This window comes from Zingiber officinale, chromosome 3B (genome assembly GCF_018446385.1).
Source record: "Zingiber officinale cultivar Zhangliang chromosome 3B, Zo_v1.1, whole genome shotgun sequence".
NCBI classification, from domain to species: domain Eukaryota; kingdom Viridiplantae; phylum Streptophyta; class Magnoliopsida; order Zingiberales; family Zingiberaceae; genus Zingiber; species Zingiber officinale.
Window position 1 is genome coordinate 57647137 of NC_055991.1, and position 72089 is coordinate 57719225.

The window sequence follows — 72089 nt, forward strand, 5'->3', positions numbered from 1 at the left end:
TAAATAACAAACAACACTAATCATACGTACAGTCTCCTGAATACGAGGAGAATAAATGCAACTGAAACAAAAATAGGAGAAAACTGTACTAACCAGGACCAAGGTATAAAGGTAACAGGGTTGTCAAACCGAGGGTGTCATAATCCTGTATGCATGTCAATCATATGCATCCATATAAATGCAACAAATAAATGCAGCAAACACAAACAATAAATGCATCATGCATATGATGCTAATGACATGGTCACCCCTGACGCCAGTCAGCCATCTTACACACAATGGTGAGTCCGAGTGGGTAGAGCTGTGACAACCGTGCACTCTGACATCACTGCCCTTGATGAGTGACCGAGTGGACGGGATGCTATCGGAGTACACACATACTCCTACCCCGAAATAATAAATGGGGGAGTGCAATGCTCTCATCTCCTGGTACACGATGACGGGGAGGACTCTCTGCCGGCTACTATGCTGAGTCACACTACCCATGAGCGGACCAACGGAGCCAAACAAAGTCCAACTGCCTGCCGGCTACAACGCTGCTACACTAAACCAACGGAGCCAAATAGAGCGGAACTGTCTGCCGACTACCACGCTGAGTCACCAGACCCACGGAGCCAAACAACAGAACTGCCACACACATGTCTGATATACTACTAACCCATGAGTGGTGGTGTGTACAGATACATGTAACTGGCGATGCACTCACAATAATGGAGTAGACAATCGCACAACATGCAATCATGCTAGATGATGCATGACACTAAACATGACAATATCATGAATAGCATAGCAAGATCCATACATAAATAAAAGGTGTACCATAAGTCAATGTATCAGATGGAAGGTACACAAACAGATAGGGTATCAAATAAACCCTAGGTCCTGAACATAATGTATCATATGGTTGGGTCACTACCTAAAGCATGTATGATCAGGTAAATAATAACATGCAGTGCATAATGAGTAAACAAGCAAACATGTAATAGATCATGTAGTGACCAACCGAAACAAATGGAAAACACAATCATGCTATATGTTAAACACATTATTATGCATATCAAAAGACATAAGTCAAAGTACCCGCCTCCGATAAAATGGTCCAAACTCGTCTCGCGTCAAAGTCCTGTGCCACCAATATATATACATTTTATTTAGCTACACTCCTATAAATAGCTAAATAAAATCCTTACGAACAATTTAGGACAATACCCTAAACCATAAACCTCAACCTAACTTAATTAAATCCAACGGTTAATTAGGGTTAGTTTTTCCTAATCCCTAATCAACCCATTAGGTAACAAAGCTAAACCTACATAAATCTACACATGAACAACCATCTAAAATAATCGAATCAAAACCATGATCAATAACATGTATCAAATGCCCTACTCCTTACCTTATTCCTCAGCCTTGATTGTTAATCCACAGCAGAGACAAATTTGCTGCCGAGAACAAATCCCACAAATTTCAGATGATCCCCTATTGTTTCACTGTAGGTGGCTAAAAGAAAAACCAAGCAGTTGAATTAGGGCACGGAAGGGAACTCCAAAGCTTGAGTTGCTGCTTCTAACCAAAGACTTACTTAATCTTCTGAATTCCGGCGATCTAGGGCAGAGACAAGATGGTGGTGCTGGTCCTTCCTCCCGGCGAGCTCTTGTGGCTATCTGGTCGGCAACGTTAGTGCTAGGGTTCGGACACAGAGGAGGGGAGAGGAACCGAGAGGCGGCGTCAGCGCTAGGCTCGGGTGCCGGCACAGAAAATCGGCCGTGAACATAAACTAGGGCAGAGGAAGAAAGGGTGCTGCGCGGTGATCGGCGCTAGGGCACCGGGGGGGGTGCGACGCTGCTCTGTGCGTCGCCGGCGGCTAGGGTGCAGGAACGACGTCACTATGGTGACGGTAGAGGAGGGCTTCGACACAGGGAAAGGGAAGAAGAGAACAGTTGGCCTCTCTTTGGTCCCGGCTTACGCAAGAGGAGAAGGAACTGCCGCAAGCGGCGGTTAGGGCAGATTCGCCGCGAGGGGGAGAAGGCGCGGGGAAAGAAGAAGATTTGCGGGGATGGCTTAGGTTCGGTGAGAGAAAACAAAGAAAAACAAAAAAAGAAAAGTAAAAAGAAAATAAAACTTTTCCTCATTAAAACAGGGTAGCCTAAATAGACTTTCCAGGGCCCCGTTTTTATCCCCGTTAACTCGTCCGTACGAGCTCCGAAAAATTCCCGGAAAATTCTCAAAAATTTTGAAAAATTCCCTTATTAATATTCGCCTATTTCCGGTATTTTACATGGTTGCTCCCATATCCAAGAAGGCCAAGTGCCTCGCCATGCAGTACTGGAAGCCAATTTTGGAAACTAATATTTAATTAAATTTATAACCTAGGTGATTTGGATCAAATGTGTTAAGTTCCGCAGGAGATCCAAATCTAAACCTAAAAGAAAATATAAGTTAAACTTGGAATCAAACGTGTTAAGTTCCGCAGGAGATACAAGATTAACTTAAAAGAACACATGGTAGCTTGGAAAGGTTCAGATCACGTACAAAATTTTTGTACAGTGGAGCCATTGGGTTTTTCGAGTAGCAACCAACAGGATATGCATGAAAACACCTTATATGCTTTTAACATTGGTTGTACCTGGGCCACAAAATCCAAAGAAGTTAATAGATGTTTATTTGCAACCTTTGATTGTAGAATTGAAACAATTATGGGATGTAGGTTTTCCTACATACGATGTGCATACTAATCAGATGTTTATAATCAAAGCTTCTCTTCTTTGGACTATAAATGACTTTCCAGCTTATAGTATGCTATCAGGTTGGAGTACTGTTGGGATCTTAGGATGTCCAATATGTATGGAGAGATCAAAATCAATAAGATTGAAACATGGGAAGAAGCCAAGTTATTTTGATTGCCATAGATAATTTTTACCACTAAATCATAAGTTCAGAAGGAATAAAGATGAATTCACTAGGAATAGAATTGAAAGAACACCTCCTCCATTAAGATTGACAGGTCAAGATATTTGGTACAGAGTGCTACACTTTTCATCTGTTATTGAAGACCCACATGGTACAACATATGAATATGGAAGTACACATAAATGGACAAAACGGAGTATTTTTTGGGATTTGCCATATCGATATAGTCATTTAATACATCATAATCTCGATGTAATGCATATTGAGAAGAATATTTTCGATAATATGATAAATACAGTGATGTATATCAATGGGAAAACCAAAGACAATCTCAATGCTAGTAAAGATATGCGACTCCTTTGTAAAAGACCCACTCTTGATGTCGATGAAAATAGTAGGGGATCAAAGCCAAAAGCAGTTTATACATTGAATAAAGATCAGAGACGTGTTGTTTGTGAATGGTTGAAATTTTTAAAATTTCTAGACGGTTTCGTTTCTAATCTTGGAAGATGTGTCGATATGACAGAATACAAATTGATTGGTATGAAAAGTCATGACTGTCATATATTTATGCAAAGGCTTATTCCTATTGCTTTTAAGGAAGTATTACAAAATTTTGTATGGGGTATAATTACAGAGTTAAGTATTTTTCTACATGATATTTGCTCAACTGTTTTGAGACACTCACACATGGAGACGTTAGAGAGAGACATTCCAATTATTTTGTGTAATTTGGAAAGAATATTTCCACCCTCATTTTTTGATTCCATGGAACATCTTTTGGTCCACTTGCCATACGAGGCTAAAGTTGGAGGACCTGCCCATTTCCGATGGATGTATCCATTTGAAAGGTAAAATTTTCATCTGCTATATTCTGACAAATTGAATGTATAAAAATATACTCATTTTATTATATAATTAATCTAATATAATTTGTTTTATTGCAATCAGATTCTTATATCATTTGAAGAAAAAAAAAGGCACATGTTGAAGGATCTATTGTTAATGCATATATTGTGGAGGAGGTAACAACTTTTGCTTCATATTATTTTGAGCCTCATGTTCAAAGCAAACGACAGAGACCAGGAAGAAACGATGAAGGTCCAATTGATCCCAATATAAACTCATTCTCAATTTTTAACTATCTTGGTCGACCAAGTGGAACATGTAAGGAGAGATACTTAACTGGTCAAGAATGGTGGGCAGCTCATACATATATTTTACTGAATTGTCTAGAAGTATCGTCATATTATGAGTTAGTATATATTTTTAATTTTTTATATTTCTTATGTCATAACTTTTAGTGTTATAATTTAACTTTTTTATCATAGGATTTTTGAAAACTTATATTCTGGCTTATCACCACAAGAGTTTGATCGCTTATGCGAAGAATAATTTGCACCATGGTTCAAATAATTTGTAAGTAGTCAATTTAAATTCGAATTTAATATGAATGTTTGTAATAATTGTCAAATTTGAATTTAGGTTCATGATAATCAAACTCAGATTGAGCAAGAATTGCTTATCCATCTAGCATGGGGTCCGAAAGCAATGGTACGCACATGGCCAGTATATTTCATAAATGGATATAATTTTCATATTCAAGAATATGGAATGGGAAAGAGTACGATGAATAGTAGAGTTTGTGTTAAGTCATCAAATGATGGAGATGTAAGAAATGATTTCTATGGCTTATTGGATGAAATTATAAAGGTAGCATACCCTGGCCCAAAAATGCGAGTTATTCTATTCAAGTGTTGCTGGTTTGACCCTATCAGAGGGATGAAGGTGCATCCACAATATAATTTGGTTGAAATAAATCATAAAAGATTTTATAAAAAATATGAACCATTTGTGTTGGCATAACAAACAATTCAAGTATTCTATGCTTCATATCCTATTTTGAAATGTGACAAAATTGATTGGTGGGCTGTGTGTAAAACGAAGGCACGGAAAAAAATTGAGGAACATTGGGAGGACATTGCTTATCAACAAGAGGAAGTTATTAATACATTTCATATAGAAGAATATATTATTCCAACGTTACAAGATCCTACCGGAATAGTGATAAATGTGGATACAACTGAAATTGATGATGAGGAGGAGGAGGAGGAGGAGGAGGAGGAAGATGCGGAGGAGGAGGAGGAGGAGGAGGATGAAGACTTTGAGTTTTTATAATGAGTAAATTTTTATATTTTATTTTCATATATTATACTGCTTTATTAAGAATAAATTTATTTTCAATTTGTAATTCCCAAAACTCATAGCTCAATTAGTTTATTTGCCTCAAATATATACAAAGCTATTTCATTTTTAAAGTTATATATCTTATCTGTTAATACACTGTATTTTTTATAGATAATTACAAGTTATATCTTATCGTCTTCTTGGGGGTTCATGGATTCACTTTTTTCTTAAGAAATATGGTAAGTTCTTTGGTTTCATATTATTTATTATGAAACAAATTTGGATTAAATTTATCATTTGTTTGAATTTTTAGAATCTCTTTCGATGAGGTGGTCACAGACGGAGCGCTCAGCATACACCACCTGCAGACACTGTATCTACACCCCACCTAATCAGGCAGACACTGCAGGACCATCACATACACCTTCAACAATACCTTCCTGTGCACCATCGCCTTCCCCTTCCCCTTCGGCTGTACCTTCGCCGATCAAGTCCCCAGTAGCCTCTTCCATTCCTTCCCGACATTCGATTGCTGAGAGGTCAGACACTCGAGAGTTTATAGCCCCTTGTGGAGATTCATATGTAAAATTAAAATATTTTATTTTATCAACTTCCATAATTATTTAACATGTTTTTTTTTTGTAAATTATAATAGGTTCGATAATTATGTCCATGTTATTCATGAGATTAATAGAATCGTGAATAACCATTGGAGAGGGGACTCGATGAGTTATACTAGCACTCCAGCACCGACTAGAGAGTTATGGTGGAGTGAATTTAAGGTATATCTCATTTGTTTTATATCTTAAATGAAAGTAAATATATAAATAATTATTTTTTTTTCTATTACAACGGTCATTCACTTGGGACATGAATGATGACATGGAAATAAGAAGGATTTTCATGAAAAAATGTGGCGATCACATTCGCCATGTACTCAATCATGCGAAGTCAAAGGGGAAAAAACCACCATTCATTATTGAGGAAAACTGGATAAGGATTACCAATTATTGGGAAACTGAGGAGTTTAAAACAAGAAGTCACCAGAATAAAACAAATCAATCTTTTGATCTGGAGACATGTCTGCTACATATGCGGGAGGATCTATCAATATTGATGAGCATATATGCAGATTGGTAATTTTTAAACACTCCCATTATTTTCTTACTCTATTTGACACTATTTAATTATCTTTAATCATCTTTTTTTAGTCCAAAGAACTAGGAAAGGAGCCTACATTTATAGAAACTTTCACTTGCACCTTTCAGAAAAAAGATAAGACTTGGAGCGGGGACAGAGCTAGAGCAATCAGGGTTTGAATAAATTTTTGATCTAAATTTATACCTTAGATTCTATTATTAATGCACCCACTATAATAACTTAATGTTATTATAATTATAATTTATTTTTTTATTACAATACAGGAGAAATATGATGAACTAGAGGTAACACAGAGATGTTCTGGTTCTACTAGTGCAGATATGGAGGGGTCTGAGCCATCTATTGGTACTGATTTAAATTTATGGCTACAAGCGAGTGGAGGGTAAAAAAAAGGAGGAAAGATATTTGGAATGAGTTCTTTTAGCATAACCCATAGAGTTGGCCGTATTTCTTCTTCCTCCTCATAGACCTAGTAGATGAACCACTTGACTGAAGAGGTTTCATAGTTGAAGGATATTTTAAATGAAAGGGATGAAGAAATGAGACAAATGCGCCTAAATCAAGAATTGATTTTACGACATTTTAAGTTAATTTCTACTCCAAGTCAGAATCCTCCCGGTGACGGTGACGATGGTGATCATGATGATGGCGATGGTGGTGAATCTTAGTTAAATTATTGTAAGCTTTATATTAGATTTTTTTTTTTTTTTGCATTTATTGTTATAGTTTCTTTTAAATTTTTATTTTACCTTGATACTTTGCATGTTATGCCATGTTTTATATTTTTGATTTGTCTATTACTAATCTATGCAAATTTAGTTATATATGTGTCAATACTTTTATTATGTCATAAACATTTGATACATGTATTTTTGATTACATAAATATTTTTTTTTGCTATCTAAGTCTTTGATATATTATGATAACCATGTATTAGAACCATGCCTCTATATTTATTTGGTTAATCTTTCCTAGATTTCTTGCTTCTTCTAGCTATGAAACTCCACTATTTATGTTGAAGTGATCTTCTAATAGTTAGTGGGTTTTGTGCAAAGTTGAAGCTCGCCTTGAAGAGATGAAAGAAAAGGAATTGGGATAATTGAAGTAAACGTATTTCCCACTTTGGTTGATTTGTTTACCCCTCTATTATCTTTAAGAGAATGACCAAGATTTCCTTGTAGCCATTAGGAATCACAAGGAAATTTAAAGATTGAGACAAGCAAAGATAAAAGCAAGGGGACATGGTGTTGAAAGATTTATTTTTATCATGCACCTAAATAGCCAATTTTCTTATAGGTTACGTGATACTCCAAATGAACATGAAAAAATTTATTTCTAACCAAATACAAGTTTCTTAGGAAACGTTACAAAATTATTCTAGGATCTTCTTCATGTGAACAATAATAGTTAACAATTGTATTTCTAATTTTCATTTATGTTGTCGTTTCCAAATTGCTCTTGTTGTTATTCTGAAAACCCATATTAAGAAAAGTAAGTTCAATTTAGGATGCTATCATGAGCATAACCAGGCTTGTAAATCTACAAGATCTAATACTCAATTTAGGATGCCATCAAGGAATTAATTAATTACTTTTTCTTTATTATAGAATCGTTAATTTTCTTAGTTTTCTTTTTTTTTAAAACAAGACAAGATTTAACTTGTTAGTTGCATAAGTTTTAGATGTCTTATTTCAATATGATATCATTGATATGTTTTAGATATATATTTTTTTGTTATAAATGTTAGTTATTATTCATTTGTAATTTGATGCAGAAAAGGAGAACGAAGCATGGAAGAAGGTGCATGAAGCTCCTGAAGCATGACGATTAGTATTTTATTTTATGCTTTGATGTATTTGTTATTTGGATTATGAGTTGTTGAACCAAACTAGTTCTTGTTTTCATGTGTAAATATGATGTTTGTTGAATTGATATATTTGAATGTTAGATATGGGATGTGTAGTTGTTTGGATGTGTAGTTTTGTTTGTTTGGATGTGTATAAATATGATGTGTGTTGAAGTTTGGTATATATTTTAAATTTGAATGTATTTGATATGTAAAATAGGATAAAGAAAATAAAAATGTATGGGTGCTAGGTTATTATATTTTGGGACAAAATTTGGGATGAACTAGGGTTCGACCCAAATTAGGGACGAATCCAAAATTCGTCCCTAATTTGGGGCGAACCTTAGGACGAATTTGGGTTTGTCCCAAAATCTGAGTTACCTTGATTTCCCACAAATTAGGGACGAACCTTGGGATGAATTTTGGTTCGTCCCAAAATCGGGACGAATTTTGGTTCGTCCCGAAGTCAGGACGAATCCTTTTCATCTCGAATTCGGGACAAATCTTGTTCGTCCCGAATTTGGGACGAATCTTGTTCGTCCCTAATTCTGGATGAATTTTGGTTCGTCCCGAATTTGGGACGAATCTTTTTCGTGCCGAATTCGGGATGAACTTTGAGAATGCGGGTAAACTCATATTTTGGGATGAACCAAAATTCGTCCCAAATTCGGGACAAACCAAAATTTGTCCCTAATTTGGGACGAAAATCTAATTTCATCCCAAATTTGAAGATACTATGCAGTGTATATTTGCAACAAAATTTGTGACGAAAACTATAGTTCATCGTAAAATTTGGGACGAACAATTATTTTTTGTCGCAAAATTTAGCAACGACTGATTTGCGATGAATATATATTTGTCACAAAATTTGTCATAAATAATTTTGCAACGAAAATTTTTAGAAAATTCGTCCCTAAATTCCTGTTTTTTTGTAGTGTTGACTGAACCGGGAACGCCATCAGAATTGTCCATCGGGTTGACGACTAGCTCCACAGACCACCGGAGGTCCTTTCAGCGTGCTTTGTCCTCACTCGCACACACCCTGGAAAACTTTCCAGGAGGTCACCCATCCTCAGATTTCTCCAAGCCAAGCACGCTTAACTTTGGAGTTTTTAAGTTTGGGCTTCCGAAAAAAAAGATGCACCTTGGTGATATGGATAGTACCATCTAACCTTTTAAGCCATACTTAACTAGAATCTCAGAACTGGGGTATTACAATTACCCCCACTTAAAGACACAACACCCTCATTGTGTAACCACGAATCACACCACAAACAAATCCCAGAATCTCCCTCACTAGGTGGTGCCCTGCCCTAGGTGCTCCTTCCACAGGTGCACTCACAGTCACAAGGTCGCTCTGATACCATCTATAATGTCCTGTCCCGGGTGGGCCCCACCTTGACCGAACCGGGAACGCCACCAGAATTGCTCATCGGGTTGACGACTAGCTCCACAGACCACCGGAGGTCCTTTTAGCATGCTTTGTCCTCACTGGCATGCACCCTAGAAAACTTCTCAGGAAGTCACCCATCCTCAGATTTCTCCAAGCCAAGCACGCTTAACTTTGGAGTTTTTAAGTTTGGACTTTCGAAAAGGAAGGTGCACCTTGGTGATATGAATAGTACCATATAACCTTTTAAGCCATACATAACGAGAATCTCAGAACCAGGGTATTACAAGTATATTTCAAATTCTTTCAGAGATTATGAATAATTCATATGTGTTTTGGCCAAATATCATAGATGGTCAAGTCATGAGTCAATGAATGATCCGACTCATACGTTCCACGGAGATTATTGGTGCGAATGACAAAGAAGCCCTAAAACATACTTCAATAGAGAGTTAGATTGGCGTCGAAAGATCCTGGCAGGCTACTCTGATACTCAAGTTAGGATTTGCTTGAGGTGATACGCAAGAAGAAGAAAGTGGAGAAGGAGAAGGAGAAGGAGACTAGTCTAGTTGTAAAGAGTTTGGATCCCTTTCCATTACATTCATGATTGTTTATATAGCTGTTAGGAGAGCATCTCCATGTTAGTTGCTTTATATCGTGCTTTTCTATCTTTCTAGTATGAGCCAGCTAAGGAGACCAAATCCGATAGCTGTTAATTATCTCATCATTCAATGAGTGCCATGTGTTTGAAGGGAGATATGTAGGAAACCAAATCTGATAATCATATAACCGTCTCTCCATTCATCCAGTGATACATGTTATAGAGAAATGATTCTCAATGATGGGATGGTTGCTTGACCTCCCTACCCACATGCCATAGCCACGTAGAGTGTGGGCATAATATGAGAATGAGTGAATAAGGAATTGAAGTTGGTGTCGCATGACCTTGAAAGTAAATGAAGTCGACTAAGGCCGAGATGAGGCACCAATATTTGAGACTGAGCCGAAAGCGGTGTCGGTGTTGGGGCCAAGCATTGATGATGTCGGCAACCAATACAGAGCCAAATAGGTGGTGTCGAAATATGAGACTGAGCTAGATGATGTCAGTAACTAAGGCTGATATATAGGTGATATCAGCGACTAATTAAGGCCGATCCATGTAGATGATACCGAGATCTAAGGCTGAGCTGAATGGTGTTGGTGACTGAGGCCAAGATATAGATGTTATCGATGATTGAGCCCGAGATAGGTAGGTGGTATCGAGATCTAAGGTTGAGTCGGAAGCGGTATCTGTAATGACCCGACCCTCTTGGCCCATTTGGCGACCCTCGGGTCATCGACTGTCGGCCCTTATGTCGTCGGCCCATTTGGCGACCTTTCATATCGTCGACCGACGACCCTTGGCCGTGCCGTTACTCACTAGGACTTTCCACCCCTGGCAGTGGATTTTTGCCTCCCCCAGGATTCGAACTCTAAACCTCCAGGCTTAAGTATTAGAGTTTATGAATCCTGGTAACCAAGTGAGATTTTTATTGTAACGACCCGACCCTCTTGGCCCATTTGGCAGCCCATTTGGTGACCCTCGGGTCGTCGACCATCGACCCTTATGTCGTCGGCCCATTTGGCTACCTCTCATGTCGTCGACCGACGACCCTTGGCCGTGTCGCTCTAAACCTCCAGGCTTAAGTATTAGAGTTTATGAATCCTGGTAACCAAGTGAGATCACTTGGTTACCAGGATTCATAAACTCTAATACTTAAGCCTGGAGGTTTAGAGTTCGAATCCTGGGGGAGGCAAAAATCCACTGCCAGGGGTGGAAAGTCCTAGTGAGTAACGACACGGCTAAGGGTCGTCGGTCGACGACATGAGAGGTCGCCAAATGGGCCGACGACATAAGGGCCGACGGTCAACGACCCGAGGGTCGCCAAATGGGCCAAGAGGGCTGGGTCGTTACAGTATCGGGGCTGGGAACTAAGTGATGGAGAATGTCTGGATCTGAAGTCAAGACTGGATGCCTCAGGGTTGGGCACTGGGAATCGGAGGATTCCTAAGTCGGAAGTCGAGACATGAGCGATGTTAATGACTAAGGCCAAGACAAGTGTCAGGATCAAGAGTTGAGATAGGAGCCACTATAGCTTACTTACATTTAACAAATTTGAATCTCTGGGTTGAGTTTACTGAGCCGGTTCAATCAAATCCAAGTCTCATCTGAACATAGTCCAATTTTTGTTGGGTCATATTTGACCCATCATAACCTCGACTGATAGATCAGTATGACTTTTGACCCCATACCACTTGAGGGTTGTAGAAAATCACCACATCACAAACCTCCCTTTCAAACCTAGTTAAAGGAGGTGTAGTCTAACTGATGAGATGATGTTGTACTATTAAAAAGTTGATATGAGGTGTCGACATTCCAATGGGAAATTGGTCATGGTGGAATCAAAGGGAATGCACCATTGCCTTCGCAATTTGGTCAAAAAAATACCAAAGAATGGAAGACAAGGCAGTTGAGCTAGAGAGCCAACAAGGTTAGTTGGGACAAGGGACTGTAGAGGCACTGACAATTGTGGACAAAACCAAGACTGAGGAAGCCATGACTCGACAAGCGAAGGAGAAGGCTAAAGCCAAGGTGGAAAAATGACATAAGTAGGCCAAGACATATTCTTATAAGGCTCAAAAGCTGGAGAATGAGCTTGTAAGATTCGGCAATGAAATAATAAGTGTTATTGGAGAAATAAGCTTATGAATCCTTGAAATGGAGTCTGTATGACACGTTTCAAGGGGATGGGCCTATTGGGATAGGAGAAAGTCTGTTTGGAATATTCCTTGAGTGGGAGTTGATTAAGGAATAACTTAAGGTTTAATTGATTAAACACTAAGTATATAAATAGATCGGTACAGTGACCTAAGCCCTATCTCTTTTCCCTATCCTAATCTGCAGCCTCCTCTCCTCTCCCTCTCGTGTCTCTACTCGACACTGCCGGTTGACACTAGTGCCACCTGACCGACGACGTTAAGGCTGTCACCGTCGCGAGGGGTCGACGGTGTTGACCCTCTCATTGCGCTGCTCTGTCTCTCCCTCTCTTCCACCTCTTCATCGCCGCCTTCCCCGTTTCCCTTCATCCGCGTCACCACCTCGCCTCATGCCCGACCATCGTGGGAAGACAAAGCATTGCCTCGGCCACCACCCGATGCTATGGGCCGATGTTGGGAAGCTAAGATGATGCGGGAGAACACAGTCGTCACCTCTCTAGTGCTCCTCCTGATTCCCTTTTTATGGGATCAGATTGGAAACGCCGACGCCGACCTTCACTTGATCCTTCTCTTCTCCTGATCATTGTGAGCCACAGTGCCAAGTCACTCCTTGCTACAAGTACGGGCTGATGATCCTTCTCCGGGTGATCCTTCTTCCACCTTCGGATCCTTTGTGCCACCCCACTTACTTGCGGTTCTTGAGTAGTAGCGACTGCTGCAATAGGGAGGTCGTTGCCCAATTTATCCTCCCTTCTCATCTTCAGCCATCGTCGTGACCTGCAGTGGACATTCCTAGCTGAATGGTTTGTCAATTTGGGAGATCAGCAGTTTATCCTAACTCTGGCAAAAACAAGCAAGGTAAGGGATGAATGAATTTGGAATTTAGGTTACTGTTTTGATTATAGTTGATGTAGATTGAGGTTTGTGATGGTTTGGGATGTTTGTAGTTGCTGGGGCAGCTTTTGTAGACGATCGTCACTGTTCGTGGGCGATCCACAACTCCCACCATCTTTCCAGATGTAAACTCCTTCGGCCATGAGCTACTAGTGGCCATAGTTAGATTTTAGTGAGTACTTTTAGAAATGCTAGTTTAAACGGAGTTATTTATAGTATGATTTAATCTATGAAATAGAATCTGGATTAATCCTTGTATATAATTGATTGATTTTTAGACAGAGGATATCAACAAATTTAAGCCTTGCCGAGACATAGACATCTCGACTTGGGATTAGTTCAGGACGATCTGCAAATAAAGGCGAGTATTTATTACCTTGAGTTTTTAGTTCTTTGACCTTAGTGCATAAAATATATTTGGATAATAACTATATTTACCTTAACTCCACTCATATTTTTTTTTGTGCTTGATACTTACTCACTTGATCTTTGAGATACTCGTTATTATATCTATACAGTCTCTCGTTCCCATCTATCATAGTTAGCAGATACTAGATACCATTTTTACTTACTTTGATTATTGGTTATTTATGTACCTTACTGAGCATGCTGGCTTCATGTAGTATACCTGATTACTGTTTATACATATATATGTGATGACTATTGCATCTTACGCATCATATCATTGCATGCATATCGAGACTATGAGACCTTGTGGTTGAGTGAGTCATTGGCTTGGGTTGCACGCTCGGCCACTCATGGGTAGTGGTAGCTGGAGCAGATGTCGCTTGTCCTGTCGTGCCCCCACTTGCTCACTTATGGGTAGTGATAGTGGAGTTGCGAGTAGCAGAGACCCCGTCGCTACGTAGCTAGATAGCTACTATACAACTGTTCACTCGACCACTCGAGAGTAGTGGTAGCTGGAGTATTGTACAATTTGTCACTCACCCGGGCTCACGATTATACAGGGATCATGGTGCAGAGGGGTAGGCGGGAGTGACCTTATGTGCATATGCTTTTGTTATTATACTATTGATTGCTTACTTATGCAGTTCTTTTGTTGTATCCATGTGATATGCTTACATATGTTGAGTTATATACCTATTGCATATGGTTCGACACTGGCTTACTTATTGATAGTATGTATATACCTCACATATTACCTTATAGTTATGAGCAGTACTATTGTAGATCCTCACTATCCCTAACTTTCTATTACTAGCTTAGTATATGAATTCATGTATAGATATTTATTATGATATCTCTGTAGTTCATGATACTTTTCCCTATGAGACTGTATACCTTTGGCTCTCTCTCTATATATATTATGCTCATGCACTATCTGTCTATTACCCGTTGAGTCCCAACACTCACCACCCTATGAATTGGTTTTCTTTTGCTAGGTAGCAAGTAAAGGATTTATAGAGTTGCCTAGGGATCTTGTCCGCCAGTCCCATGTTACATCGAGCAACTTCTTCTATTATTGCTTCCGTTTGTATTATTGGCTTTGGTCTTGTTCATGTATATATATCCTTTGTATGGAGTTTAGCTTTGTGGCTTCTTGTATTTGGTTTGATGTTGTTGTGTCAAGCTTGGTCGACTCGTAGTTAGTTGTTTTGTGATTTTGTGTTCGTTATTTTGTGACTTTCGCTGTGTTTTGTTACAACCATATGGGTTGCTTATTATACAACTGCATGATTATGTTATTTTTGTTCCAGCCATGTGGGTTGCATATATAATTGTTTGGTTGTATATGTTCCAACTGTGTGAGCTGATGTTAATAGCTTGTGAGTAGCCTTGTGGCACTGTATACTGGTTTCATTTGTCACTGCTATAGGGGATGTGTTGTCCGAATTTCATTGGACAACCTTATCCTCAGGGAATGATAGAGCTTACTTAGGCATAGGCTATTATACAAGCTTCAGGGGAATTAGCAAAGAGGGTACATACTTTTGAGGAGTAGGCTAAACAAGCTCAAGAAGAGCTACTCCAAGTCCAACGCGAATTGGTCTCGCAAGAACTAAAGTTGACTACATTGGAGAGTCAATATTTATATCTTCAATCTGAGCTCCATGCCTCAAACTTAGCAAAAAAAAGGATTGGAACTACAATTGGTTGAAGAAAAGTAGTAGAGAACAAAGCAGACTTCGGAATAGGAGGCTGCCAAGGACAAGATCACCTTTGAGTTGGAGGCTGCGAAGGCTGAGATGGGCTTAGAGTTGGGGAAGGCCAAGGCCAAAATGGAGGAGTACCAAGCGGACAAAGAAAGCCACTAGGAAGCCCAAAAAAAAGCTTTTTTTAGCTTCTAAGCAGTTTTATGACCTGCCCGCACACAGAAGAAACAATATGCTCAAACATGCCTTTGAGGTCATCATCTGTCAATTCATTCAACCAAAGCTAATCACGAGGAGGAGCGATATGTTGTTCTTAGATTTGAAAAAAGTATGGAAAGAGTTGTCTGCCTCTGAAAATGTCGACTGATCATATCTCCCTTGTCCAGCGCCGCTTCTGACGTTAGTTTTCCTTTTTTTGCATTTATTATTGTATTTTTTTTTATCTTTGCTTTGCATTGATTTCTACTGAATTGCACAAAAAAAAACCTTAACTATGAATGGATGTCACCTTCTAAAATTTGTGTTGCATGTGAAAAGGTCGACTAATCATGTCTCCCTTGTCTAGCGCTACCTCTGACTTTAGTTTTCCTTTATTGTAGTTATCCTTGTGTTTTCTATCTTTGCTTTGCATTGCTTTTTATGTACTACAAAAAAAAACCTTCACTATGAATGAATGGCACCTTCTAAAATTTGTATTATATGTGTGTCTTGGCTTTTAAAACTTGTCTTGCTCATATGTGTTGAATGTGCGCTATTAACATGTTTACCTAATTCGGGATCTATAGCTCTAAGCATGTCATAGAGTCATGTTGCTAATTTGGAGTTACGAGCTCTAAGCCTGCCATAAGACTGAGATGGAGAGGGTGTTGATGCTAAGATCTAAAACTAAGCCAAGGTTGTGTCAGGATCTAGGGATGAGACATGGATGGCGTTGAGATCTCAGGCTAAAACACGAATGCAGATGACCAAAACCAATCCTCGATAGTTGTCTTATCTATGAGCACACTCCATTAATCGAGTTAAGTTGTCAACACAAAGTTAGGTAGGTGAAGTGTCGAGCCTATCATTAGGCTAAGATAATCTTTGTTGTAGATAAAAGGAGTGTAATGAATTAAAATTATATAAAATTGATTGCAAACCTATTTGTCAGTATGACTTGAGCTAATAATTTCAAACTACCAAGACATGAAGGATGAGATATCCGAGATCGAGCCTATTGTAAGGTTGAAACAATGAGGATGTCAGCAATTAGGGCTAAGATATAACTGCTACTAGGATCCAAGGTTGAAACTTGAATGATGGCAGGTTCAGGACTGTGCCACGAATCCTCATCTCAGTTAGTTCTCTTAAACTTCATTATTTGTATCGAATATTGAGCCTATTGTAAGACTAAGTTGCTAGCGCGAGGCAAATAAAATCTATATGGTTATTGAGAGACTATATTGAATTGAAATTATATAAATTGATTGTAGATTTATCTGTAAGTATAACTTGAGTTGATAATCCCCAACCGCTGAAAGGAGAATGATGTCGGTGATTGATATCGAGATATCACGATTGTTAGATCCTAGATTGAGCCAAGATGGTGTTAGGTTCGAGAATAAATCGCTAGCGTGGGGCTAGAAGCCTCGTTCTTGTCATAAGACAGAACAACTAGTGAGGGGCTAGGAGGGTCGAGAGCTCTGCTAGCACTAAGCTAGGAATTCCAAATTTGTCGTAAGACCGAGCCACTAGTAAAGGGCTAGGAGGGCTGAGAGCTCGGCTAGCATGGAGCTAAGAATTTTGGACCTGTCATAAGGCGGAGCCACTAGTGAAGGGTTAGGAGGGCCGAAAGCTCCACTAGCACAACGGTAGGAATTCTAGCTTTGTCGTAAGGTAGAGCCACTAGCAAGGGGCTAGGAGGGTTGAGCGCTCCATGAGCCACTAACAAGGGGCTAGAAGGGTCGAGAGCTCTGCTAGTATGGAGCTAGGAATTTCGAGTCTATCGTAAGGTAGAGCCACTAATGAGGGACTATGAGGGTCAAGAGCTCTGCTAGCATAAAGTTAGGAATTCTGAGTCTGTCAACAGGTGGAGCCACTAAGGAGGTGCTAGAAGGCTCGAGAGCTCCACTAGCACGGATCTAGGAATTTTAGGTCTGTCATGAGGCTGAGTCACTAACAAGGGTCAAGGAGAGCCAAGAGCTCCGCTAGCATGGAGCTAGGAATTCCGAGCCTATTGTAAGGTGGAGCCACTAGTGAGAAGCTAGGGTGGTCGAGAGCTTTACTAGCGTGATGCTAGGTTCTCTTGGCCTATCGTAAATTGGAACGAGTGGCGAGTGGGGCCAAGAGGGTAGGTAGAGTCTCTAAGTCTATTAGAATGCTGAGTTTGCCAGAACGCTGATTCTATCAAGATGTTAAGTCTGCCAGAATGTTGAGTTTGTCAGAATACTGAACCGTTAGCGTGTGGGGCTAAGAGGGGTATTTAATTTCTAAGTCTATTAGAATGCTAAGTTTGTCAAAATGTTGAGCCATTAGTGAGTGGAGCTAAGAGGGCTATTGAATTTCAGAGTCTACTTAGAATACTGAGACTCTAAGTCTACTGAGATACTGAGACTATCATAATACTGAACTATTAGCATGCTGAGTCATTAGCAAGTGGGGCTAAGAGGAATATTGAGTTTCTAAGTCTATCAAAATAATGAGCAGTTAGCAAGTGGGGATAAAAGGGCTACTGAATTTCTGAGTATGTCAAACTACTAAGCTGTTAGTGAGTGGGGCTAACAGGGTTGCTGGGTTTCAGATCTATTAGAGTGCTGAGTCTATCAAAATGTTGAACCGTTATCGAGTGGGGCTAAGAGGACTATTGAGTTTCAGAGTTTGATGAGAATACTGAGACTTCGAGTCTACTGAGATATTGAGACTATTAGAATGCTGAGCAATTATAGTGCTGATCTGTTAGCAAGTGGGACTAAGAGAGCTAATGAATTTTTGAGTCTATCAGAATGCTGAGATTCTGAGTGAGATACTGAGACTGTAAGAAGGCTGAGTCATTAACGAGTGGGGCTAAGAGAGATATTGAGTTTCTGCATCTCAGTTACTATCATGATGTCAAATTTCTTGAGCTTGTTGTAAGGTTGACTGTGCAAAAAAAAAATATGATAAACAAGCAAAAGGCAGTGATTCTTTAAGATGAAATGTGAATATTTATAAGGAGTAATGATAGTAATGGCATAAAAAAGAAAGAAAAAAGGATACGATATGTCCTACGATAAGTCCATATATGTGTCATATTCTGAGGGCGCTTTGGTTCATTTTCTTTTTAGGGGTTGGATGAAGTACATGCATTTCCGATGACTCCCTTTTTTGGAGTCCTTCGGGCCTTCTAGATATCAATTTGAATCATCTCTACATAGCATTTATGAGTGACACTTTGATCTCCGCTGACTAAGACAACTCGATCGAGATTGAAAACTTCATCTTCTGATGGAAAGTGGAGACCACTGGATGGAATGAGTTGAGAACGAGTCTTCCCAGGATGACATTGTAAGATAAGAGAGAGTTAACCACTATAAAGACAGTGCTTCGAGTTCGTTTTAAGGGTTCCTCACCTACTGAGAGAGGAAGACTAATCTGTCGCAATGGTTGTAACTCATGACCGATGAACCCAAACAAGGATGTTGACATAGGTCATTGTTCCTCTCAGTCAATTTGCATTTGGTCGAAGGCTTCCTTGTATAGCACATTGATAAGTATGATTTTACTGCATTATTTTGATTTATATATGCATGGTTTGATGTTGATTTCATAGATTTAAATCATGGTTACATCATATTTTATGCATTGTCTTTATTTTGAGCTTAATTGTAAATTATCTTTTTTTTTTTGTGTTATTTGATGCTAATATTTGATTCTTATTTTGTAGGCATCAAAGGATCTTGGATTTGGATCTATTTGGCCCGAAATTGGGCTCGAATCGGAGTTCAAACAAGAAGATCAAGCTTTGAAGCATTATGGGTCGTTTATCAAGAATAGGAGAGATCTGTACCATCCGTTGAAGATCTGGCCGATCCAACCTAATGGGGAGCAGATCTGAGCCATTGATGAAGATCCAGAAGTTTTGATCCAGATCTGAGTTCATCTATCCATTGATCCAGCCCGAATTAATCTGTACCGTTCATTGAAGACAGGGCAGATCTGGGCCATCCAGTGATGATCTGGTCGATCCGACTTGAGGGAGAGTAGATCCAGACCTAGAGCAAGATCAGTACCTTCAGATCGGATTTTGGGCAAACTTTCACCGTTGATTTAGCTCCAAATTAATCCCAGCCGTCCGATCAGATCCAGATCTGATTCAAAAGAGAAGCTACAGTGCTACAGTGCCTTGGTCGATCCTCCACCGCGCAGCTTCGTCCTGTGGCCAGCATCTTCCGGATTTCGGCCCCTTTCTCTTCTCCAATCAATCCTCGAGCTTCAATCTCGGTGGAGAGCTTGCTTCTCGGAGGTATCATCCCGATCTTCAGGAGCCATTGGAGGGTGTTCTCTCCGGTGGAATTTGGCTCACGGCATCTTCTCTGTTCACCTCAGATTTGGAGGTGTTCCTCCAAATCTGAGCTCCGATTCCCATCAACAACATTTGGAGGTGGTCTTCCGGTGTTCCTGAGCTCCACTCGACGTTCATCCGCGTTCCACAGCTTCCCATCAGATCCAGAGACCAGATTTTCAGATTTCGGCCATTCTTTGGGTTTTTGGATGTTGTTAGCTCGCCGGGGGTGGTCCGTCGGTGTTCTTGAGCATTCCTTGAACTGATACGCCACTGAGATGCTCCACTGAGGTCCAGAGTTGGGTGGTTTCGACTTTGGCACTCTTGTGTGACGACAAGAGTGTAAAACTTGTATGGATTGGTTGTGAGTTGGATCGGTTAGGGTTTATTTAGCTTTGTTACTGTTTTTTATAGCTTAGAACATATTCCTTTTATGTTTGTTAAGTTCTTATCATTGTAATTTAGCATTTCTTTGTTTTGTTGAAGTTTAATTCATGTTTGGTAGTAGTAATTTCATTGATACATTTAGTTTAATTCTTGTTTGATGCTTAGTTAGTTGTTAAGTTTTAAATTAGGGTTTAAATTATGCTTTAGGTTAGAATTCAATTGTGTATCATTATTTCATATTTAGTTTAAGTGTGTGGTGATGGTTTAATCACATGTAGGATGACAATGCATTGTGATTTGATTATTGGCACATAGTTAGGTTTCATTTATACATTAGATTAATTTCTTATTCGTTGTGCTTTACTTTTGTTAGATTTAGATTCAAGCTTAAACCCCCATTTACATATTAAAAACCTCAAAAATAGGAATAAAATACGATCCTAAGATTACATCCTACCGTTTGTTCCTCGAGAGATCGATCCTGGGCTCGTTACTACAACGTTATTGCAAAATTAAGGGGTTCAGTGGAAATACATTTGTACAATTTGATTAGCGGATGTGACAGATTTTCTTATCAAATTTTAGCGCCGTTGCCGGGGAAATGCGGTGTTTTTAGGGTTGTTCATCATTTTGGAAAACTTTAAAAAAATAATTTGTTGTTTTAATTGCTTTCATGCTTATATATCCATGTGTTTGATTTTATTTGTTCCTGAGTCTTCTAATTTAATTTGCTAGTGTTTCAGTGTAAGAACAGGAAGTTTATGTGACCATGGATTCATTTTATCCGTATTTTAGAGATGGGATGGAGAGTTATTACGATCAGCCTCAGACTCAGTTCTATCAGTCCTACCTACCTATGGAGCAACGGAATAGGTATGAGGATGTACAAGAACAATTTACAGAGTTAGTTTGGAAATGCAATGAAGTTATGCAACAAATGAGAGAGCATCAAGAGCAACAATTTGCAAGGATACAAAATATACAGAGTCAGTTAGATTAGATTGCATCATCCATTAATCAGTTACAAACACATAGTGATAGTAAGGAGATGGATTGTGGAGCGCTTGTCAGGCCTGACCCTACTCCCATTTCTTCATAAGATTTATCTAGTTTTATTTGTGATGATGATGTAGTTGTTCAAACTTTTGATTCTACTGATGCTATTGCTTTAGATGTTGTTGATGATGCAGGTATTGTTGCAGAAGATGATATAAGTGTAGGGGAATGCTTACTGGAAGCATTACCTCAAGAATCACCAAGGATAGAGGATGTAAGTGTAGGGACTTGTGCTATGGAGCCAAGCACCCAAGAATCACTACATGAAGTTGAACCTTCACCAGAACAAGAGGTTGAGTCATTATTTGATGATAAGGAGGTAACAATCACCAGTCCAGGTACCTTTCGACATGACAAGGTGAGTATTTTTTGTGATACATTAGAGAATTTCATAGAGGTATCATTTATTGATTTTATTAGATGTGATGCATTTCTTGATATATGTTTTACCCACACTAATATTCTCCTATTTTCTTTTAATCCCACATGTGTGTGGGAGGTGTTTTCTTTTATTGATTGTGTAGGAGAACATAAGCTTCCGGAGTGGATGCTTAAACTGAACCGACTTAGACCTCCAGAGAGAATTTTGAAAGGAAAAATGAGTAATAAGAAGAATTTGAATGGAACCACAAATACTCCACTTCCGGGGTGGCTTCTTTTGTTAGATCTTCTTCAACCACCGGGAAATGAAAGGGAAGTTGGTTTCAATTTTGTTTCTTTTGCATTTTAATTCATGCTTTGAGGCTAATAAATTCTTTATACGATTCTTTAGTTTCATACTTTGCATTTGCATTTTATTTTCATACTTTGCATTTTGTCTAGTATACATAGCATTTCAATTGGAATAGAAGTTTCCATGGGAATTTTCTAAGTAATACTTGTAAGATGGTAAAAGTCTCTTAAATTTGACCATCAATTTTAGGTCATTTGACATGATTGGATACTCTACTTACATGATTTTGGTTAAAATGGTAGTGGATTCCATGTTGATCGATTTAGCTTGATTGCATGAAAATACCTAGAGAGGACCACTTTAAGCCTACACTTTATTATCTTTGTGTGGCATGCACTCATAGCAAATTAAACTCTAGAACTTGCTTTGCTTCTTTTCAAAGTCACAATAGCATATGTATGCATGGTGATAAAGGATATTTATCATTTTGTTCCCTCATAATTTTTAATTTCTTTCCACACAATTTTCTTTAAGCATTCTCATCTAGCATTTTAATCTTTGAACATCTTTGCTTGTCATTCATTTCATTAGGAGTTTTGGATGAATTCTTGATGAGTTAAATTGGCTAGATGGACAAAGTATTAAGTGTGGGGGAGGTGCATGAATTCTGTACAATCCAGAAATGGATCAAGATTTGAAAAATGTTTGAGCAAGGGTTGATTTTAGGAGGTGTTTATGGTGCAAAATTCTAAAAATTCGGTTATGAATGAATGGCTCTAATGTTCTATGCTAAATGTGCCCATTTCTTGAGTTTTATCATGTCAAGAGCAAGCTACAATTGCCTAAAGTTTTGAGACTTGATACTATGTTGTCACGTTTAAACTCTAGGAAACACATGTTGGAAGAAGAGTTCCTTTGATTTGCTTAATTCTGCATAAATGTGAATGAAGTTGAAATTCATTTCTGGATTTTGTCAGAAGCAAATCTGCACAGCAGATTTATTCTTGTTTTGGTCTTGTTTTGAATTCTGTTATTATGGAAGCATGGCTGGATATGAAGTTGCTGTTGTGCAGTTGTTTTGAAATTCTACTGATGGAGAATTGAATCTATGGAACATCACTGAATTTGAAGTGGCAGAAATATGCAGGATTTGTTTGGAAATGCAGAATTTTGTGCCAAGGAAATCAAGAATCAGGTACAACATTTAAACAAATGAGAAGTTTAAGGAAGCTTTGGGATTTGTGGTAACAAATGGTTTCATGTTCTTTATTGGCTTCTATAAGTTGTATAGCCAGTTTACAATGGAGTTGCAAATACTAAATTTGAATTATGGAATTTGAAATGGTAAAAGGGCTGAGTTGAAGGGTTATGCTAATATGAAAATTGATTTGTTGAGCTGGAATGAATTTGAGATGTTGTTTGTTGGATGTTTAATAAGTTGTTGTAGGGAGATTGAAACTTCAAGGATTGGACATCAATTCAAAGAATCGGATTTGGAACTTTGGCAGGAAGTGCAGAAAAGAAATCAGAAATGTAATGCTGATTTGTGCCAAGACTTTATGCTGTTTTCGAATTACAGAAATTTGGATTTAAGTTCAAAACAAAGAAGTTGAATTAAGTGGTGTTCTGAATTATAATGTATAAGGAGAGAAATTAGAAGTGATGAGTTCAATTGAAAGTAAATGAAGGGTGAAATTGGCAGAACCTTGCAGATTTTGCAGAGACACTAGAATTTAATTGCTGAAACTAAGGAGCTGGAATTGCTGATTGTAGCTGAATTCCAGAACCCAACATTCAGTTTTGTGTTGGATCGAGACGCGCTAGAGGGGGGGTGAATAGCGCTCGTGGCTAAATTTTACGTTTATCGGAATCGTGAAAATATCGGAGTTAAATATACGCAGCGGAAATAATGAATGCAATCACAGAGGGACACAAGAAGTTTTACTTCGTTCGGAGCCTAAGGCGACTCCTACTCGAAGGCCCGCGATCCTTGATCGCTTTCCGTGGGCAACAACTATAAGCTCGTAAAATGTACAATAAGATATTACAATTGAAAGAACTAAAACAAATTATACCGACAACAATAAAGTAGCAGAATCTGAAGCTCCGGGTTGTCGGGGACTTGTAACAGCACTTCTGGGTGTTTCTAGAGCAGCTTGTAGCGTAAGGATTGCTTGGACTTCGTTGTGCAGAGCTGCTGGTCGAAACCCCTTATAAAGGGTGTTCAAGGCGCCTTCTACTGTTCACCAAGGCGCCTTGAACAGCCGAGTCAGCCGGGGAGATGAGGAGCGAACTGGTCGAATCTTATCACAGACTCAAGGCGCCTTCCACTGTTCACAGGGCGCCTTCATCTGTTCAAGGCGCCTTCCACTGTTCATCAAGGCGCCTTGAACAGCTTCTCGCAGCCAGCTCCAGCCTTGCATCCGAGGCGCCTCCAAGCTCCATGGAGGCGCCTTGGACACTGTTCATCCGAGGCTTTAAGTTGCTCCTTTGCACCTGCAAGATATGTTAGTCCCAAACACTACCCTGCAGCACAAAGTTAGCACATAATACAAAAAATATCATAAATGAAGTATTAACAGTCTCCGGACTGTCCGAGTCTGACTTCAGGTTTCCAGCCGGAAACCCTAGGTCGACCCGACGCCTACTGTTCCCTCTACGGGGAACGCGTCCTCACCTACTCCACTCAGGAGATTTACCTGTTGCCAGTACGATCCTCCAGATCGACTGGACTTTTGCTCGGCACTCGACGCTTCCGGACTTTCTGCTGGACATCCGCTTCCCGGCTAGTCCAGACTTTCACCTGGTTCGCGACACCAGGACTTTTCACCTAGGGTTACCACCCCCTAGGACTTTTGCCTGAAGCCATCGACCTGCCAAGACTTTCCGCATAGGGTTACCACCCCCTATGACCTAGGGTTACCACCCCCTAGGGTTTTCACCTGCCTAACCGCAGCTAGGACTTTTGCCTAAGTATCACTTAGGACTTTCCTGCAAGCTCCATGAACTTTGTTAGATAACACCACCACTTAACTTTGAGCCCTTTGCCATAATCAAAACTCAGGTTCGATCATCTGGTGCTCACTGCACCAACAATCTCCCCCTTTTTGATTATGGCAATCTTGGTTCAAAGTTAAGTAAAACATAACTTTTAAATAAAGGAATAAATAATGAAAGTTAACCAGAAGCATCAATGCATAAATAAAATTTAAAGTTTATGCTCCCCCTTTCATTCTTGATTTCTTAACTTTGACTTTTCTCTCCCCCTTTGACATAAATCAAAAAGAATTAAGAAGAGAGAAATAGTCTAGTTAATTTAAGCTCCCCCTAAAGGGTAGCATAGTTAAGTACTCAGACTTAAAAAAAATTAGGTGAAGTTCTTAGCTCAATTCATAAGGTGTTTCAAAAGAATTGTTGCATAGATAATTTAAATTTTAAGTTAATGCCTTAATAACTTCTTTGAGTTTAGGTGTCCAAGCATGAGTCAAATTAAATTATTTAACTTGATTGGGTATCAGAGCCCTAACGGAATTTGTTTAGCCTTAAAGTACTAGCATGACTCTGTTCATTCCCCCTTAATTAATGCCAAATTAAATTCTTAGGGTCTTAGAGTACAAGCATAAGAAGAACTTTATATTATCCTAATTCCAGCTCATCCATTCTAGATTATCAAACATGTGCAGCTTATGAATGAGTTTGAGATGAGATTATTTGAAAATATTGAAAATTTAAGTTCCAAATGAGAAAATGCTAAACTTTTGAGAATTTATTAAAAATTAATTAGAGTTAACTTTAGCAATCACTTTAGCAATCAGAATTTGATAATTAAATATTTTTAAATCCTTTTAAATTAATATTTTGATAGTAATTAATTTTAAAAGATTTTGAAAAGAATTTTCAAAGATTTTTGAAATGAATTTTCAAAAGATTTTTAAATAAGTTTTTCAAAGATTTTTCAAATCATTTTTAAATAAGTTTTTCAAAGATTTTTCAAATCGATTTTGAAATTAAGTTTAAAATGATTTTTTATTTAAATAAAATTTTCAAATAATTTTTAAATAAATTTTTCAAAGATTTTTCAAATAATTTTGAAATGAAGTTTAATATTGATTTTCTAAAATAATTTTGAAATTAATTTTCAAAAGATTTTTGAAATGATTTTGAAATTAAGTTTTAAAAGATTTTTGAAATGATTTTTACATAATTTTGAAATTGATTTTCTAAAATAATTTTGAATTTAATTTTCAAAAGATTTTTGAAATGATTTTTAAATAATTTTGAAATTGATTTTCAAAAGATTTTGAAATTAAGTTTTTAAAAGATTTTTGAAATGATTTTAAATAATTTTGAAATTGATTTTCTAAAATAATTTTGAAATTAATTTTCAAAAGATTTTTGAAATGATTTTTAAATAATTTTGAAATTGATTTTCAAAAGATTTTGAAATGATTTTAAATAATTTTGAAATTGATTTTCTAAAATAATTTTGAAATGATTTTTAAATAATTTTGAAATTGATTTTCAAAAGATTTTGAAATGATTTTAAATAATTTTGAAATTGATTTTCTAAAATAATTTTGAAATGATTTTTAAATAATTTTGAAATTGATTTTCAAAAGATTTTTGAAATGATTTTAAATAATTTTGAAATTGATTTTCAAAAGATTTTGAAATGATTTTTAAATAATTTTGAAATTGATTTTCAAAAGATTTTGAATTAAGTTTTTAAAAGATTTTTAAAAATATTTTTGAGTTTAAAAATATTTTGAAATATTTTTGAAATTGAGTTTAAAATAATTTTGATTTGAAAATAATTCAAGTTGAAATAATTTAATTATTAATTAACTTGATTTAAGTTAAGTCAATTTAATTTCCTAGTCATCTCACCCGATCTAAATTTTCAATCAGGGAATCCTATAATTTTTGTGAGATGAATTGAGGTTCAATTTAAGGGTTTGGTTTAACTTTGTGTTAGATTCAGATTTAGTTTTGAGTTCAACAAGTAAGCATTCTTTGGATAAACTTCTGGGCTATGGTGAGTCACAAGGAACTCATTAAAGTAATCATGCCTTCAAGGTTTTCCAAATAGTCCTACCCACTAAACTTAATACTAAACCTTGGTCTAACTAGTTAGGATCCATTTAAGGGTAGCTTCGGTCAATTCCACTTGGCCAAATGCACCAGGTCGAAGCCATATCTTCCTAGACATGCGATGCCCAAGCTTCCCTAACGTACTATCATCCAAAAACTTCACCAGTACCGTGGGTCAAATTAAACCTCGCCCATTTATCTAACCTTAATTACCCTGCCGGGTAGTCTACTCTTGTTTACCCATTCCGGGTAGATTAAGTTCGGTTACCCAGTCGGATAATTTAGTTGGGGGTGCCAGCTATTCTGGATCCTCCTTCTATTAACTTTTGAATTTTTGAATTTAATTTTTAATTTTAATTTTGAATTTTGAATTTTGAATTTAATTTTTAATTTCAATTTCGAATTTTGAATTTTGAATTTAATTTTAATTTTAAATTTTGAGGTTGATTTTAATTTTGAATTTTGAATTTAATTTTTAATTTTAATTTCGAATTTTGAATTTTGAATTTAATTTTTAATTTCAATTTCGAATTTTGAATTTTGAATTTAATTTTAATTTTAATTTCAAATTTTGAATTTTGAATTTAATTTTAATTTCAATTTCGAATTTAACTTTAATTTTAAATTTTGAGGTTGATTTTAATTTTGAATTTTGAATTTAATTTTTAATTTTAATTTCGAATTTTGAATTTTGAATTTAATTTTTAATTTCAATTTCAAATTTTGAATTTTGAATTTTGAATTTAATTTTAATTTTAATTTCGAATTTTGAATTTTGAATTTAATTTTAATTTCAATTTCGAATTTAATTTTAATTTTAAATTTTGAGGTTGATTTTAATTTTGAATTTTGAGGTTGATTTTAATTTTGAATTTAATTTTTAATTTTAATTTCGAATTTTGAATTTTGAATTTAATTTTAATTTCAATTTTGAATTTTGAATTTAATTTTAATTTTAAATTTTGAGGTTGATTTTAATTTCGAATCTTGAATTTATAACTTAATTTTAAATTTTGAAGTTGATTTGAGTTTTGAATTTAGAATTTAGAATTTAATTTTTAATTTTAATTTCGAATTTTGAATTTAACTTTAATTTTAATTATAATTTCGAATTTTGAATTTAATTTTAATTTTAATTTCGAATTTTGAATTTTGAGTTTAATTTTAATTTTAATTTCAAATTTTGAATTTAATTTTAATTTTAATTTCGAATTTTGAATTTAATTTTAATTTTAATTTCGAATTTTGAATTTAATTTTAATTTTAATTTAGAATTTTAAATTTTTAGGATTGTTTTTCTGTTTGCTCCCCCTGGATCACGGCCTCGATATGGTCTATCGAGGTAGTATATTTGATCCTTCGGAACCCAGTATTGGCCAAGTCCAACTTGATTGACCAAGTTAGACTTGGAGACCCATGCTTGGACTGATTTAATACTTTGTTTGTTTATTAATGATAAATAAGATCTATATTTACTTTTGTATCCCAGCCTAGTTCTGTTGTAGACGGCTCTTTGTGTCCCAAGAATCAAGTCCAAATTCTTGGAGCCCAAAGTAAACCGTTCTAAGGTATTTTCTAAATCTTTAACCTGATTTGTTAGACTTGAATTTTCTTCCTCAAGTTTTTGAACTTGAGTTGGAAATTCAGTCTGACTCTGGTCAGGTAAGGGTTTGGTGTTAGCCACTTCTTTAAGGACACTTACTTCCTTTAGAAGTGACTTAACTTTCAGGTTTGACTTAGCTAATTTGTGCAATAAATAGCTAACTAAAATGTTCAACCGGGAGATACTTACAGTGGGGTCTGGTCCTTCGGAAACGGATACGGATCCGTGGCTTTGCTCGGACTCTGCCTCAGACTCGCTCTCGCATCCGGATTCGACGACTTGGTCCCGGGCCATTAATGCGAGTAGACTCGTTTGTTCGAGCTCGTCGTCGTCGTCCTCCGATGAAGATTCATCCCATGTTGCCTTAAGGACCTTTTTCCTTCTTTGCTTTTTGACCTCCTTCAGGTTAGGGCAGTTGGTTTTGATGTGCCCTTTTTGGTTACACCCGTAGCATGTAACTTCAAACTTCATCTTTGTATTTTGTGGGCCTTCCTTTGATTTTACTGCCTTCTTTAGATCTCTTTTGTCGAATCCTTTCGTCTTGTAGAGCTTCTTCACGAGGTTTACCAGCTCGGTTGTAATGTCACCTTCTTCATCGTCAGAGTCTGGTTCAGCTTCCGATGCTGGTTCGGTTCTCCGTCGTGGTCTCGGTTCCCGGGTTCGGCTTGTACCTGCAACCAACGCAATACCTTTCTCGGTTGGCTGTGCATTAGTCTGCTCATGAAGTTCAAATTCACTAAAAAGTTCATCTAGTTTTAAAGAAGATAAATCCTTGGAAACTTTGTAGGCATCTACCATTGATGCCCACAATGTATTCCTTGGAAACGAGTTTAGGGCATACCTTATTACGTCCCGATTTTCTATCTTCTGGCCAATTCCGTGAAGAGAGTTAAGGATGTCTTGTATTCTCGCGTGAAGAGAACTCGCCGTTTCGCCTTCCTGCATTTTTAGATTATATAATTTATTAAGTAAAAGATCTCTTTTACTTACCTTGGTGTCGTCAGTGCCTTCGTGGAGTTCGATTAGCTTTTCCCAGAGCTCCTTTGCAGAGGAGAACGGGCCAACTCTGTTGAGTTCTTCCTTGGTAAGACCACACTGGAGGGTGCAGGTAGCTTTGGCGTCGGCTTCCACTTTTTTTATTAGAGAAGCGTCCCACTTCTCGCAGGGTGTAGTTTTGCCGTCGTCATCGATTGGCAGTTTCAGTCCCGTCTTTATGATCATCCATGTTTCGAATTGTATCTTTAGATACGTTTCCATTCTTCCCTTCCAGTAGCCAAAATCCTCTCCGGAGAATAGCGGGGGACATACAGTGCTGAAACCCTCTTGTTGGGCCATTTATAATATGTAACAAAAGAAAACAACAGAATATGTTCCAAGACTAAGTCTTGGATTAGTAGTGCTGGAATAAAGAATAATAAAAACGAACTCGAGTGGTGTTGCACCTACTTCGAGCAAAAGTCGATTCGAGGGAAACAAAAATTAGAATATAGCTATAGTGCTAAATTCTAATTCGACTCCGAAAATGAAAAAAAACTGCGAAAAATTTGTTTTGAAAGGTGGTTGCACCAATTCAAAACGACCCCGCTCTGATACCAATTGTTGGATCGAGACGCACTAGAGGGGGGGGGGGGGTGAATAGCGCTCGTGGCTAAATTTTACGTTTATCGGAATCGTGAAAATATCGGAGTTAAATATACGCAGCGGAAATAACGAATGCAATCACAGAGGGACACAAGAAGTTTTACTTCGTTCGGAGCCTAAGGCGACTCCTACTCGAAGGCCCGCGATCCTTGATCGCTTTCCGTGGGCAACAACTATAAGCTCGTAAAATGTACAATAAGATATTACAATTGAAAGAACTAAAACAAATTATACCGACAACAATAAAGTAGCAGAATCTGAAGCTCCGGGTTGTCGGGGACTTGTAACAGCACTTCTGGGTGTTTCTAGAGCAGCTTGTAGCGTAAGGATTGCTTGGACTTCGTTGTGCAGAGCTACTGGTCGAAACCCCTTATAAAGGGTGTTCAAGGCGCCTTCTACTGTTCACCAAGGCGCCTTGAACAGCCGAGTCAGCCGGGGAGATGAGGAGCGAACTGGTCGAATCTTATCACAGACTCAAGGCGCCTTCCACTGTTCACAGGGCGCCTTCATCTGTTCAAGGCGCCTTCCACTGTTCATCAAGGCGCCTTGAACAGCTTCTCGCAGCCAGCTCCAGCCTTGCATCCGAGGCGCCTCCAAGCTCCATGGAGGCGCCTTGGACACTGTTCATCCAAGGCTTTAAGTTGCTCCTTTGCACCTGCAAGATATGTTAGTCCCAAACACTACCCTGCAGCACAAAGTTAGCACATAATACAACAAATATCATAAATGAAGTATTAACAGTCTCCGGACTGTCCGAGTCTGACTTCAGGTTTCCAGCCGGAAACCCTAGGTCGACCCGACGCCTACTGTTCCCTCTACGGGGAACGCGTCCTCACCTACTCCACTCAGGAGATTTACCTGTTGCCAGTACGATCCTCCAGATCGACTGGACTTTTTCTCGGCACTCGACGCTTCCGGACTTTCTGCTGGACATCCGCTTCCCGGCTAGTCCAGACTTTCACCTGGTTCGCGACACCAGGACTTTTCACCTAGGGTTACCACCCCCTAGGACTTTTGCCTGAAGCCATCGACCTGCCAAGACTTTCCGCATAGGGTTACCACCCCCTATGACCTAGGGTTACCACCCCCTAGGGTTTTCACCTGCCTAACCGCAGCTAGGACTTTTGCCTAAGTATCACTTAGGACTTTCCTGCAAGCTCCATGAACTTTGTTAGATAACACCACCACTTAACTTTGAGCCCTTTGCCATAAACAAAACTCAGGTTCGATCATCTGGTGCTCACTGCACCAACATTTTGTTTATGTGCCAATTTTCCTTGCGATTCTTGAATCAATGGAAGGCTCAAGCAAAGTTAAGGGTTGCTGTAACCCAGAATTTGAAATCTATGACAGTTTCCAGAGCTGAAACATAGTGCTTTGTGCCTAATTCTCTTGTTGTTTTTGTCCAGAATACGAATAGAATTCCACTTCCTATCAATTCACTGCTTAATGGGATCTCATTCAAAGCTAACTCCTTCATGATTCAGGCTAAAATTTCCTTGAATTATAAATGCTGAAACTTGAAGCTGATTTTTGCAACCAGATTTTGTTACTGATGTTGTAGATCAAAAAGTTTTGAAATGTTAGTGTGAATGCCTAGCATTAATAATTTGAAATCTAAATTCTTCTCATTGCCAGATTTAGATGTGCAAGGAGCTAAATTTATGAAAGTTTCAGAAAACTGCAAGATGAAATGTATTGTTGCATTACTTCTATAACCTATTTCTGAAGCTATGAGATGGTAATTATATTCAATGATGTATCAGGTTGATGTGTTGTGTGTCAAACTTAAGTTGCAGATTCTTCCTCTCTACTGGAATTGCAGTATTCCAAGCTGTGCATCTGGAAGCTGCAGTCCCTATACTCTTGGCACTTTTGCAGAACATTATCTGTAACTTGATTCAGAATAGCTGCTAAGTCATGTGCATGATATAATTTGTATTTGATCTTGAATTCCTGAAACGTTGTATTAATAAAATCTGCATAATATATGAAAGAAATATAAAGGTGTGGCTGCTGGGATACTGAACTGAATCTGCTGAAGAGAAACTTGGAATGAAATTCTATTTGGTGCAAAATCCACAATTTAGCTCTGAATATCAGCAGATTTTCAGTTAATATGCAGCAATGAGGAAACAATTTAGCAATGAGGAAATATACAGAAATGAGGAAATATGCAGCAGTGAGGAAACAATTTAGCTCTGTAAATTGCAGTAATGAGGAAATATGCAGAAATGAAGGCAGAAGTGTTGTATTTCAGTTTGTGAGGTGATACTTCATTCAAATATTGTAATCTAAACTTGAAGACAGTGAGGTAGAGTCTTAGGAAGCCAAGGAAAGGAGAAGCTTTCAGTTCGAGAAATCTAACTAATTAGATACATGCTGATTTTTGATCAGTTTGAAGTATGGATTTCGTGTATCTTGAATGTTGATTGGATAGGATATTCCAGAAATGCATTGCTTAAAGTGTACCTCAATTGAAAATGAATCCTGATTTAAAGACAGATTAGTTTGTGCCATAAATAATTTGCTGATTTGTGTCTGTAGTGTCAAATTGCACTTTGTAGTGGCACAAAGGAAGTGTATTAAGTTGAGAACCAAGTGCAAGCGGCAAATTCATTTTGCACCTTCTGATTTCCTTAGAGTTTCAGAGCTCTTCATGACCTAAGCTAGAGTTCTCTTAAAGCTCCAAGTTTAAAACTGAAATTATAAAGAGAATCAAGATTTTTGCTGAAATTTCAATGGAACATAGGCCTGGAAGTCTGATACAAGAAGTTGAGTTTTGAAATTTGATTTTCAGTAATATCTACAATTTCTGTGATCATCACAAAATCAGAATTCCAGTACTTGAATTTCTATGGCTCTAGATTCTTCACATGAATTATTGTACTGGATTGTTGAAGATAAAACTAAGCTATTGACTTCTGTTTTGTTCTTTGCAACAACTGCTGTTGAAGATCCTTTTGAGTAGGAATGTGAACTTAATCTCATGGAAACCAGAACTGAGCTTTCGGATTAAATTCTGAATACTTCTGTAATGAAGTTCTAAAGGAAGCTCAGAATTGAAGATCTTCAAATTCCAAAATTACTGTTATGGTTTGTGATTTATGGAGTTTGTGCAATATCTGTACAATGACAGATTTTTGAAACTGCATTGCAGTGATTTCAGAGTTTAATGCATAGAATGGAAGCTGATTTCTGAATACAGAGTTGAAACCTTAATGGATTGTGCAGTTTTGTAAATGGCTGAGAGTTGCCAAGTGCTTATGCTAATTCTAATCTATGGAGTGCTCTGTTCTCTGTTGGTAGTTACCACTGAATTGTTGCAAGAGTTGATGTGGATCTAATCAACATTGTTTCAAAGCAAAGCTGCATCCAGTAGGGGAATGCTTACTCCAATCATTTCAGTGCTAATGAAACCCCTTATTTAGCTTAACTCTCCATGGATCAAGAGAAGCTGGAAGTAGCCTCTGTTATGGGAAATTTGAAGTTGAATCTCTGATATGAATTCAGTGCTGTTATCAGTCTTGAAGATTGAATCTGAAAAAAAAAATCTGTGGAAGAAATTGCAAGGTGGGAAATCAATTAAAGAAAGAGGAAGTTTACATTACTTGAATCCTTAGAGTCATGCAATAACCATTCCACCATATGGGCCCTGTTTCTAATGAATTCAGATTTTAAAAAAAAATCTGAAACAGTAAAGGGAAGTAAAAGAAATTCTGCAGGAAGGAAACATAGTTCTAAAAGAATATCATGACATTAGATACATGTGTTGTTTTAATTGTCCGAGACGGACAATACTTTAAGTGTGGGGGAGGAGAGTTATTCATTAATTGAGTTGAGATTGTTTGAGTTTCAAATGTTGGAATTGAAGTGGAAAAAGAGCAAAAACAGTGAAAAACAGAAAAAATTTGAAAAGTGGCACATTAAGAGAGTATCAAGTGGAAGAGAGAGTATCAAGATTCTATATTTGCCATCGAATTGAAGGGGAGTTTAGCTTGATCTTTTGAATTGGTAATATCAAATGGTATTCATCTTTTTACACATCAAATGGGTCAACTCATCAAGTATATTCCTCCAATACTCTCATCTTCTCATTTTCTTCGTTAATACCTTTTCTTTTGTCTATTTCATTTACTTCTATTGTTCTTTTTGCTTCCATTTCAATTCTTGTTGATAAATTTCTTTTGATTCATGTATGCTATATTTATAGTGGTGGAGAATTAGAAAATAAGCAAGCTTATGGTAGTGAAATGTTGTGAGTGACATTGAGTGCGCTCCACTTATACACATGTTTGAGTGTGAGAGATATAATAGGTGAACACCTTGTGAGATTGCAACTTGCTTAATTTTTCAATTGGATTGAAACTACCATACCTACTAATTATTGTGTGGATTGTATTCATGATTGTTTGTGATCTTTAGATGATCTTAGTTAAATTCTTTTTACTATCTTCTAGGTATTACTAGGGAATTTTTGTGGAGATGATTTTTAGTTTTCTTTACTTGCACGGGACGTTCAAGACTAAGTGTGGGGGATTTGATAAGTATGATTTTACTGCATTATTTTAATTTATATATGCATGGTTTGATGTTGATTTCATAGGTTTAAATCATGGTTACATCATATTTTATGCATTGTCTTTATTTTGAGCTTAATTGTAAATTATCTTATTTTTTGTGTTATTTGATGCTAATATTTGATTCTTATTTTGTAGGCATCAAAGGATCTTGGATTTGGATCTATTTGGCCCGAAATTGGGCTCGAATCAGAGTTCAAATGAGAAGATCAAGCTTTGAAGCATTATGGGTCGTTTATCAAGAATAGGAGAGATCTGTACCATACGTTGAAGATTTGGCCGATCCAACCTAATGGGGAGAAGATCTGAGCCATTGATGAAGATCCAGAAGTTTTGATCCAGATCTGAGTTCATCTATCCATTGATCCAGCCCGAATTAATCTGTACCGTTCATTGAAGACAGGGCAGATCTGGGCCATCCAGTGATGATCTGGTCGATCCGACTTGAGGGAGAGTAGATCCAGACCCTAGAGCAAGATCAGTACCTTCAGATCGGATTTTGGGCAAACTTTCACCATTGATTTAGCTCCAAATCAATCCCAGCCGTCCGATCAGATCCAGATCTGATTCAAAAGAGAAGCTACATTGCTACAGTGCCTTGGTCGATCCTCCACAGCACAGCTTCGTCCTGTGGCGCGGCATCTTCCGGATTTCGGCCCCTTTCTCTTCTCCAATCAATCTCTCGAGCTTCAATCTCGGTGGAGAGCTTGCTTCTCGGAGGTATCATCCCGATCTTCAGGAGCCATTGGAGGGTGTTCTCTCCGGTGGAATTTGGCTCGCGGCATCTTCTCTGTTCACCTCAGATTTGGAGGTGTTCCTCCAAATCTGAGCTCCGATTCCCATCAACAACATTTGGAGGTGGTCTTCCGGTGTTCCTGAGCTCCACTCGACGTTCATCCGGGTTCCACAACTTCCCATCAGATCCAGAGACCAGATTTTCAGATTTCGGCCATTCTTTGGGTTTTTGGATGTTGTTAGCTCGCCGAGGGTGGTCCGTCGGTGTTCTTGAGCATTCCTTGAACTGATACGCCACTGAGATGCCCCACTGAGGTCCAGAGTTGGGTGGTCTCGACTTTGGCACTCTTGTGTGACGGCAAGAGTGTGAAACTTGTATGGATTGGTTGTGAGTTGGATCGGTTAGGGTTTATTTAGCTTTGTTACTATTTTTTATAGCTTAGAACATATTCCTTTTATGTTTGTTAAGTTCTTATCATTGCAATTTAGCATTTCTTTGTTTTGTTGAAGTTTAATTCATGTTTGGTAGTTGTAATTTCATTGATACATTTAGTTTAATTCTTGTTTGATGCTTAGTTAGTTGTTAAGTTTTAAATTAGGGTTTAAATTATGCTTTAGGTTAGAATTCAATTGTGTATCGTTATTTCATATTAAGTTTAAGTGTGTGTTGATGGTTTAATTACGCGTAGGGTGACAATACGTTGTGATTTGATTATTGGCACATAGATAGGTTTCATTTATACATTAGATTAATTTCTTATTCATTGTGCTTTACTTTTGTTAGATTTAGATTCAAGCTTAAACCCCCATTTACATATTAAAAACCCCAAAAATAGGAATAAAATACGATCCTAAGATTACATCCTACCGTTTGTTCCTCGAGAGATCGATCCTGGGCTCGTTACTACAACGTTATTGCAAAATTAAGGGGTTGTGGAAATACATTTGTACAATTTGATTAGCGGATGTGGCAGATTCGCTTATCACACATTTACTGAGCTCCCCGTGTCTATAAACACTCACCATGTTGTAATTAGTTATAATGGTGTCATCATGTGGGGTGACAACTCCTTCTAAGTCTTGGGGTCCAAAGTTATTGAGAGTGTCGCATTCTTGATCTCTCTCGAGACTAATGTTATAGTTTTCCAACCTTCATCTGTGAGACTTCCTAGCTCATTTGAAGTCTATGTCCATCAAGATACTCATGATCATGTTATGTCACCTCAAGATATTGCATTGCCTTGACGATCTCGACAATGATCTCGCCCGCCATCTCGGTGATTATCTTGGAGGTCATTTTAGCGATTTGGGGAGTGACGTTGAAGTGGTTCTGGCTCTTGGCTAGGGATAGAGTCATCTTGGTGCTAGTTTGTCTAGTCTCCTGCATCCTCACATCAATTGTATCTGATGGGTGTATGCCTGATAGTAGTAGGATATTTCGCTTTGGAGCCGTTCCTTTATGATTCGACTAACTTCTTAAGCAAGTTACAAACACTCTTCAGTGCCATGAGAATACGATTGGTGGTCAGTGCAGAAGCACCTCGTTCCATCTTGGGTCAGCGAGCTTGGTCCTGCTGCAAATATGGGAGTCATATTTATGGCTTGCACTATACTCTCTCTTCTTTTCGAATGGTGGCGTACATAGTTGAGAAGCTGGTGAGGAATTTTGTTCTTGGGCGAGGGCTAGAGGGGTTTCTTGTCTATTTTAGGAGTTGAGATGAACTCACCTTTCTGTGCTAGTTGAACTTCCTCCAAGTGGATGTACTTGTAAGCCAGCTCTAATAGCTTCTCATAATTCACCAAAGGCTTCTTCACGAGGGATTTGAAGAAATCTCAATCCACCAAACCTTAGGAGAAGGCGCTATTTAGGATTTTCGAAGGAGTTGAGGGGGCATCCCAAACAACTCGATTGAAATGCTGAAGGTACTATTAGAGTCATTCCTGAGGCTTCTACTTCATGTAAACAAATTAAGTGGTGTCTTCTGATACCTTTTGATGCAAAAAAGCAGCCTTGAAGACTTCAAAAAAGTTAATGGAAGAGGCGGGGAGCCTGCTTAACTACCATTGGGTCGAGCCTGACAAGATGATCAGGAAGACTCGACATTTAACATAATTTATATATTGGTGGAGGAGAGAGGCATTCTCTAAATGACATAGATAATCTTTTGGGTTTGACGTCCTAGTATACTTGCCTAGTTGTGGTTGTCGAAAATGATGAGGTAACTCATGTTCAAGGACTTCTTGAGAGAATGACGTTCCTTGGACACTTCCTTCTCTGGAAGTTGACGCTTTTTCTTTGCAGACATGAGGAGGTGTCTCTCCTGCTTGTGATTAATGCGAACCCACACCCAGGAGTGTTGCACCTTGATTGATTGAAACCATGGTCGGCCCCACAATGGGCTATGGTATCATATCCGGAGGAGGGGTGCATAGGCTATAAGAGGGGGATCTCTCGCTTGTACTTGTTGTAGGAACATGTGTTGCTACAATATTCCTTGTAACACCCGCCCTCCCTGCTAACCCTAAGGGACGGGGCTACGATACTCTATGTACATATTACAGCGGAAGACTTGAAATAATTTTTTTTATTATGCTTCTTAGTTTAATAAAACTTTTCTTTTGTTTTCAAATCCAAACTACACTAATATGGTTTCCATAACATGATAACAAGATAAATAGAAACATAACATCAAGTTACCCATATAGTACTATGATTTACGAAACCAAAGCGTAATTCTTAAAAGTTCTTAAAGCAGGTTCTTATTTGATTGCCTAGCCACCGCCACACACATCTCCTTGCCTCTCCTGCTGCTCCTTTAGCTCATCCAGCTTTTTCCTTTATCTGTGGTACAAGGAAAGTAAGCTATGAGCACTCATGGCTCAGTAAGTCCCTTTCCTACTCACTAAAACTGAAAATCATCACATGATCAAAGAATATCTCAACATAACATGATCTCAACTAGTCATGGCATAACATATCATACTCTTTAAGCATATCATGCAACATAACAAAATCATAACTAGTCATGGCATATCATCTCTTAAAGCATAGCATGATACATAACATAATCATATCTAATCATGGCATATCATAGCATCATCATAAGGTAGCATGGCATATCAAGCATAGCATGAAACATAACATAATCATATCTAATCATGGCATATCATAAATCATAGCATCATCACAACATGATCATAAGGTATATGCAATATGATTTTGAAAACATGTATCCGAAAAACATGTGTATGTCTCATGATCTTTAAAACCATTTCTTCTTACATATATACTTGAACATATTATCAACTTAAAGGGGATCCCGGCTATGTACCACTTACATATTGCGCGCAACCTATGTAGGTCCAAGGTAGCAAGTCTTGAACCCTACAAGGCAAACATACTAGGCCCGAGTCTTACTCCATCGACCTAGGGGCACTTAGGAGCCCATCCCTAACGAGGCCCGAGTCTTATTCCATCGACCCCGGGGCGCTTATGGAGCCCACCCTTGGTACAAGCCATATAAAGTAAAGTACATGTCATACTTATACATATCACACATCATAAGAGCATGCATCACTTAGGCACACATCATATCATAAAAGTATGCATCACTTAGGCATACATCATATCATAAAAGTATGCATCACTTAGGCATACATCATGTCATAAAAGTATGCATCACTTAGGCATACATCATATCATAAAGGTATGCATCACTTAGGCATACATCATGTCATAAAAGCATGCATATTTTCACCACATAGCATATCATAAAAGCATGCATATTTTCACCACATAGCATATCATAAAAGCATGCATATTTCTATCCACATAGCATATCATAAAAGCATGCATATTTCTAGCACATGTCATATCATGGAACGTATGAATCACAAGCGTACATGTTTAAGCATAAGGGTGTATCATGTGATTATACTATCATAAGAAACATGGTAACATAGTTAACTTGGATTCTAAGCTTCCTAATCCCTTGGGTTCTTATCATGGCCGAACCCCCTTAGATCTCAATTTAGGTAAAAATAACCTCCAAGCATGTGGAACCTAAATTATCATCACATCAATTTCATAGGAAGCATTATAAGCATGATTAACTTGGTTTCTAAGTTCTCCAAGTCCCTAAACTTCATGTGGCCGAACCTTATCAGGTGTGAAACAAGGTCCCAAATGTCATGAAAGCATGGAAACCTTAAACCATATTTATAACATTTTTCTTCCAAGTAACATAGTAATCATATTTGAGCTAATTCCTAAGTTCCTCAAGCCCTTAACATATATCATGGCCAAAATTTCACAAGTATTCATTAGGACTAAAAACAAGCATACAAGCATGTGAACTTGAACTAACATCATGTATAAATTCATAATAAGGTATCATACAAAGGGTATGGCCGAAACTTACCCTAGCCTCATTTTAGGTCATTAAGCAACATATAGCATGAGAACTTTGGCTTTCTACTTATCATATTTCATGTAGAGTGACATGAGCATATTTAAATTTTGTTCTAGGGTTTCTAGGGCATCTATCCCTTCATGGACGAGACCTACAATGGTCCATTTAGGTCATGGAAAAATTATACAAGCATGTGACACCATCAACACATTATCATATTTCCATAAGAAGCATTTTTAACACAATTGGTTTCAATTCTAAGGTCTCTAGGTCATTTAAACCCTACTTGGCCGAGACCCATCAGTGGTTAACTTTGCTTCAAATAGCCTAAAAGCATAGGAAGTCATACAAGTTTCATAGCATGTATAAAGACAAGCATAATAAACATACATGTGCATTGTGTCTTAGGCTTCCTAGGTTTCTTTTCCTTTTTCTTTTATTTTTCCTCATGGCCGAAACCTACCATTCTCTAAACTAGGTTTTAAGTGGCCTAAAGCATGGAAAACCTAAGTAAGTTTCATGGCAAAAATTACTAAGAACATCATATACAAATTTGGTTCATAAACAAGCTAGGACCCTTGTGACCTTACAAGTCATATATCATGTAACTAAATTCTCTATACCCTAATTAAGCATGAGAGCATTAAACCACTTTCATATCTTAATATCACAGAGGTCTTGAGCATGTTAAAATTTTGTTTAAGCTTTCCTAAGCTATCCATCTTAACATGGCCAAAAATCTTAATGAAGAGTTCATGAATTTCTAGCAATATTCAACATGCAATTCTTTAAGAGAACTCTATATTCTATCATATAAACATGGTTACTTAAATTTAAAGATCTTCCTAACCCTAAGCTCTTTTCTTGGCCGAAACATATGAGGGGATTTCCTTTGGTTCCAAGTAACTTTCAAGCAAGAAAACCAATAAAAGATCTTTAGTAATTCATGGAGGGAATCTTGTACTAGTTTGGTTAAACAATGATTTCCCTAACCTCTTTAAAACATTTTTGGCCGAAATTCTAGGGTTAGGTACTCCTCTGACCAATCATCATATAGGTATAAAAACATGGAGGAAAACCTTCCTACATAGCATAGAAAAATATCATGAAATGATGACTTGTTTAAACCTTCCTAGATTTGAAACTCTTCTTTGGCCGAATTTTCTTAAATTCTATTCTAGGTTTTCTAATCCTCATAAAATCCTAAAATCACATAAAAAGCCTTGTACCACAGGTGAGGGGAAGCTTACATCCTTTTCACTTGTGGATCTAAGGTATGGTGATGGAAGAAGTAGCCTCTTCTTCTAGTTCCCTTCCCTTGTTCCTCTTGCTAAGTCCTCCTTGTATCTTAGGCTTTCTTAGGAGAAAACCTTGGCTTGGGGCCGAAGATGGAGGAGAGGGGGCTGGGGTTCTCGGTGATGGAGAGGGGAGAATGAGAGAAAAATTAGAATTCTTCTCTTTACTTGCTCCCTTTTATGTTAAGGAGGAAGAAGTAGCAAAATTAGTTTTTGCTTTCCTTCTCCCTTAGCCTTTTTTTTTCTATTTTATTTTTATTTTTATTTATTTATTTATCCTCATCATTCATGGTGAAATAAGGGGGAATGAATCCCCTTAATTAGCCTCTTTTATTTTCGGCAAGAGAAGAGAGAAAGAGGGAGAGAAGGAAAGAAGGCAAGTTGCCTTTCTCTTGCTCTTTTCTTGTTTTCTTTTGGCTAACTTTTACTCTCACCCTTATCATGAGTTTCCCTCCTTTGCTATCAATATCTTCTCTCTATCCCAATTGGTTTCTACTAATTAATTCTATAAATTATAATATAAGAGGTTCAAGGTTCAATCCTTGACCTCCTCTTCTTTTTATTTCATTTTATTTCTTTTTGCTTCAACCCACTTCCTTTTATTTTTCTAAGGCAAAATCCTACATTCATACGCTTATCTTAAAAGCTTAGTGGGTGTTACACATGTGTTGCTACAATATTCCTTGGAACGCCTTGGAAACCATCTCATTGATGTTTTCTTGGATGATGGCTACAACTCTGCCATGTCTTCTTCCCCCCCTAGAATCATAGTTGTCAGTAGTCCTTCTAGTGTTAATCATCACAACATCTTGGCTTAGATTTTCCACAGATGAAGCCAATTTATTCCGACCAAATATCATAGATGGTCAAGCCACTAGTCAACGAATGATTCAACTCACACGTTCTCTATAGATCACTGGTGCGAATGATGAAGAAGCCCTAAACCACACTTCAATAGAGTTAGATTGGTGCCAAGGATATCCCGACAAGCCACTCCGATGCTCAAATTAGGATTTGCTTGAGGTGATATACAGTAAAAATAAAGTGGAGAAGGAGGAGACTTGGTCTAGTTATAAAGAGTTCAGATCCCTTTCCATTACCTTCATGGGTGTTTTAATAATTTCCTGACTAATCATAGAGATAGACTATCTTTCTTTCTGATTTTTCTATATTATAAGTTTAGAATACAACTTATGCAAACTTAAAAGTCAACTTTTAAAATATTCATTCCATTTGATTCAAACCTCTTATTGTTCATTGAGCAAGAATTATTGTAGAAAAAAATAATTACGCTTTCCCCAAGCGCAAACAAACTAAATTGGCCCATGATTGAAGAATATGAATCAAACTTAAATTTTTACCATTTATTACAAGTAAGCTTATGATTTTTGTTTACAATATTTCTATACTTTGGTGATATAATATGTTTTCTTGATATTCTTTATTTGTTCTTCAACATCACTATTATAAATTTGAGTGACAAGTAGATAAGTCAAATCAAAAGAACTAGTCAATTTAGAACCACATTATTTCAAAGAGTCTTATATTGATTGTTTGGCTTGAAGAGCTATTGTAAATAAACTTATTTAGGTACAAGAAAAAAAAATCCAATGATAGATCTTTACCAATCACCTTTCTTGGGGATTTTTTTAAAAATTCTATTGACAATATTTGTTTTCCATTGGTTTAAAGATGATGAAAAGAACTAAAATGAAGTATCATATTTTCTTAACAATGTGTGCAACAACAACAACAACAACAACAACCAAGCTTTTTCCCACTAAGTGGGTCGGCTGTATGAATCCTTTTACGCCATTGAGCTCTATCTCATATTATATCATCATTTATATTTAAATAAATTTTATCTTGTTTTATTATTGCTAACCAAGTTTTTTTTGGTTTTCCTCTTCCTCGTTTGATATGTATGTTTATCATAGTTTCATATCGCCTAACTGGCGCATTTATTGGTCGTCTAAGTACATGTCCGTACCATTTTAAACGTGTCTCTCAGAGTTTTTCCTCAATAGATGCAACTCCGACTTTCTCTCTAATGCTCTTATTTCTTATTTTGTCCATCCTCGTATGTCTACACATCCACCTTAAGTTCCTCATCTCTGCAACTCTCATCTTCTGCTCATGTGCTCAAGTCATAGCCCAACATTCAACTCCATATAACATAGCAGGTCTAACTGTGATTTTATAGAATTTACCTTTAAGTTTAAGAGGTACTTTACGGTCCAATAAAACACTCAACGCTCTCCTCCATTTCACCCATCCTGCTTGTATTCTATGTAAGACATCTCTCTCAATCCTTCCATCATTTTTAAAAAATGATCCTAAATATTTAAATCTCTCGGTTCCGGGCAACTCGTCCTCTCCTATCTTAACAATTGTTTCATTACTTCTAATATTGCTAAACTTAAATTCCATATATTCTGTCTTTAATCTACTAAGCTTAACACCTTTCCCTTCTAGTGTTTCCCTCCAAGATTCTAGTTTAGTATTTACTCCTTTACGTGTCTCATCTACAAAAATAATATCATCTGCAAACTGTTGGGATGTATACTATAAGCCTAGCTTTTGTATGAACATTTGTTTTGAATATTTTAAAATGAGAATCACTTTGGTCAAATATTTACATTTTATATTTATATATATGTCAATACAGTTGTCCATTTAATTTATATTGTACATAACATGGTGTGTGGTACCACACAGAAGATCATGTTATCGGTTCCTTATAAATTATAAATAGTAGCTCATAACCAAAATGGATTGGGACAAACCATTGGAACGGTTGTAGTGTAATTTGGTATTAGTCTATCTTGACTATAAAATTACACTAGTACACTATGTGCGTATTGAGCAGGACCGTTTGAGGTTATTTGATTTTTACTAACTACATAAAAGAACAAAACCTTTGTTATTATGGATGTGGGCCATCTTAATCCCTATATAATAATAAGCACGTATACTTAGTATTTATCTCTTTAACTTATCAATGGGTGAGATTTATTCATTAAATCAATAGGCCTGATGAGTTGGGAAATAGTACTATTTATATGGTGTGTTGTTGATTATAGAAGGAATCTATGTCTTAATTATTTCGGCTGATGATATCCCCTTGATGAGCTCATAAGGATTATCATGTAAATCCTGCAGGTGGACTTAGTCTGACATAATAATAAAATTGAGTGGTACTACTCTTGGAATCAGATGCTAATTAATTGAGTTGTCAGTAACTCATTTAATTAACGGACATACGATATCTTAAAAACGGGGAGATTAACGCACTCATGATAAGAATGAGCCCATATTGTAATATAGGATTGGTGCGGTAGTTCAATAATAACCCTTTAGTGGTATGAGCTATTATTGATGGACTTGAGTTGAGTGTTCGAGCCGAACACAGGAAGTTCAAGCCCATCAGGAGGCCTAAACCAATTCCTCCTCTAGGTCCCTGTTGTAGCCTTTATATAAAGTCTCGCATCCACCCATCCATGAAGTAGTTATTTTTGGTTTCGGCGCCTCTTTGCTTTCCTAGGGTCGGCGGTCCTCTTCTCCTTGCTAAGGGCTGGCGCCACCTCTTCTCCTTGCTAAGGGTCGGCGCCACCTCTTCTCCTTTCTAGATGCCAGCGCCTCCTCCTTGCTAGGGTTGGTGCCTCCTCTTGCATCCTTTGTGGACGGTGGCTTGAAAAAGAAGAAGAAGAGAAGAAGGTGCCCCATCCTAGCTATTCTTTTGGTGGTCGGCGGTTTGGAAACAACGAAAGGAAAGGTATTTGTCATCTTGGTAGATCGTCGCCCACACGACGTCCAAGAAGAGGAGAGGAATACAACAGAAGATCAAGAGGTCTTTAGCTACAAAGGAAAGGTACAACTAGTTCTTTGATTCCGCTGCGTAATGTGTTTAGTTTTCTTTGTATCGATTTTGAATATCAACACAAGAGGCCAACGATCTTGTACTTTGATCAAGGTGTGCTTTGATCCGTCAAGAACTTGCTTGATTGATTAAACACATGTCTGATCGAACATGCGGGTTGCTAGGAAAAAGTTCTGTACTTATATAATTTTTATACAAGGAAATTGAAATATAACGGAATTCCAGCGCTTTCAAGTGGTATCAGAGCGAGTTTTGTCTCTGTGTGATTGGTTTTCGGTTAAATTATGCACTGCTCATATATAAGTTTAGGCAGGATAATAGTAGGGTGTGCTAGAAAGATTAACTCTGTAGTTGCAGACATCCTAGGTCTAACTATTATGACTTTTTGTGTTTATGTGTGATTTGAACCCTCGGGAATGTCAAGGTTGTTTTGTGTTGTGCATGATTGTAATAATTAAATACGACCGGTTGTTGTATTATTTTTTTACATTTTGTTTGATCTAGATTACATGTATATTTCTTTGTGGAATATAGGATCGATAAATATAAATTTTTATTTCTTTTTGTTGTGGCTTGTATCATTGTAATGCGTTGTGCTATTTTGAGGGCCGGAGGCGCAGCGAAGAAGGAAGCAAGATAGATGCGACGACTTGATCCATTGGCGGCATATTGGAGGACAGTGATGGATGAGGCCATAATAGTTGGAAATTTTATTTTCATATTTATTGCCTTTATATGCTATTTTTATGTGCTGTGATGTGTGTATGTTAAAATTCCTCAATTTAAATAACTAAGTAGGAGAGAGATTATTTAAATAAATTCCACGGTCTCCATTACTGGTTTGTAAGTGATGCATTCAAACTTGCGCATTGGCTTTAAGTGCCTTCCTCCATATCAGATGAGTTTGTTTGCGGATCACTAGATCAAACTTCCTCTATGGATGATTATAGGAAATTATTTAGGTATGTGTGATCTTCTCCATCTGAAGGGGCACAATCCTAATTAATGGACTAAGTATCAAGTAATGGTATATACTTAGGCGCATTTAATAGTATCCTCTCCATCGGAGTCACTGCTATTATTTGTGTGGTCGAAGATGAACCAGCTATTAATTTTATTTGTCATAAAGTTAGGTTGAAAAGATAATAAAATTAATTGGTAAAATCTCCTCTTACAAATGTTTTAATTAGTATACGTCCACACTATTGTGGCATATGAAATTTACGGTGTTTTGAGTTATTGGTGAATTTAAATTATATTATTTGAGGAATCAATATTATTTTAAATTCTAAAGTTTTGACCAAATATTTTATTTTGTGATTCTTAGGATTTCAAAATGGCTTTCAATTCTCTTGCTGTTATTTTAAAAGAAAATAAACTTACTGATCCAAATTATATTGATTGGAAACAAAACTTAGACATTATCTTAACTGCTAAAGAATACAAGTTCGTACTTTTTGAGGTCTGTCCTAGCATGCCTGATAAGGATTCTAGTGAAGAGGAGATAGAGAGACATAGGAAATGGGTCAAGGCAGATGAGATGACGTGGTGTTACATTTTGGCTTCTATATTAAATGTGCTGCAACATCAGCATCATGCCATACCCACTGCCTATGACATGATGTTCAATCTCAAAGAACTTTTCGGACACCAGAATCGAGCTGCCAGGTAGGAGACCATGAGAAACTTAATGACGACCACCATGATTGAGGGGACACCCGTAAGGGATCATATCCTCAAGATGATGGCTCATTTGAATGAGATGGAAGTACTTGGAGCTGAAATCGATGGGGAAACCCAGGTCGATATCATTCTCCAAACGCTGCCCAAGAGTTTTGCGCAATTCTGCCTGAACTACAACATGAACAAAAGGGTTTATTCGTTGGTGGAACTTCTGACAGAACTCCAAATGGCAGAAGGGCTATTTCATCAAAGTTCTCAAGTTCACATTGCTGAAAACGTTTCTACTTCTAAGCCGAAAGGTGGAAAGAAGAAGAAGAAACAAGTTAGTTCGGCAAAGAAAGTGATTCGACCTCAAGGGACTGGGCCGCAGGCAGGTGTGAAGAAGCCGAAGGCAAGTGCTTCACATGCAAGCAGTCTGGACATTGGAAGGTGGGCTGTCCTTGCGGAAAGGGAAACAATAAAGGTATATCTTATTCATTAATTATTGAAACATGTTTGGCGGTGTTATCTACCGGTACCTGGTGTGTAGATACGGGAGCCACTGATCATATCTGCAATTCATTACAGGGGTTCCAGGAAATCAGACGAATACATGAAGGAGAGATCACTGTCTACATGGGCAATACTACGAGAGTGGCTGCTATTGCAGTGGGAGATATTTATTTATCTTTTGATAGGAATAAAACTTTGATTTTGAAAAATTATCTTTACGTACCATGTTTTAGAAATAACTTGATTTCATTTTCTAAATTATTTATGGATGGATATTCTATTTCTTTTGATGACAAAGTGGTTGTCAAGAAAAATATGGTGGTTATCTGTTCTAGTGTGTTGGTTGGTAATTTGTATACTCTTAATCCAATAACTTCCACGATGCAACAAATGAAAATTAATAACACATCTTCTAATTCTAATAAGAGAAAGAAACCTTCGGAAATGAACCAAACATATCTTTGGCATCTAAGGTTGGGTCATATTAACTTAAGTAGGATTCAAAGGTTAATAGCCGATGGATCTTTGGGTTCATTGGTAGTGGAAAACTCTTCGACCTATGAGTCTTGCTTAGAAGGAAAAATGACCAAGAGACCTTTTAAGGCAAAAGGGTATAGAGCCAAAGAAGTGTTGGAATTGGTTCATTTTGATTTGTGTGGGCCTATGACTATCCAGGCAAGAGGTGGTTTCGAATATTTTGTCTCTTTTGTAGATGACTATTCAAGATATGAGTACATTTACTTGATGCGACGCAAGTCTGAGTGCTTTGATAAGTTCAAAGAGTATAAGGCTGATGTGGAGAAACATCATGGTAAAAGTATCAAGACACTACAATCTGATCGTGGTAGAGAGTACCTCTTAGGAGAGTTTAGGAGTTACTTATCAGAGGTCGGGATTCAATCTCAATTGTTTGCACCTGGTACACCCCAACAGAATGGTGTGGCAGAACAAAGGAATAGGACTCTTATGAAAATGGTTAGTTCAATGATGAGTTATTCAGAATTACCAAATTCGTCTTGGGGATATGCTCTGGAAACGACGGCGTACATTTTGAACTTGGTACCTTCTAAGTCAGTACCTTCTACTCCCACAGAATTGTGGAATGGGTGTAAGCCTAGTTTGAAACACATTCAGATTTGGGGTAGTCTAGTACATGTGCTGAAGGGAGACGCTGATAAGTTAGAATCACGTACAGAAGTTTGCTTGTTCGTGGTATATCCTAGAGGAATGAAAGATGGTTTGTTTTATAGTCCTAAAGATCAGAAGGTCATTGTCAGCACCAATGCCCAATTTTTAGAAGAGGACTATGTAATGAACCACAAGCCCATGAGTAAAATTGTTCTTGAGGAAATAAGAGAGGACACTTTTACTTTAGTACCAACGGTACAAGATGAGATACCACAAGTAACTACAACACGTGTCACAAATGATGCACAATTACAGGTAGTGCCTCGTCGTAGTGGGAGGGTTGTTAGGCAACCTGATAGATTCATGTTTTTGGGAGAATCTTTGCACTTAATCCTTGGTGAACATGAAGCTGATCCCTGCACATATGATGAAGCACTCCAAGATAAAGATGCAGCATCTTGGGAAAGTGCAATGAAATCTGAAATACAATCTATGCATTCTAATCAGGTTAGGAGCTTGTAGAACCACCAAATAGTGTAAAAGCCATTGGATGTAAATGGGTCTACAAAAGGAAAAGAGGAACAGATGGGAAGGTGGAAACCTTTAAAGCGAGGCTTGTTGCGAAGGGGTATACTCAGAAAGAGGGAATCGATTATGAGGAAACTTTTTCGCCGGCAGCCATGCTTAAATCTATTCGGATTCTTTTATCTATTGCTGCTCATATGGATTATGAGGTTTGGAAATGGATGTCAAGACAGCTTTCCTTAACGGAAGTCTTGAAGAAAACATCTATATGAAGCAACCAGAGGGATTCATTGTGAAGGGCAAAGAGCATCTTGTATGTAAGCTCAATCGGTCCATTTATGGACTGAAGCAAGCTTTGAGATCTTGGAACATCTAGTTTGAGGAAGTGATCCAGTCTTATGGATTCATTCAGTGTCCAGATGAGTTTTGTGTATACAAGAAAAGTGACGAAAACGTGGTGGTATTTATTGTACTATACGTAGATGACATTTTGTTCATTAGCAATAATGTCAAAGTGTTGTCAGACATAAGGGTATGGATATCCAAGCAGTCTGATATGAAGGACTTGGGAGACTGTGGACATATTTTTGGGATCAAAGTAATAAGGGATCGCAAGAAAAGCATGTTGTGCTTATCCCAAGCTTCATACATCGATATTATCCTAGCTCGTTTTAGCATGCAAAACTCCAAGAAAGGTTTTCTACCTTTTCAGCATGGAGTACCTTTATTTAAAGAAATGTGTCCTAAGACACCAAAGGAGATAGAGGAGATGAAGGCAGTTCCTTATGCTTTGACTGTAGAAAGTCTAATGTATGCGATGCTATGTACGAGACCGAATATCTGTTTTATCGTAGGTATGGTTAGCAGATATAAAAGTAACCCAGGACCAGGACATTGGACTGTCGTAAAACATATATTAAAGTACCTGAAAAGGACTAGAGATTATATGCTGGTTTACCAGGCAGATGATTTGTTCCCTGTGGGTTACACGGATTCAGACTTCCAATCAGATAGGGACAGTAGTAAATCAACCTTGGGGTATGTGTTTACTTTGGGCGGTGGAGCCATAGTATGGAGGAGTGTTAAGGAGAATTGTGTTTCAGACTCCACCATGGAAGATGAGTATGGGGCAGCCTTTGAGGCAGCTAAAGAAGCTGTATGGCTCAGAAACTTCTTGATGGATTTAGATGTGATTCCTGGTTTGCCCAAAGTTATCATAATTTATTATGATAACAGTGGTGTAGTAGCAAACTCGAAGGAACCACGAGCCCGTAAGGCAAGTAAACACATTGAGTGCAAGTACCACCTGATACGAGACATCGTAAAATGATGAGAGGTTGTTGTCGCCAAGATTTCATCAGCAGATAACCTGGTAGATCCTTTCACTAAGGCCCTTCTGGCGAGACCTTTTGATAGGCATGTTGAGGGGATGGGAATCAGATGTATGACATCATTTATGGCAGTATAGTCTTTTAGTATAAGTAGGAGATTGTTGGAATGTATACTATAAGCCTAGCTTTTGTATGAACATCTGTTTTGAAATATTTTGAAATGAGAATCACTTTAGTCAAATGTTTGCATTTTATATTTATATATATGTCAATGTAGTTGCCCATTTAATTTATATTGTAGATAACATGGTGTGTGGTGCCACACAGAAGATCATGTTATCAGTTCCTTATAAATTATAAATAATACCTCGCAACCAAGATGGATTGGGACAAACCATTGGAACGGTTGTAGTGTAATTTGGTATTAGTCTATCTTGACTATAAAATTACACTAGTACACTATGTGCGTATTGAGCAGGACCGTTTGAGGTTATTTGATTTGTACTAACTACATAAAAGAACAAAACCTCTGTTATTATGGATGCGCGTCCTCTTAATCCCTATATAATAACAAGCACGTATACTTAGTATTTATTTCTTTAACTTATCAATGTGTGAGATTTATTTGTTAAATCAATAGACTCGATGAGTTGGGAAATAGTACTGTTTATATGGTGTGTTGTTGATTATAGAAGGAATCTATGTCTTAATTATTTAGGCTGACGATGCCCCCTTGAGGAGCTCATAAGGATTATCATGTAAATCCTGTAGGTGGACTTAGTCCGGCATGATAATAAAGTTGAGTGGTACTACTCTTGGAATCAGATGTTAATTAATTGAGTTGTCAGTAACTCATTTAATTAATAGACATACGATATCTTAAACACAGGGAGATTAACGCACTCATGATAAGAAGGAGCCCATATTGTAATATGGTATTGGTGTGTTAATTCAATAATAAATCTTTAGTGGTATAGGTTATTATTGATAAACTTGAGTTGAGTGTTCGGGCCGAACACAGGAAGCTCAAGCCCATCAGGAGGCCTAAACCAATTTCTCCTCTAGGTCCTTGTTGTAGCCTCTATATAAAGCCTCGCATCCACCCATCCATGAAGTAGTTGTTTTTGTTTTCGGCGCCTCTTTGCTTTCCTAGGGCCGACGGTCCTCTTCTCCTTGCTAAGGGTCGGCGCCACCTCTTCTCCTTGCTAAGGGTCGACGCCACCTCTTCTCCTTGCTAGAGGTCAGCGCCTCCTCCTTGCTAGGGCCGGCGCCTCCTATTGCATCCTTTGTGGGCGGCGGCTTGGAAAAGAAGAAGAAGAGAAGAAGGTGCCCCATCCTAGCTATTCTCTTGGTGGTCGTCGGTTTGGAAACAATGAAAGAAAGAGTGTTTGTTATCTTGGTAGATCGTCGCCCACACAACGCCCAAGAAGAGGAGAGGAATACAAAATAAGATCACGAGGTCTTTAGCTACAAAGGAAAAGTACAACTAGTTCTTTGATTCCACTCTGTAATTAGTTTAGTTTTCTTTGTATCGATTTTGAATACCAACACAAGAGGCCAGCGATCTTGTACTTCGATCAAGGTGTGCTTTAATCCGTCAAGAACTTGCTTGATTGATCAAACACATGTCTGATCGAATATGCGGGTTGTTAGAAAAAAGTTCTGTACTTGTACAATTTTTGTACAGGGAAATTGAAATAGAACAGAATTCTAGCGCCTTCACAAACAACATGCACCACGGTACTGTGTCTTGAATATACACAGTGAGTTCATCCATAATTAGTATAAAAAGATAGAGACTTAGAGCTGATCATTGATGTAACCCTATCTTTATTGGAAATGCTTCAGTTACTCCGCCTGAAGTCTTTACTCTGGTCGTTACATCCTCATACATATCATTAATTAGTTCAATATATGTTATGCTAACACCTCTCTTTTCTAAAATTCTCCATATAATTTCTCTTGGGACTCTATTATAAGCTTTTTCTAAGTCAATGAATACCATGTGTAGATCTTGTTTTTGCTCCCAATATTTTCAATTAATTGTCTTAGAAGATGTATAGATTCTATTGTCGACCTTCCAGGCATGAACCTAAATTGATTATCTGTCACTGTGGTCTCCTTTCTTAATCTTTTTTCTATTACTTTTTCTCAAAGTTTCATAGTATGACTCATTAGTTTAATACCCCTATAGTTTGCATAATTTTGTATGTCTCCCTTGTTCTTATATAAGGGAACTAGAGTACTTATCCTCTATTGATCAGACATTTTTTTTTCAATATCATGTTAAATAATTTTGTAAGTCATTCAATACCTTGTTTCCCTAAGCACTTCCATACCTCTATCGGAATATCATTTGGTCCAACGGCTTTTCCATTGTGCATCTCATTTAAAGTTTGTTTTACTTCTGAAGTTTGATTTCTATAATAAAAATTAAAATTTTTATGCTCATTTGACCTACTTAAATTACCTAAGTTAAGTTGATCATCTAAACTTTCATTAAAAAGTTGATGAAAATACCTCTTTCATCGCTCTTTTATTTCTCCATCGTTTACTAATACCCTATTACATTCATCTTTATTACATTTTATTTGGCTAAGATCTCTTGTTTTCCTTTCTCTCACTTTAGCTATTCTATAAATATCTCTTTCCCCTTCTTTTGTATCCAATTTTTTATATAACCATTCAAAGGTTTCATTTTTTGCTTCACTCACTACTTTTTTAGCTTCTTTCTTGGCTATTATATATTTTTTTAAGTTTTCCTCATTCTTACAAATATATAATTCCTTATAAGCTATTCATTTTTCCTTCACTTTCTCTTGTACTTTCTCATTCCACCACCAAGATTCTTTACTTAGTGGTGCATGCCCCTTTGACTCACCGAGTACACTCTTAGCTACTATTTTCAACTTTGATACCGTCTTATCCCATGTTGTATTAGAGTCATCGTATATTTCACCTAATGCATGTACTTCTACCTTCTCCTTAAATATATTTTGCTTCCCATCCTTTAACTTCCACCACTTAATTCTAGGAATTCTATATATTTTCTTTCTATTGATACTATATTTGAGGCGTATATTCAATACTACTACCCTATGTTGGGTAGTTAAGTTTTCTCCAGGGATGACTTTGCATTCTTTACAAATCTTTCTATTCTTCTTCCTAACCATAAGAAAGTCAATTTGCGATTTATTATTCCCACTTTTTAATGTGACTAAGTGTTCTTCTTTTTTCTTAAAAAATGTATTAGCTAATATAATGTCATATGCTATCGCAAAATCTAATGTAGTTTTTTGCTTTCTCATTCTTCGTTCCAAACCCATAACTCCCATGTACTCTGTCATATTCCTCATTTTTCACTTCGACATGCCCATTTAAATCACCTCCTATTAAAATCATTTCTTTTGATGGAGTATTTTATAATATTTCATCTAAGTCATCCCAAAACCTTGATTTGGTAGCTTCATCTAATCCTACTTGTGGTGCATATATACTAATTATGTTCATAGTTTCTTTCGCCACTATTATCTTAAGAGCTATAATTCTATCCCCCTTTCTAACTACTCCTACAACTTCATCCTTTAACAAACTATTGACAATAATACCCACTCCATTTCTTGCTTTACTCTTTCCAGTGTACCATAACTTAAAACCCGAGTTCTCTATTATCTTTGCCTTCCCGTCTGTCCATTTTTGTACACACAAAATACTAATTCTTCTCTTAATCATCATATCTACTACCTCCATTGATTTACCAGTGAGAGTTCCTATATTCCATGTTCCAAATCTTAGATTATTAGTTTTTTTATCATATTTGTTCTTATCCAACCTATGGTGTGAGAACTCTTGCCTATTTAACACTATATCTAAATTCTCATGGAGATGTAGCGGTCCTTGCTGAGACATTACAGTCAGACCCTGTAACGCAAACTCTTACATATTTAGCACTACACCCGAGTTCTGGAAATGTAGCGGTCCTTGCCAAGATGTTACAGTCGGACCCTGCAATGCGTTCCTTCTAGGGAACAACCTAGCATTAGCACAATAGTTTAATGGATTCATTCATTGAATATTTGCCATAGTTTGCCACTGGCTGGCAACCTAACATAACCCTCCTCCTTTATCAGGACTTGGGATCGGCCATGACCGGTCGTCATGGGTGGAGTTCTTAACAATGTCTACAAAAACAAAAAAATAAAAAAAATATTCTACATATATTTGTTTTTGATGTGATCAAGTATTTTGAAACTCTATGTAACTTCTCTTTAAACATACCATTTGGCCCCAGGGTATGGTATAGCAAAATAATATTTAAATGGTAAATAAGAGGACGAGAGTTTGAATCCCAGTAGTGACGATTCTGAAGGTCAACCTCTGAGTATGTAACAATTGTTCTTCAGATTCACTCGATAAGTGAATTAGAAGAGAAGACCATCTATCTTCATGATCAATTGGGCAAAACTAGAGCACCCGAATTACTAAAAAACCATACAATTTAAATACATCATGAATCAAAAAAATTTGTTATAAAGAATCGAATCCCTTTCTCTCCTACCTTGAGGTTTTGACTCATGGGAGGTTCTTCTCTTTCCTTCAAATAGGCTTGGACTCTTCATCTTGTTTTGATTTTTTCCCTTCCTTTAGATGGTTTGTTGCCTTGTTGTATCCTAACTGAGAAGGGTTTGTTAATATTTTCCATCTCTTTATCAAGTTTGAGCATTTACATTACTAATTTTATTTGGGTATTCATTGTATCCTATAATCATTTATCTATCACCACTGAGTCTTCAATCATCTTAGCAATTGAAACAAATGTTGGGTTTTTCGGGCCGCGAAAACCGCGTTTTCGCGTCGCGGAAACCCCGAAAGCCCCAAAGCCAACGGATCCGAGCAAAGAAAAATTTCTAAAACTACGAATACGAGTTTCACACTCCAGATCTACAGTAGATAAGAGTTATACCTTTGAAGCGTGCCCTCGCAAATCCCCCTCGTCCAACGGTACGCCGGATCTCGAAGTTGTCAACGTAGACAACTCTCTAGAAGTATCCACACGAACAAGATGTGTTCTCTAACACACAAGGATGGAGAAGAGAGCACCACAAGTGTGCTAGCACTCTCTAGGGCTCTCGGGTAGGATTGAAAGAAGAAGAAAGGAAAAGAAGAGAACACACTCCTCTAAAATTTCTATGTGACTTTCACTAACCTTTCTTCTTGGATTAGATTCACTCTCCTTTCTTCTCCCTTGCTTGAAACCTACGACCAAGAGAAGAGAAGGAGCAAGAAGAGAGCTTAGGAGGAGGAAGATCACTTAAATGAGAGTTACACTTGCAAAATGAAACTCTTTTCATCTAATTAAGTGGTTTGTAACCTCCATGGGATACCAAGAGTCACAACTCTTGGTAACTCCCATGAGGTGGCACTTCACTTAAGTAACCATGATGATGTGGAGCATCAACATTGGTCCACTTAATGTCAACTCACCAATGAGGTGGCATAAAGTCAAGTCAAACTTGACTCTTCATCTTCCTCTCAAGTCAAGTTAAACTTGACTTAATCTCTCTCATGGTTGATCTAATCCAACCATTTAATTCAAGTCAATTTAATATAATGAATCTAATTCATTTAATTAAATTGATTCAATGAGTCATAATCTAAATTAGACTCATTGAACACATGAATCAACTTGAGTCCAACTCAATTAGCACAATTAGGATTACTCTTAATCCAATTCGATTCATCAAATGAATCTAATCCTCTTGGTTCATCATATGAACCTAATCTCCATCCACTTGTTCTTTGTGTGTGACCCAATAGGTTCTTGTAACGTTGGCAATGCCCCTAAACTCATTTAGAAACATAAGTAATGAGCGGTATCTAGCAATACATCATTACTACCCAAGTTACAAGAATGTTGAGATCCAACATCACCTTGTGACTACTAATTGTGACTCCTCACAATATGTGACATTGTCCTTCTATCCTAGACATCTAAATTGATCAATGTGAGGCATAGACCGTGTCATCCTCTAATCAATCTAAATCTTGAACTCCAAATAGACTCACTCGATCAAATGAGCTCAACATCTCATGTTGACTCATTTGGGCATGGCCATGCACTTCGTGGTCTAACTCTATCAAGAATACCGATGTCGCTCCCGTCATATGGGAGGGATATATCCCATCTACATCACTCACATCCCTCTGCATAATTCGTTATATATCCAGTAATCGCCTTTATAGTCCACCCAGTTATGGGTGACGTTTGACGAAACCAAAGTACATAACTCCTTATGTAGGGAACCATGGTGACTTCAGGTCTAAGGACCAATAGTCATACTAATAGTCACACGAGAAAGTATATGACACTCATATAACGATCCATGATACTTTCTCATGGCAGGTCATTCAGTATACATTCTCCAATGCATTCCCATGTGTCAACTTGATATCTCCATATCCATGACTTGTGAGATCAAGTCATCGAGTTGACCTACATGCTAGTCTTATTGCATTAACATTGTCCCTGAATGTTAATACTCAACTAGGAATGATTTAGAGTAGTGTTCCCTATATCATCTCACTACCGATTCACCCAATCGATTGATATAGGTAAGAACCTTCTACTCAAGGATGTTATTATACTTAGTTTATTTGGCACCAATACAAGTAAGTATAATAACCAAACAAATGCCTTTATTAATATAAGAATATGATACAATAAGTCCATAATACAATCATCAAATGATTGGCTCTAGGGCTCTAGCTAACAATCTCCCACTAGCACTAGTGCCAATCAGTGTAGTCTCTAAGCCCCAATGACCTACTGTGACCATCATGCTTCCTCTGTGCCAAAGCCTTGGTCAAGGGATCTGCGATGTTAGCCTCTGTAGGTACTCTGCAAATCTTTACATCTCCTCTCTCGATGATCTCTCGAATGAGATGGAAGCGCTGTAGTATGTGTTTGGTCCGCTGGTGAGCCTGTGCTATAGCTCCATTGTTGTCACAATAGAGCTCAATAGGGTCGGAATGCTAGAACCACCCCAAGTTCTGATGAACTTGCGAATCCAATCGCCTTCCTTTGCGCCTCGATGCGCAATATACTCGCCTACCGTAGAATCACCATCGTGTCCCGTCAACTCTTCCAGCTCACAGCACCACCTTTAATGCAAAACACGAACCCCGACTGCGATCTATAGTCATCCTGGTCGGTCTGGAAGCTAGCATCACTATAACCCTTTACAACTAGCTCATCATTGTCTCCATATATCAAGAAATATTCTTTAGTCCTTCTTAATTACTTAAGAATATTCTTGACCGCTATCTAGTGACTTTCACCTGGATTTGACTGGTATCTGCTCGTCATGCTCAAAGCATACGAGACATCAGGTCGAGTACATAGCATGGCGTACATGATCGATCCTATAGCCGAGGCATAAGGGATCTGATCCATGCGGTCTCTCTCCTCTCTAGAAGAGGGACCTTGACTCTTCGAAAGACTCATGCCATGTGACATCGGCAGAAATCCCTTCTTGGAGTTTTGCATGGCAAACCGTAGGAGTACCTTGTTAATGTATGTACTCTGACTTAGGCCAAGCAATCTCTTAGATCTATCTCTATAGATCTGTATCCCTAAAATGCGGGATGCCTCACCTAAGTCCTTCATTGAGAAGCAACTCCCTAGCCAGGTCTTGACAGACTGAAGCATAGGGATGTCCTTCCCAATGAGTAGTATGTCATCCACATACAATATGAGGAAGACAACTATATCCCCTACAACCTTCTTGTAGACACAAGGCTCATCTTCGTTCTTGATGAAACCAAACTGTTTGATTGCATCATCGAATCGAAGATTCCAGCTCCGAGAAGCTTGCTTTAGTCCATAAATGGACCTATGCAGCTTGCATACTCTGCTAGTACGCTGTGGATCTACAAAACCCTCAGGTTGTGTCATGTACACATCCTCGAGCAGGTTTCCATTCAGAAACGCGATTTTGACATCCATCTTCCATATCTCATAGTCATGGTAGGCTGCAATAGCAAGCATGATCCGAATGGACTTAAACATCGCTACTGGAGAAAATGTTTCATCATAGTCAATACCATGAATCTGCTTGAAACCTTTAGCTACCAAGCGCCCCTTATAGATAAGTCCATCCATGTCAGTCTTTCTCTTAAAGACCCACTTACACCCAATGAGTTTTACCCCTTCAGGTGGATCAACCAAAGTCCATACTTGGTTGGTGTACATGGATTCCATTTCGGATCTCATGACTTCTAGCCATTTTTTGGAATCTGGTCTCATCACAGCTTCCTGATAGGTGGTAGGCTCATCCTCTATGAGCATAACGTCATCATGGTCAGACAAGAGAAATGAGTATCTCTCAAGCTGACGACGTACCCTATCAGACCTGCGAAGAGGTATGTCTACTTGAACTGATTGTTGTTCCTCAACTCCTTGTGGAACAACATCATCCACAACATTTTATGGTTGCAGTTCAACTTCCATCGAGGCTTCAGTGCTATTGCTCGCATCTTGAACTTCTTTAAGATCGAACGCGCTCCCACTAGTCTTTCTAGAAACAAAGTCCCTTTCTAGAAAGACCCCAGTCTTTGCCACAACTACCTTGTGCTGACTGGGAATGCAGAAGTAATATCCCTTAGTTTCCTTGGGATATCCAATAAAGTAACACTTGTCGAATTTGGGTCCTAACTTGTCTGAGACTTGATGTCTAACGTAAGCCTCACAACCCCAAATCCTCATGAAAGACACCTGGGCATCTCTCCCAGTTCATATCCTATATGGTGTCTTTATCACGACCTTGGATGGAACTCGGTTGAGTATAAAAGCTGCAGTGTCTAGAGCATAACCCCAAAGGTAAGTCGAAAGATCTGTGTGACTCATCATCGATCGTACCATATCAAATAGGGTACGATTCCTCCTTTCGGATACACCATTCCACTGTGGTGTTCCAGGAGGAGTGAGTTGGGATAGAATCCCACACTCAGCTAGATAGTCACGGAACTCATGGCTATGGTATTCTCCACCTCGATCTGATCGAAGTATCTTAATACGCTTGCCAAGCTGGTTCTGTACTTCATTCTTGAATTCTTTAAACTTTTCAAAGAATTCAGACTTATGTGTCATTAAGTACACATAACCATATCTACTGAAGTCATCAGTAAATGTGATGAAGTACCTATAACCGCCTCTAGCAGCGACATTGAAAGGGACACATACACCACTATGTATAAGTCCTAACAAATCAGTCGCTCGCTCGCTGTGCACACTAAAGGGAGTCTTCGTCATCTTGCTGTTGGGTTTTTCGGGCCGCGAAAACCGCTTTTCGCGTCGCAGAAACCCCGAATCACCCAAAGCCGTAGATCCGTGCAAAGAAAACCGAACGAAAATTACGAGTACGAGTTTTTAAATATCTAGATCTACTCCTAGATCTATGTGTTAAGAAGTATACCTTGAAGCGTTCCCTTTCGCGTTCCCGCTCATCCAAGGAATTGCCGGATCTCTAGACCGTCAAGCGTCGGTCCTCTAGAAGAATCCACACGGACACGTAGGTGGAGAAAACCTACACAAAGGTGTGCTAGCACCTTGGTAAGATTCGGCCAAGCAAGGAGGAGAGGGAGAGGGAGAGCTTGAGGAAGAAGAAAGGAGTAAATGAGGAGTTCAATGAAAATGAATTTCATTAACCCCCTAAAGTGGCCGGCCACCTCTCCAAGAGTAACCCCCATTTCTCATTTAATGCCTCATTAAAGAGAATGGGTATGTAACTCCCATGAGGTGGCACACCATGATGATGTGGAACATCATCATTGGTCCACCTAATGCCAACTCACCAATGAGGTGGCAAAAGGTCAAGTCAAAATTGACCTTTGGTCTTCCTTCTCAAGTCAAGTCAAACTTGACCCAATCTCTACCATGGTTGATCTAATCCAACCATTTGATTCGAGACAACTTAATATAATGAATCTAATTCATTAAATTAAATTAATTTAATAAGTCATAATCTAAACTAGACTCATTGAATACATGAATCAACTTGAGTCCAACTCAATTAGCCCAATTAGGATTACTTTTAATCCAATTTGATTCATCAAATGAATCTAATCCTCTTGGTTCATCATATGAACCAAATCTCCATCTAATTATCCTTAGTGTGTGACCCTATAGGTTCTTGTAACGTTGGCAATGCCCTAAACCCATTTAGGAGCATAAGTAATGAGCAGTATCTAGCAACACATCATTACTACCCAAGTTACAAGAATGTCGAGATCCGACATCACCTTGTGACTACTAATTGTGACTCTTCAAAATATATGACGAGTGTCCTTCTATCCTAGACATCTAGATTGATCAATGTGAGGCATAGACCGTGTCATCCTCTGACCAATCTAAATCTTGAACTCCAAGTAGACTCACTAAATCAAATGAGCTCAATATCCCATATTGACTCATTTGGGCATGGCCATGCACTTCGTGGTCTCACTCTATCAAGAATACCGATGTCTCTCCCGTCATATAGGAGGGATAGATCTCATCTACATCACTCACATCCCTCTGCATAATTTGTTATATACTCAGTAATCTCCTTTATAGTCCACCCAGTTATGGGTGACGTTTGACGAAACCAAAGTACATAACTCCTTATGTAGGGATCTATGGTGACTTCAGGTCTAAGGACTAGTAGTCATACTAATAGCCACATGAGAAAGTATATGACACTCATATAACGATCCATGATACTTTCTCATGGCGGGTCATTCAGTATACATTCTCTAATGTATACCCATGTGTCCACTTGATATCTCTATATCCATGACTTGTGAGATCAAGTCATCGAGTTGACCTACATGCTAGTCTTATTGTATTAACATTGTCCCTGAATGTTAATACTCGACTAGAAATGATTAAGAGTAGTGTTCCCTATATCATCTCACTATCGGTTCAACTAACCGATTAATATAGGTGAGAACCATCTACTCAAGGACATTATTATACTTAGTTTATTTGGCACCAATACAAGTAAGTATAATAACCAAAATCCAAATGCCTTTATTAATATACAAGAATATGATACAATGAGTTCATACAATCATCAAATGATTGGCTCTAGGGCTCTAACTAACAATCTCCCACTAGCACTAGTGCCAATCAGTATAGGCTCTAAGGCCTAATGACCTAGTGTGACCATCATGCTTTCTCTGTGCCAAAGCCTTGGTCAAGGGATCTGCGATGTTAGCCTCTGTAGGTACTCTGTAAATCTTCACATCTCCTCTATCGATAATCTCTCGAATGAGATGGAAGCGCCGTAGTATGTGCTTGGTCCGCTGGTGTGAGCGAGGTTCCTTCGCCTGTGCTATAGCTCCATTGTTGTCACAATAGAGCTCAACTGGGTTAGCGATGCTAGGAACCACCCAAGTTCGATGATGAACTTGCGGATCAATCGCCTCCTTTCTCGCCTCGATGCAGAATATACTCGCTTCGATGTAGAATCACCATCGTATCCTCGCTCGAACTCTTCCATCGACAGACCACCATTAATGCAAAATCGAACCCCGATGCGATCTATAGTCATCACGGTTGGTTGGAAGCTAGCATCACCAACCCTTACGCCTAGCTCATCATTGCCTCCATATATTAAGAAATATTCTTTAGTCCTTCTTAAGTACTTAAGAATATTCTTGACCGCTATCCATTGACTTTCACCGATCTGGTATCTGCTCGTCATGCTCAAAGCATACGAGACATCGGGTCGAGTACATAGCATGGCGTACATGATCGATCCTATGGCCGAGGCATAAGGATCTGATCCATGCGGTCTCTCTCTCTAGAAGAGGGACCTTGAGTCTTCGAAGACTCATGCCATGTGACATCGAAATCCCTTCTTGGAGTTTTGCATGGCAAACCGTAGGAGTACCTTGTTAATGTATGTACTCTGACTTAGGTCAAGCAATCTCTTAGATCTATCTCTATAGATCTGTATCCCTAGAATGTGGGATGCCTCACCTAAGTCCTTCATTGAGAAGCAACTCCCTAGCCGTGTCTTGACAGATGAAGCATAGGGATGTCCTTCCCAATGAGTAGTATGTCATCCACATACAATATGAGGAAGACAACTATATCCCTACAACCTTCTTGTAGACACAAGGCTCATCTTCGTTCTTGATGAAACCAAACTGCTTGATTGCATCATCGAATCGAAGATTCCAGCCCGAGAAGCTTGCTTTAGTCCATAAATGGACCTATGCTGCTTGCATACTCTGCTAGGATCTACAAAACCCTCAGGTTGTGTCATGTACACATCCTCGAGCAGGTTTCCATTCAGAAACGTGGTTTTGACATCCATCCGCCATATCTCATAGTCATGGTAGGTTGCAATAGCAAGCATGATCCGAATGGACTTAAACATCGCCACCGGAGAAAATGTTTCATCATAGTCAATACCATGAATCTGCTTGAAACCTTTAGCTACCAAGCGCCCCTTATAGATAAGTCCATCCATGTCAGTCTTTCTCTTAAAGACCCACTTACACCCAATGGGTTTTACCCCTTCAGATGGATCAACCAAAGTCCATACTTGGTTGGTGTACATGGATTCCATTTCGGATCTCATGACTTCTAGCCATTTTTTGGAATCTGGTCTCATCACAGCTTCCTGATAGGTGGTAGGCTCATCCTCTATGAGCATAACGTCATCATGGTCAGACAAGAGAAATGAGTATCTCTCAGGCTGACGACGTACCCTATCAGACCTGCGAAGAGGTATGTCTACTTGAACCGGTTGTTATTCCTCAACTCCTTGTGGAACAACATCATCCACAACACTTTGTGGTTCCAGTTCAATTTCCATCGAGGCATCAGTGCTATTGTTTGCATCTTGAACTTCTTCAAGATCGAACGCGCTCCCACTAGTTTTTCTAGAAACAAAGTCCCTTTCTAGAAAGACCCCAGTCTTTGCCACAACTACCTTGTGCTGACTGAGAATGTAGAAGTAATATCCCTTAGTTTCCTTGGGATATCCGATGAAATAGCACTTGTCGGATTTGAGTCCTAATTTATCTGAGACTTGACGTCGTACGTAAGCCTCACAGGCCCAAATCCTCATGAAAGACACCTGGGCATCTCTCCCAGTCCATATCCTATATGGTGTCTTTATCACGGCCTTGGATGGAACTCGGTTGAGAATGAAAGCTGTCGTGTCTAGAGCATATCCCCATAGATATGTTGGAAGATTTGTGTGACTCATCATAGATCGTACCATATCTAATAAGGTACGATTTCTCCTTTCGGATACACCATTCCACTGTAGTGTTCCAGGAGGAGTGAGTTGAGATAAAATCCCACACTCAGCTAAGTAGTCACGAAACTCATGGCTTAAGTATTCACCACCTCGATCTGATCGAAGTACCTTAATACTCTTGCCAAGATGGTTCTGTACTTCATTCTTGAATTATTTGAACTTTTTAAAGGATTCAGATTTATGTGTCATCAAATACACATAACCATATCTACTGAAGTCATCAGTAAATGTGATGAAGTATCTATAACCGCCTCTAGCAGCGACATTGAAAGGGCCACATACATCACTATGTATGAGTCTTAACAAATTAGTCGCTCTCTCGCTGTGCCCACTAAAGGGAGTCTTGGTCATCTTGCCTCGTAGGCATGACTCGCATATCTCATATGATTCAAAATCAAATGAGTCCAGCAAACCATCCTTATGGAGCTTGGATAAGCGCTTGTCATTTATATGACCTAAGCGACAGTGCCAGAGATAGGTGTGGTTCATGTCGTTCGATTTGAACCTCTTGGTACTAACGTTATAGATAGAGCTCTCAAGGTCTAGAATATAGAGTCCGTTCATCAGAGGTTCACACAATAGAACATATCGTTTAAATAGACAGAACAACATTTGTTCTTTATTATAAACGAGAATCCTTTCTTGTTCAAACAAGAAATTGATATAATGTTCTTAGTCAATGCAGGCACATAACAACAATCGTCTAACTCTAGTATAAGCCCAGAGGGCAGAGATAGAAAATAAGTCCCTACAGCAACAACAGCAACCCGTGCTCCATTGCCTACTTGTAGGTCTATCTCGCCCTTTGTCAATGCTCTGCTATTTCTCAGTGCTTGTACATTAGTACAAATGTGCGAAGCACATCCGGTATCTAATACCCACGACGAATAAATAGAGAGGTTGACTTCTATAACATTTATACCTGAAGTAGAAATCTTATTTCTCTTCTTGTTAAGATCTTCCAGGTATCCTGTGAAGTTCCTCTTCCAGTGCCCTGCTTGTCCTTGATATAGTTGACGAAGATGTTCAACCATATAGTAAGCACACATCAACTCATGTTGCTTCTGAAGCTCAGAGTTCATGGTTGCGAGCATTAGACAGGACACATCTAATGCGTCATCTTGATGCTTCTTGTAAGGATCCCGCCTCAGGCGTGGCGGTGGCGGGAGGAGCCCGGAATGGGCTGCTCGACGCATGCTTTACGTTCCAAGTGAGAACTATTTCGGGTGTTCCCTGCATCACCAGAAATTTGCATGAGCTTGTCCTTCTTAAGGACAGAACGCAGGGAGAAAGAGTTCGTATTCGACGTCATGGTTATCTACAACAGAAAATTAGCAGAAATAAATATCATATTCTTAATCATTTAATTAGGCCTTTAACTAAATGATGCTCCCACTGAATTTTATAATTCATGTGGGACAAGATCCACATCATACTAACCCTTGAGTTAGCTTTGGCTAATACGCCCAAGACTTAGTATGATCGGTAGGTAACGATTACCAATTACATCTCTATGCAACTCTTGTTTATAAAATCAATATCCGCATTTATATTAAAACTCGAGTTAGCTTTGGCTAATACGCCCGAGAGTTAATATAGATGTGATTTTGACCTATCTTTTCCAACCGTTGGAAGAATGCCTATAGTTGACTCGATCTAACCGAGCAACTAGGAATACTCAATCTAATTGAGTTTGTATTCACCCATGCGTTGATAGGCGGGACCAAGATTGTCCCTCCGTACCCTACCAAGATAATATGTATTGCTCTGCTTTGGCAGATTCAACAATACATGTGATCGAGGTAGTGATAGGTATCACGACACGGATCCCCTTGCGGGGCCAGGGGCAGCGCCCCTACCCACGATCTAACCATCGCGAGGGTTCCTTTGCGATCCAACAGCGCCCAAACTCGCTGTCCCAAAATGATTTGGGTCGAGACATTGCCGTTTCGGAAAAATCTTCCCGGCAGGTTCGTTTTTAGCGATTTCGGGTGCAATCGCGGAGCAAATCCCCTTGCGGGGTTAGGGGCAGTACCCCTACCCACGATCTAACCATCATGAGTTGCTCCTTTGCGATCTAATGGCACCCAAGCCCGCTGTCCCAAACGGATTTGGGGCAAAACGAAGCTGTTTAAGGAAAAACTTCCCGGTAGCCGAAGCCTACAAGTGCCGAGATACTTGTGCTTCGCTTCTACGGAAAAATTATCCATAAAAACATAAAAAACTAAATTTTTATAGAAAATCACAGAAGGTTTAGTTTTCATAAAACCAAAAATTAAACTCGTACAAGCCTTACATGGCCGCGAAAACCGCTTTTCGCGTCGCAGAAACCCCGAATCACCCAAAGCCGTAGATCCGTGCAAAGAAAACCGAACAAAAATTACGAGTACGAGTTTTTAAATATCTAGATCTACTCCTAGATCTATGTGATAAGAAGTATACCTTGAAGCGTGCCCTTTCGCGTTCCCGCTCATCCAAGGAATTGCCGGATCTCTAGACCGTCAAGCGTTGGTCCTCTAGAAGTATCCACACGGACACGTAGGTGGAGAAAACCTCACACAAAGGTGTGCTATCACCTTGGTAAGATTCGGCCAAGCAAGGAGGAGACGGAGAGGGAGAGCTTGAGGAAGAAGAAAGGAGCGAATGAGGAGTTCAATGAAAATGAATTTCATTAACCCCCTAAAGTGGCCGGCCACCTCTCCAAGAGTAACCCCCATTTCTCATTTAATGCCTCATTAAAGAGAATGGGTATGTAACTCCCATGAGGTGGCACACCATGATGATGTGGAACATCATCATTGGTCCACCTAATGCCAACTCACCAATGAGATGGCAAAAGGTCAAGTTAAAATTGACCTTTGGTCTTCCTTCTCAAGTCAAGTCAAACTTGACCCAATCTCTACCATGGTTGATCTAATCCAACCATTTGATTCGAGCCAATTTAATATAATGAATCTAATTCATTAAATTAAATTGATTTAATAAGTCATAATCTAAATTAGACTCATTGAATACATGAATCAACTTGAGTCCAACTCAATTAGCCCAATTAGGATTACTTTTAATCCAATTTGATTCATCAAATGAATCTAATCCTCTTGGTTCATCATATGAACCAAATCTCCATCTAATTGTCCTTAGTGTGTGACCCTATAGGTTCTTGTAATGTTGGCAATGCCCTAAACCCATTTAGGAGCATAAGTAATGAGCGGTATCTAGCAACACATCATTACTACCCAAGTTACAAGAATGTCGAGATCCGACATCACCTTGTGACTACTAATTGTGACTCTTCACAATATATGACGAGTGTCCTTCTATCCTAGACATCTAGATTGATCAATGTGAGGCATAGACCGTGTCATCCTCTGACCAATCTAAATCTTGAACTCCAAGTAGACTCACTAAATCAAATGAGCTCAATATCTCATATTGACTCATTTGGGCATGGCCATGCACTTCGTGGTCTCACTCTATCAAGAATACCGATGTCTCTCCCGTCATATAGGAGGGATAGATCCCATCTACATCACTCACATCCCTCCGCATAATTTGTTACATACCCAGTAATCGCCTTTATAGTCCACCCAGTTACGGGTGACGTTTGACGAAACCAAAGTACATAACTCCTTATGTAGGGAACCATGGTGACTTCAGGTCTAAGGACTAGTAATCATACTAATAGCCACATGAGAAAGTATATGACACTCATATAACGATCCATGATACTTTCTCATGGCGGGTCATTCAGTATACATTCTCTAATGTATACCCATGTGTCCACTTGATATCTCTATATCCATGACTTGTGAGATCAAGTCATCGAGTTGACCTACATGCTAGTCTTATTGTATTAACATTGTCCCTGAATGTTAATACTCGACTAGGAATGATTAAGAGTAGTGTTCCCTATATCATCTCACTATCGGTTCAACTAACCGATTGATATAGGTGAGAACCATCTACTCAAGGACATTATTATACTTAGTTTATTTGGCACCAATACAAGTAAGTATAATAACCAAAATCCAAATACCTTTATTAATATACAAGAATATGATACAATGAGTCCATACAATCATCAAATGATTGGCTCTAGGGCTCTAACTAACACTTGCCTCGTAGGCATGACTCGCATATCTCATATGATTCAAAATCACATAAGTCCAGCAAACCATCCTTATGGAGCTGGGATAAGCGCTTGTCATTTATATGACCTAAGCGACAGTGCCAGAGATAGGTTTGGTTCAGGTCATTTGACTTTAACCTCTTGGTATTTATGTTATAGATAGGGCTCTCAAGGTCTAGAATATAGAGTCCGTTTATCAAAGGTGCACTACAATAGAACATTTCATTTAAATAGACGGAACAACATTTGTTTCTTTATTATAAACGAAAAACCTTTCTTGTCCAAACAAGAAATAGATATAATGTTCTTAGTTAAAGCAGGCACATAACAACAATCATCTAATTCTAGTACAAGCCCAGAGGGCAGAGATAGATAGTAAGTTCCTACAACAATAGCAGCAACCCGTGCTCCATTGCCTATTCGTAGGTCTATCTCACCCTTCGTCAATGCCCTGCTATTCTCAGCGCTTATACATTAGTACAAATGTGTGAAGCACATCCGGTATCTAATATCCACGATGAAGAAATAGAGAGGTTGACTTCTATAACATGTATACCTGAAGTAGAAATCTTATTTCTCTTCTTCGTAAGATCTTCCAAGTATTCTTTGGAGTTCCTCTTCCAGTGCCTTGCTTGTCCTTGATATAGGTGACAAAGATGTTCAACCATATCGTAAGCGCCCATCAACTCATGTTGCTTCTGAAGCTCAGAGTTCATGGTCGCGAGCATAAGACAGGACACATCTAATGCGTCATCTTGATGCTTCTTGTAAGCATCTCGGTCTGCTCGCGTGGCAGTGGCAGGAGGAGCCTCCGGAATGGCTGCTCCAGAACGTACAGTTTACGTTCTTGGTGTTAGAGTGTATACTAAAAGCCTAGCTTTTGGTATAAACATTTATCTAGAAATAAGAATAACATTGGTCAAATGTTTACATTTATGATAAATGTAGTTGTTCAATTAATTTATATTGTAGATAACATGGTGTGTGGTGTCACACACAGAGGATCATGTTATCAGTACCTTATAAATTATAAACAGTAACTCACGACCATAATGGAAAGGAACAAACCATTGGAAATTCGTAGTGTAATTAGGTATTAGTTTATCTTAACTATATAATTACACTAGTACACTTAGAGTGTATTGAGTAGGACCATTAGAGGTCGTTTCTTTTATACTGACTTTATAAAGAAACAAAGACCTCAGTTATTATGGAAGTGTGTGCTCTTAATCCTAATATAATAACAAGCACATATATTTGATATTTATTTCTTTAATTTATCAATGGGTGAGATTTAGTTCGATGAATCAATAAGCCCGATAAGTTGGGAAATGATATCACTTATAGTGTGTATTGTTGATTATAGAAGGAAACTGTGTCCTAGTGATCTAGGTTGAGAATGTCCTCAAGAGAAGCTCATAAGGATTGTCATGTTAAACCCTGCAGGTGGACTTAGTCCGACATGACGATAAGGTTGAGTGGTACTACTCTTGGACTAAGATATTAATTAAATGAGTTGTCAGTAACTCGCTTAATTACTGGACATTTGACATCTTAAACACAGGGAGACTAACACACTCATAATAAGAAGGAGCCCAAAATGTAATTTGGGATTGGTGCGGTAGTTCAATAATAGTTCTTTAGTGGAATGAATTATTATTGATGGAATTAAGTTGTGTGTTCGGGGTGAACACGGGAAGCTTAATTTCATCGGGAGACCAAAACCAATTCCTCCTCTCGGTCCCTATCGTAGTCTCTTGTATATAGAGATTTATACCCACCACATACCCACCTTCTTACCCAACCAATAGGGGCCGGCCAAGCTAAGCTTGAAGCTCAAGCTTAGGGCAGGCCAAGCCTAAAGGTTGGCCTTAAGGTGGCCGGCCAATAGCTTGGAGCCCAAGTTTAGGTGGCCGACCACATCATATTAAAAAGGTTTTTTTTTATTAAAATTATTTCTTATGTGGATATCATAGTTTTAAAAGAGAGTTTAAAAATTAAATCTTTCCTTTTAAAACTTTCTACAAAAGATTAAGAAAAGATTTGAAATCTTTCCTTATTTGTAGATTGAAAGGAGATTTTATTTTTAAGAAAAACTTTCCTTTTTGACCATGATAATAATTTAAAAGAGAAGTTTAAAAATTAAATATTCTCTTTTAGTTTCTACAAAAGATTAAGAAAAGATTTGATATCTTTCCTTATTTGTAGATTGAAAAGAGATTTTAATTTTTAGAGATAACTTTCCTTTTGGAAATTATCCACATGTTTAGAAGAAGAATTTTAATTTATAAAATTTCCTTTTTATTAACCAATCATGAAGGGATAAAAATTATTGGAGAAATTTTTATAAATTTCTAGAAACAAATTAGGAAGTTTTAATTCTTGTGTGAATTAAATTTTCCTTGTTTTGGGGAATTAGAAGTGGCCGGCCATTATTATTAAAAGAAGAAAATTGTTTTTAATTAAAATAATTTTTCTTTTTTATGAAAAAAGAATTAAGGAATTTTTTATTAAAATTTCCTTATTTGTCAAGACCAAGGATTATAAAAGAGGGGGTAGAGGTGCCTTCACGGGTGATCAACTCTATTATTCTTCTCCTCTCTTCCTTGGTGGTCGGCCCTAGCTTCTTCCTCTTCTCTTCTTCTTATGGCCGGCGGCAACCTCTCTTGGAGCTCTTGATGGTGGCCGGTTCTAGCTAGGAGAAGAAGGAGAGAAAGGTGGTTTTGTTTCTTGCATCCCTTGGAGCTTGGTGGTGGTGGCCGAACCTCTACTTCTCTTGGAGAATTGTGGTGGCCGAAACTTGCAAGGAAGAAGAAGGTGCTTGGTGGTTCTCATCTCGGAAGATCGTTGCCCACACAACGTCCGAGGTTAGAAGAGGAATACGGTAGAAGATCAAGAGGTCTTTTTAGAAGGTATAACTAGTAATTTTTCCTTTCCGCATCATGCTAGTTATTTATGGAAATAATACCAAATACAAGAGGTTTATGATTCTAGTATTTCGAATATGTTTTTCGAAGTTGTGTTCTTTTATTTTTCTTTTCCTTGTGATTTGATTGTTCTTTTTGGTTGGCCTAAAGTTATTTTAGGAAATTAAATATTAGCTTTCCATAAAAGGTTTTGTCTAGTCGGTGATGGTTGTTCCCATATCCAAGAAGGTCATGTGCCTCGCCACGTCAGTACTGGGAACCAATTATGGAAATTAATATTTAATGGAATTAATAACTTAGGTGATTTGGATCAAACGTGTTAAGTTCCGCAGGAGATCCAAGTCTAAACCTTAAAGAACAAATAGATTAAGTTTTGGATCAAACGTGTTAAGTTCCGCAGGCGATCCAAAATTTAATTTAAAAGAACACATGGTAGCTAGGAAAAGGTTCAGACCTTTGTACAAAATTTTTGTACAGTGGAACCTCTAGGTTTTCCGAGTAGCAACCAACACTTGGGTGAGAACTATTCTCAGGTTCCTGTACCAGTCCAGGAAATTTGCTCCGTTGAGCTTGTCCTTCTTAATGACAGATCGCAGAGAGAAGGTGTTCGTATTCGACGTCATGGTAATCTACAACAGAAATAAATGCAGAAATAAATATCATGTTCTTAATCATTTAATTAGGCCTTTAACTAAATGATGCTCCCACTGAATTCTATAATTCATGTGGGACAAGATCCACATCATACTAACCCTTGAGTTAGCTTTGGCTAATACGCCCAAGACTTAGTATGATCGGTAGGTAACGATTACCAATTACATCTCTATGCAACTCTTGTTTATAGGATCAAAATCCGCATTTATATTAAAACTCGAGTTAGTTTTGGCTAATACGCCCGAGAGTTAATATATATGTGATTTTGACCTATCTTTTCCAACCGTTGGAAGAATGCCTATAGTTATACTCAATCCAACCGAGTTAACTAGGGATACTCAATCTAATTGAGTTGTACTCACCCATGCGTTGATAGGCGGGACCAAGATTGTCCCTCCGTACCCTACCAAGATAGTATGTGTTGCTCTGCTTTGGCAGATTCAACAATAACATGTGATCGAGGTAGTGGTGGGTATCACGGCATGGTAGCCATTACGAGTTGACGTGATTTAGATCTAATCTAAACGATGATGCATATCATATACTCGATAGATCTAATATAATCGAAGGGTGCATCATGTGCACGATTTAGATCTAATCTAATCGTAAGGCACTAGTTCATTACTTAATTAACTAGCATGCATCACATACACACAAAACAATTAATTAAATAATTAATCAAATAATTTTGTGATTATGTCATGGCCCTACTACGATCTTCTCAAGCCAATGAAAAGATCGGATGGTCAACCTAAGGTCAACAGCTTCTCAAG